The sequence below is a fragment of the Opisthocomus hoazin genome, chromosome 1 (assembly GCF_030867145.1).
Source record: "Opisthocomus hoazin isolate bOpiHoa1 chromosome 1, bOpiHoa1.hap1, whole genome shotgun sequence".
Taxonomy (NCBI): domain Eukaryota; kingdom Metazoa; phylum Chordata; class Aves; order Opisthocomiformes; family Opisthocomidae; genus Opisthocomus; species Opisthocomus hoazin.
The window spans coordinates 150,633,218-150,704,421 of NC_134414.1; the positions used below are offsets into that span (position 1 = coordinate 150,633,218).

The 71,204-nt window shown below is 49.2% G+C and overlaps 1 protein-coding gene across 1 annotated transcript; it reads right to left on the bottom strand.

Annotated features, from left to right (window-relative positions):
* Positions 1-4,797: 4,797 nt before the first annotated feature.
* On the bottom strand, positions 4,798-44,458 carry CCND2 (cyclin D2). The gene is made up of 5 exons (XM_075441721.1): positions 43,809-44,458; positions 42,106-42,321; positions 39,695-39,854; positions 27,673-27,803; positions 4,798-8,912 (listed from the first exon to the last, which is right to left on the bottom strand). Exons 1-5 carry the CDS (start codon positions 44,001-44,003, stop codon positions 8,757-8,759), a joined length of 858 nt encoding a protein of 285 aa, XP_075297836.1. The 5' UTR covers positions 44,004-44,458; the 3' UTR covers positions 4,798-8,756.
* Positions 44,459-71,204: the final 26,746 nt, after the last annotated feature.

Sequence of the window (71,204 nt, forward strand, 5' to 3'; positions counted from 1 at the left end):
CAGCATCATCAATCTGGGGAGAGTTCTCTCCTCTCCATGAAACGGCAGCTGGCTGTGAGGAACGCAGAACTGAAATCATGGGCTGGGCTGTATTCCCTGCAGCCCACTTGTCCTTCGGGATCTGCTCTTGCTTCCTGCTCTTACAAGTACACGAGCCCAGCAGAAACTGAATTTGTTCAGGTTTTTTCCTCCCGTGCTCCTCTCCCTGTGTAACATGCCTCTGAGGGACGTGAAGAAACCCCTGGCTTGATCAAATCCGAACACGGAGATTGTGCTGCGCCCACTTCTCGAACCGGACAGGCTGGAGAACGCGGCTGTGCAATACCATGGCGGCAGCTACCGCAACCGCTTTCTAGGAAAGTGTTTGGTTATTTTAAAGTGTTATTATTTTTAAGATGTTTTTCATGGTGACAGACCAGCTGCAAACAGGGAGCAGAGCCAGCCCCTCGCCACCGTCCCGCTGAGCCGAAACCCTGCCTGCAAACGCCGCCACCGCTTTGCCCAAAGCCCCGAGTGCAGAAGCGCAGGTTTCCTGGTTGCTGAAGGCGCCCGGGTGAGCTGTGGGAGAAGCGAGGAGGTCCGGATCAACGCTTGGCCCCTCGGGAGGCGGGGGAACCCCCGGCAGCTCCCGTCGGAGCTCCGTTACCGTCATCTAGCGGTCGGTCCCCCGGCAGCCCACTCCCGCCGGCTTCCCGGTCAGGGTGTAACGAGCCACTCGGCTTAGGTCACATCTTTCATCTTCTGCTCTGGTGCTGCTAGCCAGCAAGGACAACCACGTCCAGATTTTATGCATTTCTGTTGCAAGTTTTCTGTAACCTAAACTTGGGAAACTAAATAACACCGATGGGGCACTCCAGAAAGATTGACGCTTCGTCGTGTGTAAGAAGCAAACCTGAAGAAATTGAAACAGAAAAAACTTCTTGGAGAAGCGAAAAGGTTGAACCCGAGGAAGCTGGAAAAACAGAGAGAAATTTTTGTTCAGAGGTGCTGGGTAACAATCCTGAATTCATTCCTCGTCCTCCGGCCGGTTGTGTCCCACTCACAGTTTTGTTCACGCTCTGAAAACCCCAGTCATCAGGAAGGTCAATCTGCTGCTCCTCAGGGATGCTTTCCCACCAGGCGAACTGGAGTTTTTCCTCCAAGAAGCATTACCAAGTAATCTGAGGAGCTGCAGCCCCAAACGCGGCCAGCCTGCTGACCTTTCCCTCTCTGCTTCACCGCTCCGTCCTAATTCTTCTTCTAGTTTCTCCATGTTACATTTTGGAAGAGCTCACATAACATCCCAGTTTATTTTTAGAGAAAACTCAATAGCAAGACAAGGCTATCACCACACAATTTCCACAGAAGGACAGACATTTAAGGAGACAGACATGTTGCCCTTTTTATTTTCCTTTTCTTTTCTCACTGTAGTTTGCATCGGCTCCTTTACCTCTCTCTAGCAGGCTGCAGCAGAACTCAGAGCAGCCCCTCCTGCCAGGCACATTGCCTAAGGAGCTCATACCTAAGTGTAACTACCTCAGCTTTACTCACCTTAACCTGTAAATCTAACAGGTCTTGATTTAATGTGTCCACGACGGAGGGATGCCCTTCCCCACAGCGCACCCGAAGCCCAGCTGAGCACCGGCCTGACGTTCTCCCCGGCAAGTGTCCGTACCGAAACCCCCACCAGGTTCACTGTTGTTTCCTGGCAGCATCATCAGTGACATCAGCTGCCACCGCCCTCTTTTTGGTGTAAAAAATATCGTGGTACCTGTGCCCCTGTGGCTGCACACAGCTGAAATGCTAATCACCTTTGAGAATCCTTTTAAATATGCCATTATATTAAGAAAAATGAAAGTGTGTGGGATTTTTTTTTAATATTTCAAGGAGGTACAGAGTAAACGTGGTACAGCCAGCTTTCTCCAAAGATCTAAAGGGATCCCCAAAGTCTTTTTAAAATAAACTTTCCCTTAATTGGGAGAAATGATTCAGTGTGCTGTGGGGGGCAAAGAAGTAGAGCATAGCCTGTTTCCCTGCGTGCCAGCTGGCTGGCTTCGATTTGCAAACAGCGCAGAGAAGGCTCTAATATAATTCTCTAAAAACTAAATGCAACTACTCTATGTTTATGCCTGCAAGTGACTGCAGGAGGGTGTGAAAGTGTATCAGCAAGAGAGTCACCTGCATGAGCAAAGCCATACTCTTCTCCCGGCCTGTTTCTTCTCCATGAAACGCAAGATTAAAATACATCTTTTCTACCTTATCATCTATGTTGCCATTAAGCAGTCCATGTGTTTGACCGTGTGTGCGAGGTGTCCTTCGCCTCTCCCGCTGGCCACCCACGGGACGTTCGCGTGACGGTATGTTGGACGATGCATCCTTCCAGGCAGAGCATGGGTGACCGACGGGCTGTGGCTGCAGGCAGGGGGCTGCGGTGACCGGGGGAGTCCCGCGCGCTGATTTTACCAGGATGAGGCACCGGTGGAGTGTTCAAGGGTTAACACCGTATCGAGGAAGATGGACTCCACACCTCTCATACCTCCTGGCAGCTAAATCCTGACTTTTCCTGCTGGAAAGAAGGAAATGACTTGGCCAGTCTTACCAGAAATTCTGCCTGCCTCTACATCATCTTCGCATTTGTTGATGTGACCGGTAATTTACAGTACGAGGCAAGAATGAACTGGAGTTAGTGGGAGACTTATTAAACCTACTAAAAACCAACAGCGGAGCTCCCACTGTCTTCAGCAGGGGTAGGATTTCGTTCTGTTTGTGCTGGTTGCATAAGATTTGTAGGGAATTTTTCTTTTTTAGAGTTGCACAGAATGGAGAGTGGCTACATAGTTCATGGACAAATTAAAAAATACAGCAGTTGTAATAGAAGTGTTTGAAAAGACTGCTGAAACAAGCATTAAGGATTCCTTATTTGAAACAGAGGGGAAAATTTCCCACTTAGAAAGACAAACTATATTTCTAGTCCCTACAGAAATATTTGGGGAAATATAAAATAAAAATGTAGTTTAACTTGTATACTGAGATTGGAAACACCAAGCAATTGTGTGGTGTTTTTCTCTTCCGAAATCTCAACACTAGAGCTTTCTTCTTTGTGTCTCCGCGGTTTTCTTAAAGACAGAAGTCAGTCCAGCATGCAGTTGTTTTCCAGCATGATTATGCTGTGTTGTCCCTCCTTCAGATCCTCAGGCTGTCCTTATGTAACGTATAGGGTCATGATGGACAGAAATTGTTTGCAGATGGTAAGAAGGCGACAATACAAAATGGTTTCACAGGCCACATAATAATGGAACTTAACCCTATTGTATGTGGCTTCTCAGCATTCGGCCAGCGCTCTTTAAAGGAAGGGAACAGGCTGTTGTCCAATTAATCTACATTTTAGCTTCTGCGCTCTATAACCGCTATTTCTGAAAACATAGATTGACTTAAACGACAACAGAAAATCCTTTTTCTGCTAAATCTGGATTTAGTAAAACCTCTTAAAACACAAAGCTGCGGAGCACATCCCTGCAGTTCCAAGAGGACTATTGGTGACACCATAGTGGGAAAGGAATTAATCCCCTGAAACCCGAAATGAGGCCGGAGAGCACCCCTTTGAGCTTTACACCACAAATGGAAGGTGCAAGAGCAACCCTCGCAAGTTCCAGTCGTTCATAGGCTCTAAGTTAGGCCTGCGAAATGCTGCACCTTGCTGGTTGTGTTGTTAAACGGTGGCCAGAGGAACACGAGTACTCGTGATGCTTTAAAGTGCAGACAACCCATGAAGCAGGAGGCTCACAGGCCGCTTCGCAGGGACTTCTGAAGAGACTTTGCCTGAAGCCACAGCTCCCAAGGTGTGTGATTATGGCTGGAAGTGGCTGTTACCTCCTGACTCACAACTTTACGATTTAGTTCGTATTTCCTATCCCATCCATGATTTTTTTTTCTATTTGTTCCTATTCATTTGTTTTTGCTAGAATGTTTCTTCATTTTAGCAACGTTTTCCCCTTTTGAGTATTTTTCCTTCTCCCTGTTCATCACATCTTGGGTTTTTTCCTTTTTTTTTTTGTTTGTTTTCATTTCTCTTCTCTGTTCTTGGCTGTATTACTCACTTTGCGATGATGTTACTTTTTCCCCAGTGTGTCTGCCCAAATACCTCTTCTTCATTCTTCGGTGCCTCTTTGCTCTCCCCAGGGGTGCCCAACGGCCTGAATGCAGTAGAAGACTGCTATGGGATGGCAGCGAAGGAGAGACCCGAGGTCAGGCCAAGCACGTCACACGGGAGGTTGGTCACATCACTGCAAGCATCCGCAAGCAGGAGATGGGGACGTGGGAGAGGCAGAGGGCGAGCATCCCACCTCCTGGCCGCAGGCTGAGGATGGAGACTCGGCGCGTGGAGGCTCCATTCTTCCCGCTGGCTTCACCACAAAGCCCTCTCCTTTCGCTCAGTTTGCCCAGGGCTTACATAAAGCAAATCAACAGAATTTTTGCAGTAGCCGTTTAAATGCCACCAATAACTGCGTGAATATTGCAATTAGTTGCAAAAATGTGCACGCTGTATACTTACAAGAACTTTTCCACCAGCTCAATTAGATTTCCACACAATGTTTCGATCCAGTAACTTACCATTTTTAGGACTTTGCTCTCCTGAAATCTCACGGGACAGTTTTCACAGAAGAAACATGGTGGAATTTGCAACAAGCTACGTTTTAGAGGAAAACAGTTCATGTTTTATGTATCTGCTAACACCATCTACCGAGGTAAGAGGCTTTAGAATCATGTCTCCTTTTGCTCCATCTTCACACTGGGATGAATAAACCCAAGACAGGCAAATTTAGGTCAAGGTGAGTTTATTGTCCATACAGCATACCTAATCCTGCCAAAACACTTTTCTTAGAACCATCTTTTAACTAGTCAAAACAACAGGTTATTAATAAAATGACAACACTGAACAAAGAAGACCTTTTAAAAGGTAATCAAGACTACACCGTATCAGAGTTTTTATCCATCGAAAACAACCTCACATACTTTCTATATACTTTTGCTTACACTGATCATGTCTACTACCGCACTTTCTAGCATCCCCTGACCATATAAACATCCACACCTCTTAAAGAGCACATTGTGAGATAATAACGTTGACTTGATATGGCATCACACTCGATAAAGCAAAAAAAAAAAAAAAAAACCAAAACAAAAAAAAAACCAAAACCAAAAAAGTTTGAGAACAGAAACTGTGCAACCGAGAGTGATTTCTGAGGTACATGAGAACATGGTAATAAACATAGTGGAAAAAATCCAGTGGCCAGGTGGTTTGTAATTAAGAGCCGTCAGATTATTCAAGCATAAATCATCGACATTGAAATGGGATTAGTAGTATTTTTCTTTCACAAGCATGTTGGGAATATAAATAAATTGATTACGAGGTGCTTCTACACTACAGTAACGGCAGGGAGGGCAAGATCGTCAAAGTACCACCAACAGGGCGCTGAGAAAGGCTTCTCGCAGTTCTGCCAACCCTTTGGCACCTGGGAAGGCACACTCAGCGACGTCTTTTCTTTGAATTAACCAGTAGGAAGGTTTATGATTTCTGCAGTTCAGGGGAAAAAAACTCACACCTCATTTGCAATAGCACCTTTTTTTTTGACATCTGTTAAAAAGGAGTACTACGCAGTGTTTTTATTTTGAATGCTGCTCTGAAAATGCTCAGGTTCTAGGTTTTCCAGACTTCAAATACAGTACGCTTCTGGGTGCAAGCAGGAGGTCAGTGTTTTTTGGGCACGGCACTGCAGCCGAGGACACGCTAACGCCCGGCGGTGAGCTGGGTCCCTGCGGGGGACTGGGGATGCCGACGGCGCTGGCCCCTCCGGCCGAGCCCTCACCCCCATCCCCGGCTGCGCTGCTGAGCCCCGGGGGACTGTACTGCAGGAGGGGGGTCCCCATGTGGGACCCATGGGACGAAGAGCAGGGGCAGGCACCCTGAATGCTACTCCAGGCTGCGCTCGACCCACAGCAAAGGGGTCAAGCCCAAGGGGAACGAACCCCACGGACATGACGGCCACGGAGCCTGCGCTGGCTGTGGGCAGCGTGGAGAGCCCGTCCCGCCATCTGGGGACCCCCGGCACGCGTCCCCACCAAGCCCCGCTCGCTAACGCAGGAGGGCTGTCAGAGAGTGAGCTGATCTGTCCCGCACACGCTGCGTGCGGCTCCGCGGTCTTGCTTCCACAGAATTAACTATTTTTTTCCCTCCAGGAGAGGCACCGTCGGTGAACTTCAGGTGCTCCCGAGACGTGGAACATCAAGGCAGGAGGTGACGGCGGCGAGAACAAGGCTGTCCCCAACCACCGCTTTTGGGAAACGTGGACCTGCTCCAGCGAAGCCGCTGGCGGAGAGTCAATGCATTTTTTCCACTATGAAAAGGATACCGAAGACCGAAAGGGAGCCAGCGCCCCGGCTGCCTGTGACCTCTCCCCGGTGCGGCCGGAGCGCGGGCCCCCACGAGAAACCAAACTGTCACGTTGTGAGGTATTGTGAAAATGGGAACCATTTCTGTTTTGTCCAGTAAACCTGAGGTAAGTATACCATCTTTGCAGGATGTGATCAGAAAGGAAGGGAGGAAAAAAAAAAAAAGAAAGGAGGAAAAAATAAAATAAAATAAAATAAAAAAAAATCATGAACACGCTATTAAGAAAAAAAAAAAAAACAACTGTACAGGGCATTTCCAGTAAATCAAAGAACTCATCATATCTCCACTTAACCATCTACTTCAGGATTTGAAATTTAAGCAGTAAAATAATATATTATAAAAATGTTTATAAAATAGCAGCACACTCAGTGAAACAATACAGCTAAGTACTGTTAATGTGAATAAGAATGAAACAAATCATAGCTTCTTAGCAGCGCAAAAAAAAAAAACAAAACCAAAACCAAAAAACCCCCAAAAACCAAAAAAAACAACAAAACTTTAGAATCTTACTCCATTTTCTACCCTCATCTAGCCAAATACGGCTGAGTCCATTCATATAATATTCTTCGAAGTAGCATGTTCTTTCCGGATTTTTGTCTCAAAAAGGCAAACATTAACATCTCAACCAACAGCTTCATACTGTATAATTTGCAAACTGTTAATACAATTGTGCAAAAAAAAAAAAAAAAAAAAAGTTGCTCCACCTCCTTTGCCATCTAAATGCCTCTTCGTTACAGATGAAGCAGAAAAATAAATTCAAGTACACTGAATACACCTTTGCAATAAAACTCCAAGTCACACACCTTGATGTTGACCACTCGTGTCTTTTGCACCAGCAATTTTCTTTCGTCGTCCATAGATAAGCATGCAGGTGGTATTAAGATCCTTCTGTGACACTGACCAATACAAATCGTCAGGCTTTTCTCCGGAATGTCATGACAGGAATGTCATCTGAAGCAGGTGTTGGTATTTCCAGCAACACCGCAACTACCCAAGTACACCAGATACTGGAAAATATTGACTATAAAAAGCTATATGCTTTGCTTTCGTGACTTTTTCTTTTTTTCTTTTTTTTTTTCCTCTTTTTTTTTCTTTTTTTTTTTTTTTTTTCTTGGCAAAATCGTCATAAACCATCTCATTTAATCCCTTAGGAACAATTTTCAAAGTGCTTTTCGAATGAAACGGTTTACAAAAACGCTCACTGTGGATCACTAGGTAATGAAATGCTGAAAAAGTGTGCGGGGGCGGTGGGGGAAGATGGGTAGGCAGAAGAGGGATCGGACCAAATCTCATCTTCTTCAACACAGTGAGGAATTGTTAAAAAGGAAGATGGACAGAGCATCATTTAAATGTCTTTACGGCCAAGCTAAGGAGCTGCCAAAAGTTAACACTGACGTGAAGCATTAGCGTCGTAATGCTTTTCACAGATGATCCACCGCATCTTGCAATCCAAAGGTCGGAGGCAGTCTGATTAGCCGACTGGTCGGAATTAATTGGTGCATTTCCCCCATCTAACGTGAACACTCGATAACTTTGGCTTGGCCCACAGCTGGGTGAATGGTATTGCCCTTACGCCAAAGATGCTGCTGTGTTTAGAATGAACCATTTCTGAAGGAAAAGTAGTAAAAGACAAGAGGGGAGACAGGAATTTGGAAAAAAAAAACCAAAAACACACCCAAAAAACAAACCAAAAAAACCCACCTGCTCTTCTGGCTGGCAAATAAAGCATCTTCTTTCTTAGGTAGCAGCTACCACAGACAGCAAGAGTAAACAAAACTAACATACAGAGATCCAACAAACACTTCTGACTAATAACAGAGGTGACAGATCAGCAAATCTCTTCTGCATTCAAAATGGTTCAATTGCTTCAGGGATCTTTTCCCACTTTGCCCTAAACCCCTCATTCTATTGCTTTGCAATCTAGTCAAGCCATAAAATCGCACACACGATTCCTTTCTTAACTAAAAAAGGGGTGTATGCACTAGGTCATAATACACAGACAAGTATACTCTACTTTGTTCCCACAAACGCAGGCTTACATTTATCTAGCTACTTTGTATGCTTTTATAAGCATGTAGTATCACTGATACATAATCAAATAGCAATTACCAAATATACTGTGGGATTCCCTTCTGTAGAACATCACAGGCACCAAATGCGCTTTTTTTTTTTTTCTCATTATTCAGTTTTTGTATTTTTTTTTACCTAAAAGAGCTTTAAATACATTCTATGTGGGAGCAGATTAAAAAAAAAAAATCACTCTAAAAATAATAAAAAAAATAAAAGGGCTGGGGGGGAGCAAGCGTGACTTTCTGTGCCGACGTCCTCACAGGTTGATATCTCTCACATCTGTGGGAGTGCTGGCCTGGTCCAGTTCATCCACCGTCTTAGAAGGATTGCTTTGCTGTTGCTGCTGCCGGACTTGCCGAAGGCTGTTTACTAGCACCGCCTCGATCTGTTCTTGACAAGCTTTCAGGCAGTCCTAGGGGACAGAAAGCAAATTGAGCAGTTAGTGGAGACAGATAGACAGGGTTTTTTTTCCTTACGGAGCTAGCAGAAGTTGGAAGAGCATCATTCTGGTATGCCCAAGGAGCATCTGCTGCGACAGAAAATGACCTCACGTTTTCAGAGGTAATCACCTTTTACAAACTCCCCGGGTTGAACAATGCTAATGCCACGTTTACTAGAACTTCCAAATCTTTGTATTTTACCTGTCCTTGCTCATTTGCGTGGTCTTCCTGAGTGGGAACCCGAAGTGTTGCAAAAAATTAAAGGCAGGGTATACAAATTTTTGCATTCTCCTATGCAGGGTTAACTGACTTGGGTGGGTCTTCACTACAGAAAAGCTGCATTTTTCTCCTGACAAACCAACACGTGCTAGACCAAGGTTACGCAGCCAGAGGCACTTCAGCATTACCATCAAGCAAACTGACGGTAAATCAAAGCGAAGAAGTTTTGAGGTCCCTGAAAAAGCACAGTGGGCTGTCGCTGAGTTTTTATCAGTCATGCATTTGGGTCCCCGAGGCAAAGGCAAAAGAAGGATCTGTTCATCTGCGAGAAACCATGCAAGGGGAAAGAACGCTGCAGCCCCAAACACGCAGCCACGTTACCATTCTCTGAGTGCATTCCAGAGAAGAAAAGTGATTTCAGCAGCAGAAGAGGAGAAGGTGTAGGGTACGTTCCCACCCCTTCACTCAGAGAGCAGGACTGTTTTAGCAGCCCCAGGAACAGTTACTGGCAATAATTCACAGAAGATACTACAGCAAGGATGGCTACTGGAAAAAGATGTGAGTCAAAAACTGGACAGCCAAGCCTCGGAGACCACCACATTACAAATTATGCTACATAACATCTGGAGAAAGAGCAGGATACAGTACAGGTACACAAATTTGGGAGCCATGTACATTAGGAGTCCCACATAAATCATTAAGTATAAATAAACAAATGTGAGGGATTCACCACACTTAAACCAGACACAGTGACAAAGATCATTGAAATATTACAGGATGTTCCACATTCTTGATAATATGCTGGAAGACCAGATAATACGGTTATTTAAGAATCAAGAAGTGTGAAAAAACATTGACAAACACAGAAACTGAAAAATAAAAGCCAAGCCATGACGCCAGTTACGTGCAGCGCACTGGGACTGTGGCAGTCTCAGTGCGGCACCGTGTAGGTGGGCAGGTGGTGCTACAATAAATGGGTTTTTCTAAAAGCAGCCACGTAGAGTCCTTCTGCAATACTGGAAAAGGCACCAACGCTGTAAACTCACTGAAGCCTCAGTCTGCAGAAGAGCTGGGTCTCTCCCAAAGGCTTCAGGCGATAGAGAAACGCAGTTTTTCACAGCAGGAGTTCTACAGTGGATCCCTGGCAGCATCTGGCAGGGGCGGTGAGACCTGCTATTCCCATTTTCAGGCAGGGGAAGCTGAAGAACGGAGCTGGGCACTGACGTCCATGAGGTCCCACAGGTGCTTGTGTCAGCCTGGGAACCGAGCATGGGATGCGACTGCCGCGCCGGGGAGCTGGGCTCTGACCAACAACGCCCACCTCCTCCACACAACACCAGGTGATTCGGGAGAGTTGGAAATATTCATGTATGGAGGTTTAATTTGTCACCCTAGCCAGACTGGGAAAACACGTCAAACGCAGCGTATCTGGCCGCTGGTGACATTTACGTTCGTGACGGGCGCAATCAGCCGCGGTGGGTCACGAACGCCCATTTCTCTTGGCTACTAGAGACGTCGTCGAGATCTCCTGAATATCTGGGCTACCTGCGCGCAGTCTGACTCAGGAGTTTGTTCCCTCAGCACGGCGAGTAACGCCACGGCGACGCAGAGCACGGGGCACGGCGGCATGGAAAACCTCCGCCGCAACGCCGCGTGCGTGCGGCCGGCAGACCGAGCCTTCCCCGTGTCCGTTCGCCTTTCGTCCCGAGAGCCGGGGACGGCGGGGCTGCCCCTGGAAAAGGAGCTGCGAGCACGCTGACCGGCTTGCGGCCGCGCCGCACCTACCCCGGCGCAGCTCCACTCTAAGCAACGCTTCTCACTGCTAGCAACGTTCCCTGGTCTCAGTCACCCGAGCTGTTCTTTTCCCTCTGTCTCAGGCTGGCTTCTCCATGGAAGGGGAGAAACCACAACAAAGGAAGTGCTGCTGTGTCCAAGGAAAATGTTGAGGAAAGCAGGTCGTTTCACCAGCGTTAGCCAGCTCTTGACTGAAGTTTCAAACTGTTGTACGCCCAGGGAGGTGATGGAGTCTCCTTCTCTGGACATATTCAAGACCCACCTGGACAAGGTCCTCTACAACCTCTGTAGGTGACCCTGCTTCGGCAGGAGGGTTGAACTAGATGACCCACGGAGGTCCCTTCCAACCCCAACCATTCTGTGATTCTGTGTAAGTATCATTAGAATTCGTCATGGCACGTGGAGGGCAGGTCAGATGCTTTCTGATATTCCCAAGAAATGCACGCTAGCCAAGATACACGGCCCAGAAAACTTCATATTGCTCACACTCAGGAAAGCTTATGCAAGGCTTGGTGTTCAGCTCCCATGGCACCGGACCTACAAGACAGATCCTCACAGGCAGACCTAGAGCAGCTGTTGTCTCCTCGGCCTATGAGAAGACCAAAGCCAAACCACAGTGCTAATGCAAAAGTCTACGAACCACAGAATCACAGAATGCTAGAGGTTGGAAGGGACCTCTGTGGGTCACCCAGTCCAACCCCCCTGCCGAAGCAGGGTCACCTACAGCAGGCTGCACAGGACCTTGTCCAGGCGGGTCTGGAATATCTCCAGAGAAGGAGACTCCACAACCTCCCTGGGCAGCCTGGGCCAGGGCTCCGTCACCCTCAACATAAAGAAGTTCTTCCTCGTGTTCAGCTGGAACTGTGCTACAGTTTGTGCCCATTGCCCCTTGTCCTGTCGCTGGGCACCACTGAAAATGGTCTGGCCCCATCCTCCTGACACTCAGAGGTGTTACTAAGTCTGGTGAACTTCACTCAGAGCCCTTAAGATCACGGATGTCTGTGCCTTGGAAGAAGGCTGTTGCCATCCCTGTTTGCATCCCAGCCCGGCTGAGGACAGGAGGGTCCCTGCAGAGGTGCATGGGAGTTCCCCACCAGCCCAGGCACCCACCTTTCCCTCCTCTGGAAACCAGGTTACAGGAGGAATTGTATGTATGTGCCATACCACTGCCACAGAGTCTCAACACAAATGAAGCACGATGCCAAAGGAAGCTGGGGCACAGAAGGTTTTTTTAAGCTGGCCTGGGAAGCACTGAACACTGAATTTAGGTGACTGGCTGGAGACTCCTCGTCTCACGGAGCACCGCACTCCGCTCCTGAGCTCCAGCTGGCACCAGTGTAGCCCACAATACAGCAAGGGAGTCCCACAAACTGCTCTTGGTTGCACCAGCCCTTGCCCGTACACTGTAACGACTCCTGCGTCAGATGTACTGCGAAGAACACAGAATCACAGAATGTTCGGGGTTAGAAGGGACCTCTGTGGGTCATCCAGTCCAACCCCCCTGCCGAAGCAGGGTCACCTACAGCAGGCTGCACAGGACCGCGTCCAGGAGGCTCTTGAATATCTCCAGAGGAGACTCCACAGCCTCCCTGGGCAGCCTGTTCCAGTGCTCCGTCACCCTCAGAGGGAAGAAGTTCTTCCTCATCTTCAGACGGAACTTCCTATGCTTCAGTTTGTGCCCGTTGACCCTTGTCCTGTCGCTGGACACCACAGAAAAGAGTCTGGCCCCATCCTCCTGACACCCACCCTGCAGATATTTATAAGCATTTATTAGGTCCCCTCGCAGCCTTCTCTTCTCCAGGCTGAACAAGCCCAGCTCCCTCAGCCTCTCCTCGTAGGAGAGATGCTCCAGTCCCCTCACCATCCTCGTAGCCCTCCACTGGACTCTCCAGTAGCTCCTCATCTTTCTTGAACTGGGGAGCCCAGAACTGGATGCAGGACTCCATATGGGGCCTTGTAGCTGCCTCTGGGTTGTGCTCTGATTTCCCTCATTCTTGTAATTCACAGAATCATAGAATCATAAAGGTTGGAAAAGACCTCTCAGATCAAGTCCAACCACCAACCCCATGCCTGCTAAACCATGTCCCCAAGTGCCACAACCCGATGCTCTGCGAGCAGGAACGATGCTCTTGGAAGATCAGAGATATCTCATGGGTACCACCACTGCACTGCCACAGCCGAAGCATCATCACCGTCATCTGCAACCAGTGAGTAACTGTGGGGCTCAGAACCATGGAGCCCGAAACGTCACGTCAGCTCAGTGGCACGCAGGTATTATCGGCGTAGTGAGGAGATGACCACTCCGACAGCACCCAGGCTGGAAAGCCGCAGCGGAAAATGCTGGTCTTTCCAGTGCCTGGAGACAGGACACCAGCTCGTCCCAGTGCCTGGGCAGACCTGTGCTGGGCTGCGTCCCCGTCTCCATCCCACGCCAGTGCCCGCTGCCCTTCCCAGCACCCCACGCTGTGAAGCTCCCCGGGTAGGGTTCACCAGAAAACCCATGCAGCTACCGAACACGGGGTTGGTGCATCGGCCTCATCACCGCCGGAGTCTGACGGAGGAGGATGTGCCCAGCCCAAGCCACGAGCGCTGCCCGGCAGGCAGAGCACGGGGTGGCAGCCCGTCCCCGCGCCCATCGGCTGCCGGCCTCCCGCTCCCCGAGGGAAGGGAAACTTCAGTGCCCGAGCTCGCTCGGTGCGGAGCAGGAAGCCTCGGAAGGGAGAGACCGAGGCAGGCGCCTTTGAAGACGCAACAAAACACGAGCGCTGTGGATTTTCACGTGACGAGATCTGGGGCAGATAAGCAAGATGGCAGCACGCCTCACCTCAAGGGCTTCTTTCCTTTTAGCAGAAGGTAAGGAGAAGGTTTCTCCATCTGTTGCCACTCTTCTGCTGCTGATGGCGAAGCTGCTTTTTTTTAAGATAAGGATATGTATCACAGAATCACAGAATGTTCAGGGTTGGAAGGGACCTCTGTGGGTCACCCAGTCCAACCCCCCTGCCGAAGCAGGGTCACCTACAGCAGGCTGCACAGGACCGCGTCCAGGAGGCTCTTGAACATCTCCAGAGGAGGAGACTCCACAACCTCCCTGGGCAGCCTGTTCCAGGGCTCCGTCACCCTCAGAGGGAAGAAGTTCTTCCTCATGTTCAGATGGAACTTCCTCTGCTTCAGTTTGTGCCCGTTGCCCCTTGTCCTGTCGCTGGGCACCACTGAAAAGAGTCTGGCCCCATCCTCCTGACACCCACCCTTCAGATACTTATAAACATTTATTACGTCTCCCCTCAGCCTTCTCTTCTTCAGGCTGAACAAGCCCAGCTCCCTCAGCCTCTCCTTGTAGGAGAGATGCTCCAGTCCCCTCATCATCCTCGTAGCCCTGCGCTGGACTCTCTCCCGTGTGATACCTGGCACAGCACAGTGTCAGAATGCTGCACACAGATTTGAGCAACGCGTTTTGCGCCAGATGAGATGCCAACTAAACCTGTCGATGGCTTTTTTAATAAACTGGAATTGGCAGAAGAAGTTTACACTTGGCCGACGCAACGTGTGAGCACAATGCTTGGTCTCTTCTGTGAAAAATCCTAAAACCACATTTGCTGCGCACCTGAACCACTGTCTCAGTCTGCAACTAGCTTTAAGATGTATGAAGTACACTAGCTGGATGCTCATCTCACCCGAGAATGGAGAAAGAAATGAATTTATTATTTATCTTATCAGCCAAATTGTCATAGTGTGATACAGAAAGTGGCTTATTTTGCAGATGGGGCTACCACTTCTGTTCGCTTCACTGGAGCTTCCTGTCAACTCAACGCTAAGTGACACAATCCAAAAAATATAAAAAACCTGTCAGGACAAACAGCCTGGCCTCCCCATGATGCAGTGTTTTTAAGCCCTCCAAGTTTCATGTGGATTTGCTGCATGTGTACATATTTTATTGGTGAACTTTCCTTTTGCAAGCTTTAGATAGCACTGACAAGAGAAACTTCAAGCTTTAAAAAACATATCAAAGAAAAAAATATGAATTGCACTATTTTCAGCAAATATTCCTTGAAGGAACACTATAATGCACTAAAGTAATGGCCCTAGATTTTGCAATACAGGGACTGGGCCACTCCTTCAGAATATTGTAGGATTGCCTTTGTTGTTTTTATAAATAAAGTTTTTTAAGTGTGTGTCACATGGATCAACTTCCCCATTCTTCTACACGGTCTAGTAGTTTTAATGATTAAAATAGTTCAGGTACTTTCCATTCCATAGTTTTATTTTTACTTCACTATGTACAGAACTAAAAAGGCAATTAACTTTTGGGTTTCTTTTTTTTTTTCTCTGAAAGTTTTTCATCCCTGGGTGATTTTACTAGCACGCTTGAAATGCATTTGAAGGAAAAGCAACGTTTTTCTGTGTCCGATGGGGAGCACCCTGGTGGCTGTGATGGAAATGCTGGCAGTGAAAACAACTGGAAGGAGGCATCAGTAGGTCCACGGCAGGATCTACTTATTCAGGTCAACAGTAGCTGAGGATTTCCATTTCCCTGCATGACAATCTTGAAAGCAAGCACAAGCACTAGGAAAGATCATGCAGAATATTTTACATCATTCATTTTCTTGAACTTTTCAACACTCTGGTAATACAGATACCCTACACTGCCCCCCCAGCTTCCAGTCTTCAACTGATGTTGATAATGCCATTATAAATACGCCATCGGCAAGCTATTAGGGGAGGCATCTCACTCGGCTCTCGCTTTGCACTGGTAATTACTGGGATTTTCAGTCCCGACTGCTCCGAGCTCCAGGACTACCTCACCGTGACCCAAGCAGCCTGTGTCCCCAGCGTAAAGCCGAGTTAAGCACGTGCAAGACATCCTCTCCAGCTTGCAAGACCATGACCGCACTGCTAAATATAAAAAAACAAAAGGGGAAGGTATTGAAAACACATTTTATAGATATTCTAGTAATTTTGACTGGGTTTCTGCCATAGAACTTATTTAGCCATTTTCAAGTCTTCCTTGGCAATCCGTCCAAACCGAAGCTGACAGATTGCGCTTCTCAGATGACAATGGTCTCTGCAGCAGATCCCGCAGCAGCTCAGCACCAGTACACCACGTTCTCCACAAAGAAGGTGACCACTCCTCCCAGGTGCCAATAGTGGAGTGCTGTCACAACAAAGCTAACCCGCTTCAGCCATGCATCTTTCCTCTCTTTCCCCGTTTTGAACCAATCCAGAGCTTCTGTCACCATCAGGGGACTGTGGCTGTGTATTTACTGCACCTACTCCTACTAAAAACAGACCACTCTAAAACAGATCTAAACCACCACATTCTCTTCACAGCCAGGCAGTGCGCTCCTCGGGCCGGCAGCCACCGCAGCTTCGCCGCTCACCGACCCCGGCAGGCAGGGAGGCACGCCGTGCCGAAGTGACCAGCTCAGCTCCGCTCTCTTCAGCGGTGCCTCGGGACACAGCACCTTTTGTGTCGTGACTCTTAGCCTCCCCTTTCACATCTCGGTTTTGGCCTTGCCTGGGAGAAGAAATGAGAAAGCTTACCCCGGCCAGCCTCCTGATGGGTACCTGGAAACTGCTCTGAGCCTTGCAGCCGCCCAGCTTTTTGCCCATCCAAGATGGCACTCAACTGGGAATAGCAGTGCCCAGAGAAAATACATTATGGCAGCATTTAAGAAAGAAACCAAAGACTGCAAAACTATTGTTTGACAAGGTTCCATTTTAATTCTCTTAACTTTATATACTGCTTAACCCTTGACACAATCTTCGCTTTACGGTGAGGTGCTGTGCATCAGGAACCGCAGAGTAAGGCCAGCACCAGCAGCAGCCCGAGCCAGTTAGACCAGCTTTGATCAGACCCAGCAGAAACCACTGACACCGCACCTCAGAGCCCTGCCTGGGACGTACGAACACCCAGCTGCCAAGAGCTCAGCTTGGCAACCCCGGGGAAGATGGCAGGGATCGGCGCGCCCGGCATTGCCACCACCCCCCAAGCTGCGCTGAGCCCGGGCCAACGGCCACGCAGAGCCGTGAAATCCTTTGCGGCGCCGAGGCTGAGGACGATCCCGCTAAGCGACGGAGTGGGTCATTTCTCAAGGGCTCTCAAAAGCCAAACCACTGCCCGACTCCCCTTTACAACCAGCAGCAGAAGACAGTATGACTGTTGCCATATAGCAGCAGAAGACAGTAGGACTGTTGCCATATATATATATATATATATAAAATATATATATATATATAACATATGGACACAAACGATGCAAAACACCAAGCTACAACTCTGCTGGACACTTCTTGGTGCTCCCGTGTTTCCTCACCAGATTTAGGAGCCTGGATCCAAACCCTGGATGCTTTGCTGAGCGCTCAACGTCCCAAAAGCTGGGAACACTGCAAAAGCCTCCTGGCACTTCTGTGGTTGGTTTTCCACATATACATTAATTAGTTCACAAATCACTGCTAACGCCCCTGATGACTGCCATAAAGATCTCTTCCTCTTTCTTAAAACTAATTGCAAAAGGGAAACCAGGAGACTTTTTTTGGGTGCGGGACCTGGTAGGATCAATGGGAAGGATGCTGGAGATAACTCGCCTGACGATAGTGTTCCCCGGATCATCTCAGAAAGCAGCAATCAGACACGCATTCACGAGCTGGGATTTACATAAATTCCGGCGTGGGACGTGTCATCTGTACTCCTGAATACAAAAGACGGCTGGATTCCTCCGCTGGTTCACATTTCGGCCCCAATTCAAACCTCTCCAAAGCACATGCTTCACTGTTGACATAAACAGGGATTCCTTCCCAAAGCGGGGCCTTCGTCTGCCGAGCGCTGGCCTTTAGCTCGCCGACATTCTCCAAAACAAGAGCCTGAAAGGCTGCTGTGGGAATATCATGCCCATTTACTGCATTTACTGTATCTCCGGGATTTCACATCTGATGGACGCAGTTTAAAAACAGAAATATTTTCCCTCCTAAATATGTCTATTTTTGCTACTGTAACAAATAGCGTCAATTACAGATAAGCGTCAATGTCTCTCTTTTTCCATCCGCAAGTACAGAAAATAGTAATTTGCTGTTCCAAAGGGCTTTTCGTGCAGACTAACCAGGACATCTCACTTTAAAAAAAAAATAAAAATAATCCATCTATGCTAGCATTTCTCCACTTACTGTTGCTACATTATTGTAATAATGCAACACAGAAGATGACTAACATTAAGCATCTGAAAGATGGCACATTTTTTTCTGCAGTTTTTTAGTCTTTTCAGCACTTTCAACGGTGCACTTTCTAGATTCAGTTCCACTGTCTGCTTCAACAGTCCGTTTGTCGGTTTCCTGTTGCTCGTGTGGGTATTTCACATAGCAACAGGAGAGAACAATGTTTTCAGAACTGGAAAAAGTGAGAGTAAAGCCAAAACACTGGCAGGGTGATCCAGGGGCAGATGCCATGCCTGAAATTGCACTCCCCGCTCAACGTGACTTGGGATTTGGAGTTGATCTTTGCAACCGTGAAGAGCTGTGAGCTCACCCTGCCGTAATTCCAATAAATTTTGATTTAGAAAAAGGGGATTTTGAAAAAGCCGTGACAACCCGCTTGCGTTACACAAAGCTGTGCGAGCTGAGCAAAGATTCCCCGCCGGCGGCCGGGGGCAAGTCTCCGACCAGACACCCTACGGCCGGCCCGCCAGCTCCTCCGGCGGCGATGCCGCGGCTGCGGAGCCGGTTCCTCGGGGGCCCCGGCTTCCTCGGCGCGCCGGCCGAGGCCGTGTTTATGAATGGATCTGACGGAACTCCGCCATGAGCCCGCGGTGTAACTGCATCGCCCCATTGTTGCTACACACGCACAGCGCTCACTGGGGAACAAAAAGCTGAATGAAGCGGAGCAGCTGCCAACTCAGGCAAAGACAACTTAGGAAACTATCTCATTCTTCCTTTCTTTCCGAGGCTATTTTGTCTGTTGTTTCCTTGCATACAAAATGCGGTCTGCAACGAATAAGGCAGGGTAAGATACAGTGAGTCCTGTTACTTGGTTCCAAAACCACAGGCCCTAAACGCCACAAAGGAGGGGATAAATGGTGCATGTGCTGTAGGGACAGTGTTCAAATGCTATCCATTCGAGACACATTTCCACGATTTTATATTGTGGCTCAACAGAAACGGAGTTCTTGAGCGTGGTGGTTCTGAATGTCATTTCTGTGCAGAAATTCGCAGGGATCTTTATGAAGGGACTTGTCAGACTTTGGGGGGGGAAGAAAAATCCCAGCACTGACATATGTAGCACATTTAAGTGGAGATATTTTAAATGCCATTTATTATGGATCCAGTCTTCAAAACAGCCTGACTCCACATTTTCAAGGGCTCACAGCCAGCTGTTTCGATAAGACTTTAAGAAAAGCTTAGTTCCTTTTTTCTTTCTACCTCAGGCCCTTCAATATGCTTTGGATTTTCAAAACCACTCGGTACACACCAGTTCCCATCTGGGAAAAGACTTCTAAAAAGGACTCGGGCACGCATACAAATCTACACATTGGCTCTGCCTGAAAACCCTTCACAGAATCACAGAATCACAGAATAGTAGGGGTTGGAAGGGACCTCTGTGGGTCATCTAGTCCAACCCTCCTGCCGAAGCAGGGTCACCTACAGCAGGCTGCACCTTGTCCAGGCGGGTCTGGAATATCTCCAGAGAAGGAGACTCCACAACCTCCCTGGGCAGCCTGTTCCAGGGCTCCGTCACCCTCAGAGGGAAGAAGTTCTTCCTCATGTTCAGACAGAACTTCCTGTGCCTCAGTTTGTGCCCATTGCCCCTTGTCCTGTCACTGGGCACCACTGAAAAGAGCTTGGCCCCATCCTCCTGACACCCACCCTTCAGATATTTATAAGCATTTATTAGGTCCCCTCGCACCCTTCTCTTATTCAGGCTGAACAAGCCCAGGTCCCTCAGCCTCTCCTCGTAGCAGAGATGTTCCAGTCCCCTCATCATCCTCGTAGCCCTCCGCTGGACTCTCTCCAGTAGCTCTTCATCTTTCTTGAACTGGGGAGCCCAGAACTGGACACAGTACTCCAGATGGGGCCTCACCAGGGAAGTGTAGAGGGGAAGGAGAACCTCCCTCGTCCTGATGGCCACACTCTTCTTGATGCACCCCAGGATCCCATTGGCTTTCTTGGCAGCCAGGGCACACTGCTGGCTCATGGTTAACCTGTCGTCCACCAGGACACCCAGGTCCCTCTCCACAGAGCTGCTCTCCAGCAGCTCCACCCCAAGCCTGTACTGGTGCATGAGGTTGTTCCTCCCCAGGTGCAGGATCCTGCATTTGCCTTTATTGAACCTCATCAGGTTCCTCTCTGCCCAGCTTTCCAGCCTATCTAGGTCACTTCCACTGCTGCTGATGCTGGAGAGGACAACTCCTTTTGTCACCCTGATGCAACCTTGAGACCTGGGCTCCGGGAAGAAGATGCTCCTCATGTGCGCATATAGCCCTCGTTATCACACAGAGTGAACCTGGCCAGCCCTTCTGGTGGCTATGGTGCTACAGAGTTTATTACACAAAACGCTACGAACCAGCTTAATTTGGGATCTAACCTTGCCAGCTTTCGCCAATGATGTAAGCCTGAAAGTATTTTTAATATGAGATAATCATGTCTATGTTTCAGTGCACTCGGTCTCATAGAAAGAAGTAGGAAGGGGCCTCTGGAGCTCACCTAACACAACCTTCTGCTCAAAGCAGGGTTATCTTAAAGACTTAGTCGTGTGCCTAATTCTCACTGACTTTAGCCTATAGAGTTCTGGTCCAAGGTGCTTTCTAACAGGTAAAGACCTCATCTACCTACCCCTGCAGCAGTTTCTCCAGCTCCTCAGAAACCTTAATGTATTCCTCCTTCATGAGGAGATGGGGGCACCAGGGAATGCAAGGGCAGGCTCAGGACAGACTCCAGGGAGATGCAAGCAGTACCCAGGTCAGGGCACGCATGCCCCGCACGGCCAGAGAGGCAGTTTCCAGGCCTATGGCTAGCGAGCTGACACGCTGAACTGGCGGCTGCTCTTCCCGGAGGTGAGGAGAGAGATCTGCCCGGGAGAGGTCTGTGGCAAAGCAAAATATTCATTGCAAGGTCTTCAAATGTGCCCCACCCATTCAGCTACCCTTTCTCATATCCCGTAATTGTGAGCGGCAGGGATGCTCGTATCCTCCTCTGAAGCATCTGGCTCCACCAGGGACAGGATACTGCGTGCACTGGGGACTGAGTCTGGGATGCTGTGGAAATTCCTGACTTCCCAAGTTGTTTATTTTTCCGTTGCAACAACCCAAGAGATGTACAAGGAGCTCGGCAGCTTCCTGTGAGTAGGTCTGTTAACTCTCTGCCCACCAGCCTCTCCTCTCCTCTTCAAGCAAAAGCAAAGGAATCGTTCCCACCCTCTGGCTGCAAAATAGATGAGAACATGTGATCCCCATCCTGCAGAGCTGTGTGAAGCTGTGTGGGACTACCTCTTAATGATTCTTTGGGACAACAATGCTCAGAAAAGGCAATTCAGACGTACCACGCAGAGCTACTTTCACTACCCATAAGGCTGCTGAGCTTCTCAGCTTCTCCAAGAGTAGCTCCCTGGTGTTTATTTGGGTAGGTGGAAGGAGTAATGAAACCGAGGTTTGCCTGGCCTTGTTGTCACTGTCTCTTCAGACTGTGATTCAGCCTTCACCAAACGGCCCAGGGCAGCTGTTTATCAGACATAACTGTTATCCATAGGATGACACTGGCAGGATGCCTAAAGTCCGGAGCGCTGCTTTGGATTCATACAAGGATAGCCGACACCAATGTGTTTTTGAAAGAAACACTCGTGTGGTGGTTGTTTGCTTACCCAACAGCTGGGTTCTAAATTAAATGTTGTTTATTAATAACATATTTTTGGTTTAATTCTTAACGAAACATCCATTAAAAACATTACAACACTAAATGCCAAACTTCAGTCTCAGTTACACCAGTGTGTACCTGAAACAACTACGCTGACTTCAGCATCTTGGTTTATGCTGCTATTTCCCAGCAAACAGATAGCACCCTCAAATTATCATTATAAAACAGTAAAAGTGCAGAAAAGCTCATTGCAGTTAAGTTGCCGTCAGGATTTCACCATCATTCTCTATTTTCATACACTTGCAACTTTGAAGCTGAAATCTTTCATGCTTCACCTCAGACGGGGATATTTTTTGGAAAGCCAATGAGAAAGTCCCATCATCTGTTCCCATGCTCAGCAATGACAGACACCAAAACAAAAAGCAGCAGAAGCCCCGGTCGGGAAGGACAGGACTCTCCCCCCAGCTCTTTGCCGTTTCCTCTGGGCTACTGGGAGGCATGGCTGGACAAATTTTTTTCTCTCTGCAGAACTGTAATTTCTGTGAGTTCCCTCGCTATTCCACCACATGATGCTCCGGAAGCCGAGGACCTCTCATCTCTTCCTCTTCTCTAACCTCCCCTTTGAAAACAAAATCATTCACACAGTGACGACGAATTAATTGTGTCGCTGGAGGAAGAGCTCTTGGGCATCAGAAATTAGGAAGTGAGAGAACTGAGCCTGTTCATTCAACTTTAATTGAGTCCCAGCGTAAAATAGATTACAATAGTCTTTAGCCTTCACTAGCACAGCCTTGGGCTAACTCTTACACAACCTAGCCAGTACATTTTTTCCAACAATACATTTCACAGATGAGGCTGGTATTACCACCTATTGCTAAGACTGCCCAATACGCCTCTGAGAGCCTTTTTTTAGTTCCTTCTCTCTCTCTCAAGCTTTAACATGTGGGATGAAATTTGCCAGTCCTGGGCCCTGGTTCCAACCCAAAAGTCATGGTGAAAGTATCTTCCAAAATATTGATCCCATTTCCAGACAACTGGCTAATGGAAAATACCCTATTTTACCCAAGCTAAAAATTCTGGCCAGCTTTGGCTGGGCTGAAACTTCAGATCTTTCAGGAGACAGATTTTGTGTTAAAGCCACCTCTGCCACAACAACGGAAACATCCCGAAAAATGAAAGCACCTCTAACTTCTGCAAAGACTTCAATATTTTAGCGACTGAATTACCCAGATGCTCCTTTTGTCCCGAGCGTGCTCTGACTCGGGGGCCAAGCGAGACTCTCCTCAGCGGTCTGCGCTGCTGCGGGCGGAGACCAGGGGCAAAGGGAAGAAAGCTTGTCTCTGCCCAGTGCTGACAGACTCCTGGAGAGGAGATGTGACCAGTAAAATGTTAAGAGTTCTTTGTTATTTGGGAAGAGCAATTTTGTTTTTTTTTTTTCCGAAGGCGTGTAAGCTCAGCCAGATCTGGGCAGATTTTCACCAGGATGGCAAAAAGCACATTTCTGACAAAAACACATCTGCTAAATTTCAAAGAAAAGGCGTGAAGAAATTTTCAATGCAAAGAACATCTTTTCTTCTTCTAACTACCTAAGAACTACTAAGCTGTTTTCACAGGTATTTTCTTTCAGACTGAAACAATCAGGACAGAAAAATTCAGCACAAGAGATAAAGGTTGTCCAATCTGCAAGATGCTGCAAAGGGCCTTACATTAAGAAGTGTTGGGATGTCAGATGAAAGCTTCATTATCTCCTACGATAAAGAACATGAGCTTCAAGTGTGTATCACAGAATCACAGAATGGTAGGGGTTGGCAGGGACCTCTGTGGATCATCCAGTCCAACCCTCCTGCTGAAGCAGGGTCACCTACAGCAGGCTGCACAGCACCTTGTCCAGGCGGGTCTTGAATATCTCCAGAGAAGGAGACTCCACAACCTCCCTGGGCAGCCTGTGCCAGGGCTCTGTCACCCCCAAAGTAAAGAAATTCTTCCTCGTGTTCAGATGAAACTTCATATTCTTCAGTTTGTGCCCACTGCCCCTCGTCCTGTTGCTGGGCACCACTGAAAAGAGTCTGGCTCTGTCCTTGTGACACCCACCCTTAAGGTACTTACAGATCTATATTTGTAAGATTCCCTCTCAAGTCTTCTTCAGGCTGAACAAGCCCAGCTCCCTCAGCCTCTCCTCGTAGGAGAGATGCTCCAATCCCCTCACCATCCTCGTAGCCCTCCGCTGGACTCTCTCCAGTAGCTCCTCATCTTTCTTGAAGTGGGGAGCCCAGAAGTGGACACAGTACTCCAGATGGGGCCTCACTAGGGCAGAGCAGAGGGAGAAGACAACCTCCCTTGACCTGCTGGCCACACTCAATGCACCCTAGCACACCATTGGCCTTCTTGGCAGCCAGGGCACGCTGCTGGCTCATGGTCAACTTGTCGTCCACCAGTACACCCAGGTCCCTCTCCACAGAGCTGCTCTCCAGCATATCAGCCCTTAGTCTGTACTGGTGCATGGGGTTATACCTCCCCAGGTGCAGGACCCTGCACTTGCACCAGCCAGCCACCAGAAAGCAGCACATGGAGAGGTGCAACAGGAAAACCCGTGGGTGGAATCCTGACCGTGAGGAGCAGCCACGCCAGCAAGCAGCTGCATCTAGCCTTGTGGGACCATTTGAGCATGACCCCATGCAGCATGAACGGCAATAACCCAACTGACAGGTTGATTAAGGAACAGATTACTGCAGCAAGGACTGCATCAGGAAGGGTGCTCAAAATCTCTTTGCTGGCAAAAATGGCGGGTGAGGGAAGGAAATGCTCTTCCCTGTGACCAGGGAATGGAGGCACAGCTAAGCATCTTGCAAGGTCCCAACAATGTAGCCGTTGTAGCCCATGTGTTGAGCTCGCTTGCCCTCACCTAAGAGCTGAGTACTGTCAGCACCATGCTGTTACTGCAACCCAAACCTCCTGTCCATGCTGAAAAGGAGCAAGAAGGGAAGAGGTCTTGTGACTGCACAGGGAAACTCGTAGAGGAGATGAAGAACTACCCTGAACAACTCCTTGGCACCTCCAGAAAGATGGAACCCAGCTACTCAATGGTTGATCAAAATCCACCAAACACATCAAATACAAATACACCAGCAAGAGCTACCTTGGCATCTCCCTTCCAACAAGTGCTGTAATACTGTGGAAACAATACCAGAAGCTTATCTGGAGCTCATCGATATGGGGAACACGGTCTGGTGATGGAAAGACTGCATCATTAACCAGATGACACAGGAACAAAGCAATGAGTTCTGCTGAGAGTACATGTTCCAGGTTTGTGTTTTGGTGGTACCTGAGCATCACCTGCTTCTGTCCTCAAAAAGGACTTCCAAAGGACTACCCACAGATTTCTGTGGGCAGTGATGTGTTCTGTTCTGCTTCACAGCAGCAGAAGCAGATGCCAACCCTGTGAAGGCTCCCCCAAAACTTTCCAATTACTCTCTTCTCCCGCACTCTGCAAGTCCCCCTGTCCCTTCTCTGCCACCCTAAGGGCTGTTGGTGTTCCCATTCCTCACCCCACACTGTCGTTCCCTCACTCTCATTGTTATCCTTGTCCTGCTGACTACCGAGTTGGTCCATCACGCTGTAATTTCTAGCGCTGTAGTACAAGAAGCTCACAGAACATGACAGTTACAGATGTTCCTCTCATGCCCACCACTGCCTGCAGTCCCTGCCCTGTGCCACAGTGCTCAGCTCTCCTAGCTGGCTGTGAGGCCATTCTCGGAAATGTATTGGTGAACTGATGCAGCTTAGAAATCAAGCAAGCTCCCCTGACCCCCCAACTCCAAAACAAGTGGTCCTTCCTCTCTTCTTTAAGCTGGATCAGTTCAGGACGGGTTTGAAGCACAAGGGTATGAGCAGCTATGTTGGTCTACAACAGCAAAAACAAGCAGCAGCCAGACATCAACAACTTCACCCGGCATTGTCATATAACAAGGAAAACCACAGTGGAGGGGCATCAGCCTTTCAGACACTCTGTGGAGTTAAGGCATGGAGTCATACAAGAAGCTCTTAGTAACCAGCACCAACTGTTTTCCTTATTCTGTGGGTATTTGCAACCTTGGCTGAAGACAGCACTTTTGCTAACAAGATGTTCACCTCTCCCTAAATCCCTGTCTTTCTCTGCTCGGTCTTCTAACGACCCTCTCACATCTGCTCACTTCTTTTAAGAGTCCTCCCAGACATCTGCCGGATGCAGATTCCAAACCTCATCGTGTTACATCCAGCCAGACAAACATCCAAGGAGAAAATTTCACCCAGCCAACAACTGCTGGTATCAGTACCGATAACGATAGTTCTTGTTACCCACATAAATGAAGTAAGCTTGATGGATTTGCCTGGTCTAAACGTACAAACGAGCTCTGTGCCTTGTTTGCACCAGGCCATGCAGTCGGAATTGTTACACAGGATTCTTCTTCCCGCACGCTTCAAATGCTCACTGTCACATATCACCGCTCTGTTTCTCCATGCTTATGAAACAGACACAAAAGAGCAATTACCTGTGTAAAGTTTTCATTTACACTGAAATAAATGTGTGTTAAACCTCTGCAGCTACTTGATTTACATTATAAGTGTTCGGAATTGGAAATGTTCCTTTTTCTGTGCAAAACCCAGATCCAATCAAAAGAAATGGGAAGCTCCAGAACTGTACTTGAACGTTAGGCTTCATCTGACTGAAGGAAAAAACCAAAAATTGCATAATTCTTCCCTTTTTGTTAAACTGGACTATTCCTTTTTAAACAAAACGGAGAATATTTGTTGGAAAAAACAAACCCCCTCTTGACAATGTTATCACAGATCTAATAATTGCACAGTGCATTCACTCTGCAAAGTAAAAGCGATGAAAAGTTTTATAGTTAGTACATGTTAAGGACGACGCACTGGAAACCGATACTTCTACGGGAAAAAAAGCGTTACCCTATTAGCAGCCTGCGTTTCAGAAAGCCTCACTCCTTCCCTTTCCTTCATCCCCAGACCGAGCGGTCTGGATCTGCAGGAGCGCAAGCTCTCCCCGCAGTGCCCCACCGGCACGAGGACGCGGTGGCAGAGGCACCGGCCCTCAGGGAGGGCACCCTGCGTGCTCCTTTCAGCCCACCCACCTCTCTGCTGGGAAACACCAAGTACACCCGTCAGGTTTGGGTTTTTCTCGTGTCCCCACCAGAAGCTGACCCCAGACCAGTAAACCTGAGTGAGCCTGAGCACCATTCAGCTGCCATCAGACTCACCTCTCCTACCAACAACAGGACTTTCTGACAAGCCAGGAGATGTCCCTCGTGGGGAGAGCTTACTGAAGTTACAGAGAAAAACCCCGACAGCCTGGGCTGCACCTGCCTCACGCTGTGCCAGCGCCGGAGGATGAGCTCATTATTCACTTCCTTCAAGTCAAGGGTTTTTCGATGATACCTCAAGGAGGGCCAGAAGAGCAGTTTCACAGAATCACAGAATGTTCGGGGTTGGAAGGGACCTCTGTGGGTCATCCAGTCCAACGTTGTGAACACAGGACTGGCGCATATACTGGTTTACCTTACAGCTCAGGGGGTGCTGTCTGCTTGCTCGTCCCATCACCCAGGGCGGTACCCAAGGTGGGTCCCCACTACAGGAACCCTGACCATCAGCCAGGGCGGGCAGAGCAGGCTCTCCCCACCGAGCTGCTGAACAGAACATGAAAGAAAATTGATCCCGGGTGGCCAAGGAGCTTTGGACATCCAAAGCACCGCAACCAAGGTGCCAGGTCCATCCCTGCAACCCGCCCGCTCCTTCGCTCCACTGGGCTTTCAGGATCCGGCCCAGTTTGATGGCCTAGTTCTCCACCACGTTCTCAGAAGTGAAAGCAGAAGAGGAATGCGGGACACTCACCACATCTGTGTTTGTGATCTTGGCCAGGAGGTCCGTGAGGCTGTCCCCATCATCGAGCTGAAGGCCACAGATGGCTGCTCCCACACTTCCAGTTGCTATCATTGATGGTGGGTACATGGCAAAATTAAAATCTGCAAGAACAGATCTGGGAATTAGTCCAAGCCCAGACCAGAAAAGCTGCAAAACATCAGAGGCAAGCAACATAAAAAAACCACACCCAGGAATAAAAAACGGGGAAGCAGAAGAAAGGGAAAAGTGCCACTCTTTTTGGTCCGGCGGAGCTCATTAGTCACACTGCTCATCACGTGCAGTCAAAGGAGGGTAACAGATCTGCAAATTAAAATGGAAATGCGGTTTGGTCTTTTATTCTCACTGATGCATAAAGTAAACCTGGACAATTTTTAATAGTCTTTCCTTAGTTTTAAAGAAAAGGAAAGAGAAGAAGGAGGCTTTCTGTAATTTACCTCAGAAATTTGGGTCTCGGTCACATTAGAGCTCTCTGTATAACCAGAAAACTAACTGGAATAAGGTATCACAAAGGACCAAAGTGAGATTTTTAGTCACGTCAATTTTTGAAGACTTAATTAACTCGAGCATTTAAAGACCTGTCCAGGAAAGAGATTTTAATTAGCGATTCATCTTTACCATCTTTGCAATTAGGAAGTGAGAACACTTACAGCCCATAGCTACACAACCAAAGAAAAAACAAAGATCACATTTGTCATTACTACTAGTCCTTAACAAACCAGTTGAAAACACATTTCCAAACTTCCTCTCACACATCTGTGCAGATCAGGAGAGAAATGAAAATAAAGCTAAATGTTCTTGTGACTTCTGTTAGGCAATTTCATGGTTTACGATACTGCCATAGGTGCTGGTTTATCGGCATGTCTTACTAAACGCCATTTCCAGGAGATGTTCTAGGTTGCCGATATCTTCCTAAAACGAAACTTGGTTTGCAAGTTCTTTGGTTCAACAGTAACTCATTAACAAACCCCTCTCTACCAGTTTTCAGTTGGGGGGACTGGAGGAGAAGGAAGAGGAAACCCATGTAACACTTCATATGAAATAAACCACAATCGATATATTCAGCCTATTTATAGAAACAGATTGTTACAGAAAACTGCCCTTCTGTTCAGGGTAGATCCCAAGTCCTCTCTGTTCAGCTAGCACAAATTCTGTAACCCCGTTGATGTCTGCGTAACCGCTCAAGTTTTAGACACACGGAGAGTTGTTCTCAGCCTCCCAGACTCTGAGCTGGCAGACACTGCAATTGCTGTGGAGATGGCATGCTCTTCTCCGGGCTGGAACCTGTCCCTGGGACCCGCGAGGAATGAAGAAGCAGTCAGGTAAGAATGGGACTCGGGTCGTGACGTTCATCCAGACGGACTGGAGGGGGAATGGTCGAAGCCCTACCTACCAGGGGAGCTCAGCAGACATCACACTCTGACAAACACTTCTGAAGGAGCAAATTCTCACCAACTGAAGCAATTAACATGCACTGCCACTATTATAAAAATAATAATTAAGCACTACTGTGATAGTAAGAACCCACTGTACACAGGAAAGCTGACGATCTTGGAAATTAACCCACATAGCCCCCACTAATGAGTGAGTCAACAGGAGAGCCTTGACTCCAACTTCTCAGTGCAGGACACAGCCCTGAGGACGCTCATCTCGGCACACGTCGAGGTAACAGGAATTGCACTTTCATGATCAAAATCACTTTCCTGTTTACCTCACGTGGATTCAGACACGCACACAGGGGTTAGCCCCATCCAGCCTGTGAACGGATCACCAGGGAAAACACGTCAGGTTCCCCGACACATAGCACGTGCACTGCCCACAGAGCCCGCCCTGTCCTCAGTGCCTCAGCCTGTGGTTGCCCTTACCATCGGGCCAGACCTCGAGAGCAGGCCATGAATGCAGTGGGATTGTAAGCCCTCGAAACAGCCCTTGTTTTATGCTGTTTTGCCTCTTCTTCCTCACTGATGGGGGGGCCCAGGACTTGGCTCTGGGTGACCATTACAGCAGCTCGTTCCTGTGGGTTGATCTGGTAGCTAGCAGCTTCACGGAAGCAGTGTGATTGCTGGGCCACCAGTTTACCAGTCCAACATGAAGAGCAGGAATGGTTAAAGAATGCTGATAACAAGAGGTTTTCATAAAGGTTGCAAATGTTTATATGCTTGCATGATTGCCCAGAGTCTCCTCCTGGCTCACAGAGCAAGTAACAAATGTCTATAAAATTTAAGAATGTTCAAACATTTATCGAACAGACCTCGTGTCCCCAAAACCTGCTGTCATCCACATCGAGCGACTCATCAGCAATCCCACCAATTTCTTCAGACAAGGGATAAATTAAAGAAGACCATGCCTCCATGGGTCTGCTTCTCCTCTTGTACACACTGCATCTGCTTGGATTTGCAAATCCCATGTGCTTGCGTTGGCGTGAATGAGGCCAGCGTGGCCCTAAGCTGGGACGCAAGTCCCGCATTTACATCTTTCAATCTATTAAACTGCCTCCCAGATATGCATGGGAACTACAGGTGGCCATGGACTTTCCATAATTTACTCCTCCTTGTCTCGAGTTTCAGTGAAGATGTGGTTAAAAGATGACGCAAAACCTCTCAAACTCTGCTGGCGTTTGGACAGTCCCTACGCAAGCTATGATGCAGCGGTTGAGAACCAAAACCCACTCCCTTCCACCCATCACTTGAGCCAGCAGCAGGGAAAAACAGACCTACTCAGAGGCCTGTATGGACCCACACCCTCGTGCGTGGTCACTGAGGCCCCAGGGAGCAGCTTCACCTTGCCCCGAGCAGCTGGTGGGGAGACTCAGGCAACAGGGTCTTGCACCCAACGCTCAGCATCGCCCAGGCACGGCGGACTGAGCGAAGGACACAGCTCCAGCCCGCCCTCTGAACTTCCTTGCCTCCTAGGGGCTTGCACCAGGACCTTCACATTATCCCAGGGCCGGTTTTCTTGTGGTTGGTTTTATATCTACTCCCAGCAACCGTCTTCCTAGGAAGCCGAATAAAGAGCCACAGTGCCCCTGCCAACTCGCACTGCTGTAGGTCCGCTTCCACGTGGGGTCACATGAGAACATTTCTATGCCCAATAACCTTGTTAGTTCCCTTAATGTCATTCATAATGCAAATGAGACAGCGAGCGAATGGCCAGAGGCCCGGAGTGACTAAAGCTCAGCATCCAGAAAGTCTTACATCGCCTCTAGCTCTAAACTAACTTCCCTCCATAACAAGCACCATAAACTTGGCTATCAAAGCTACACATGCCCAGTCTTTGTTGTACAACAGGCAGCGATTTGTATCACTGGCTTCTATTTTTAGCATATTAATTAACTACTGCAACTGGTGAGGCAAGTGTCTCCAACTGGAGAGTGTGGCGCCATTGTCTGAAGTCATCACCTCATCTCGCGCTATTGAAAATCATGGCAGTGACCCTCCTGCTGATATGAATTTAACCTGACATGCCCACAAAGGGATGGGGGGTGCTGCACCAATTTCGTGCACATGGTTCTCCACATCACCCTGGACCCTATTAGTGTGGAAAGAGCTCATTGAAAGAAAAGAAGCCACATTGTGCTGGGCCACCTAGAGGGTTGAATAGAAAAGGCTGAGGAAAAGAGCAGGCAGTGGAATAAAAGCCGTAATTAACATATTTCCATATTCAAGCAAAGCAATAACTACGTGAAATGTTTGTCAAGGTGCAACGCAAGCATAAATATGAAGTACCGTATCTGAGGGGATGCAGAACCCCCCTCCGAGTCGCTTACATTCCATCAAGAAATTCAAAACAAGCTTTTTACACGTTATTTTCAATCATAAACCTCTGTCCCCGCTTCCCTCACTGTAACAAGCCAAGTCCCGCCATCCTCCCTCAGTTTTCACCCAGGTAAAACTTCCCCCAGAATCAAGTTACGAGCTTGCCCTGAGATTTCAAAAAAATCGGAATAAAAGCAGGGGAGAGAGGACTTAAACATCTGACTTTGAAACATATGCTTTTACTTCTAATTCTTGTTGGAGACGACAACCCCTGTACTGCAGAGGGAATCTTCAAAAACCCTCTTCTTACTGGATACCTGAAGCAGGGCTGTGGGCTAAACCCTTCTTTTCGGACCTACGTGCAACCTTGGTTAACAGGCACCCAGAGCCTGCACGGACGACAGGGCTCTGCCTCTAACTTTGCTGTGATTTACGCAATTCTGCGGCAAAGTACAGAAGAGTCTCGTTAAAAGTCAGAAAACATGTAGTCTGCAAGGATGGGAACACACTTCGAGGAAGAAACGGGTTGTTAGAGAGCAGGACTTGTTTTACCTTCTATTCCACGCAATGAACACCAGAAACCATCCCATCCCCATTTTGGTACCACCTTTTCCCTAAAGGACCTCAAAAAAAAAAAAAAAAAAAAAAAAAAATAGGGACTAACCCTGCACAACCCCACTGACTTCAGTGTTGGAAATACAACAAAAGCCACCAGAAGCAGCGGCGCCCTTTGAAACACTGCCGTCTCCGGAGCAGCCAGCCGGAGCCATCACGCCAAGTCGGGGTTCCACGAACCCGCACCCTGCTTTCAGACCGGAGCTCCCACAGCCGGGGCACCAACGCACGCACGTGCCGAGGACGCTTCTCTGCTGGCGCGGCACACGTCACCAACGGTCGGCTTCCAGGGCTGCTTTGCTGGCTCTCTCCTGATCCGGCGGACTCCGCTGCCTCCGAGCCAGGAAAACGCAAGGTTGACAGTCAGTCTAAAGCAGGAGGGAAGCGAGGCAGGAACCCGGAGAGGTCCCGCAAGGGGAAGCCCCAGCTTGCAGCCAGTAAATGAAAACAGCCGGAAGGAAAGGAGCGCTGACAAATATCCAGGCTGAACGTGCTCGGTGTGCCAAAGGCAGGTGGGAAATCTACCTTCTTACAACGACCCTTGGTACTGCTCTGGCTGCTGGCTTTTTGGGTTTTTTTTAACAGCCTGTTTTAATCCCTATAATTTCATAGAGGTTTATTTCCAGACTTGCAAACTCAGATTCGGAAAGCCCTGTCTTGAGGAACGTAATGCTTCTCACGGGGGTCGGGGGGAGGAACGTTACCTCCATCAGGAGAACAGAATCGTGACGGTTGTTAAGATCAGTTTATGAAATGATATAGGTAATCGTCGGCTTTCACCCAGCCTCAAACTTCTTCACCCAGCCAATGACTGTATGAGGAGAACAAGCATGGATCTGTCTTTAACCAGGTAAGTGTAAAAGAAATGTCTAAGGGAAACAACGTAAGCAGCGAATTTAATTCTTGCCTGTTTTGCTCCAAATGCAATTCCGGCGTCAGGGTGTTACTTCTTTTTCAAACGCAGTTGGGTTTAACTGCACTGGCCATTTTTTTCTCTTGCTCTCGTATTTCTACAAGACACAGCAATTTTTTCCCCACGTTAACCATTTCTGCTTTTAAGGCAAAACCAGGTGACTCTTCCGCCCTTCAGAAAAAGGGCACGCCAGTGCCAAGCGCAACCAAACAAAAAACTGTCGAGTAAAACAGGACGCAGACCGGCTTCTATCCTTTGAGCAGGCAGGAGGGCAGACACCTAATTCTGCTCCTGGGCCACAGCAAGGCAAGAAGCTTTCGGCCTTTAGACAGGTATGCTCAATGCTAATGCTCCATCACAGCCATCCAAGTGAGGCAGAGACAGGGCAACACGCTGAACAGTCGATGTGAGGTCTACGAGCGCTCCCTACAACATGCTTATGAGCTGGTCACAAACTCTCTTTCTGAACAACTGTTTGCACCGATTACTAATTTCATTTGTTCTACACCTTCAGTAAGGAAGCCTAACCAAAGATCAGGATTATGTCAGCACTTAAACTACCGGGAAAAAAGTCAGATCTGCAGCTTGTAGGAAGGAGGGCAACTTATCTGGCAGCGCAGGAATTACTCCAGCTTGTATCAGCGAAGTCTCTCTTCCTCCATTTCCTTCCACCTCATCTTCCCAGATCTGATGGGTCCTACAACTTACGGAGTGAGTCTGCTCATACGAAACACTCCCCAGGCCCCGCTTACTTGCTGAGGGCGCTTCCATGGTTCTCATGGCTTCATTTTGCCGGAGAGTTCAATATACCGATATGAGATGCCCGTCCCAGGAACGAGCAAGAGCCTTCTCTTGTACGGCAATAAATTCACGTGGATTACTCTTTCTTCTGTCATGCGAGAAGTATTTGTGCAACCACTGCCACTTTGCGACATGTGTTTTATTTCTAAGAGATTAATCCACACAACAAAGCCTCTGTGGACTTCTTTCTTTCCCCCTGCAAAGAACAGATCCCTGCTAAAACTCGTATCCCACTTTGACCCTCTGCAGGGACAGAGCCCAGCAACTCTTACATTGGCTGAAGGGGAAGGATGCATAGTAGACTTGCCCAGCAGGAGTCCTGAGGACCAAACATGCCTCTTGGTGTTACAAAGCATTCTGTGTGGTTACCCTCCAGATCACTAGGGCTGTGGGCCTCATCTCGCAGTCTTTGCTCAGACAACACTCCCATTGACTCCCACAGAACCTCTGTCTGAGTAAGGACCCAGGATTTGGCCCAGAAGTTAAAAAAAAGCCTTCTCAGCTTTCAGATGTAGATGATTAATGTCCCAGAGACAGTGGGCAGAGGTTTGGCACGCTGTACAAAACTGACTTCAAGCTGAAATTTTCCTCCTCTTTCCTAGGCTCTTTGCAGACAGAGGCTTTGCAAGCCACTGGTCTATGAGATGCTGCATTGTATCCGCCACGGGAACATCTCACCTGCCATAGGACTCGGCTGGAGCACAGAGACCATGCAAAGGGCTGAGTCTAGGGATCTACACAAGTCACCTTCTGTCTCTGCAAGTCTGCAAAGCCTTCTGCTTCCAAATTCTGCATGCCACTTCAAATAAAACACCGAAAACCTCCCCATGGAGATCAGCCTCTCCGTTACAGCTTGTGTTCGGAGACGCACAGCTCCTCTTTCTGAAAGCCTGACTTGCACCGCCTGTCCTCCCCCAAAACCCATTCCCTTACAGGCACTGAGATAAAAAGGGGTGTCCTGTGCCGGAACAGTGGCACGTGCAGCCTCCAGCAAGCGAGCGTAAGGCAAGGAAGCGGCTGGCCATCTGTGACGCCGAACAGCCTGGAAGAAGAAGAAACGACGGCTACGCTGAAGTCAAGGAAATCACGCACGGTCCTCTTCTGCCCTGCACGCAGCTCTGTGACCAGCGCCCTCTCCCACTCCTCCAGGGGCGATTCCCTGGCTTGGAGCACGGCCACGTACAAGCAAACAGGCAAGCCCAGAGAAAACATTTCCAAACTGTGGCAGGCTGTGTGAAGAGACAGAGGAGGGACGAAGAGACAGAGGAGGGATGAAGGGTGCAAAGCACCCAACAGACAGAGGTGCAGTCAGAGCAGCGACGTGACAGGATGCCGGTGAGCAGAAGAAGGATGATCTCCATCGGGCTCACAGATAAAATAGGATCCTCCCGTGCTGAAAAAGCAGTAAGCATTGATTTTGTCAAGCTACATTGTGAGGACAACGGGTCCAGATGCAGCCTCTTGGTGCCTTTAAAATTCAGCAGACTCCTGAAGGATATTTTCACTTACACGGGAATCACAGAATCATAAAATCATAAAAAGTTTTGGGTCGGAAGGGACCCCTAGAGGTCATCTAGTCCAACCCCCCCGCAGTGAGCAGGGACACCGCTAACTAGAACAGGTTGCTCAGAGCCCTGTTCAACCTGGTCTTGAATGTTTCCAGGGATGAGGCCTCCACTACCTCTCTGGGCAACCCGTTCCAGTGTTTCACCACCCTCATTGTAAAGAATTTCTTCCTTATATCCAGCCTAAACCTACCCTGTTTTAGTTTAAAACCATTACGCCTCGTCCTGTCACTGCTGTCTCTACTAAAAAGATTGTCCCCATCTTTCCTATAGGCCCCCTTTAAGTACTGAAAGGCTGCAATCAGGTCTCCCCGCAGCCTTCTCTTCTCCAGGCTGAACAAGCTGGAAGCCACCAGCGGGATGAGAAACCAAACGACACCACGACAAACCAGGCTGTGCCAGTGCGTGTCAATCTCTACGCTGTGACCGCGCGGCGAGCGAGGCGGCTGGAAGCAATCCGGCCTACGCACAGGCGAGTCCCAGCCCACGGACCGAGCTCTCGCTCCGCGGCAGCAGCCTGCCCGCACAGCCTGGAAGCACGGCCAGGGACACGCTGCGGGCAGACGCCGCTTTCGGCCCCTTCCAGCAGAGGAAGCGTTCCTGAAAGCGTTGTGAGCGCCGGGCACGGTAATGAGAAAACTTTTTGTTCGGGGAATAAGGTTCTGTCTTGCTCAGCAGCCGCATGTTCAGATGGGACCAAGGGCAAAGAGGGATACGTTCCAGTTTCAGTCATGCTCATGTGAATCATTAATCACCGCAGGGACTGCGGAGAGGCTGTGGATTTATATCCGTGCAGCTTGTTTCAGAAACTGGGCTCAAAATAAAGACAGAGAGACAGAGAGAGTGCCAAAATGATAGAACGCGACTGAAAGCAGTATGTGAAAGAACCGAGTATCGTCTCCTTCCGCGTAACACGCAACCGGAAAGGAGAACAGCTGAACATCAAGTGATCCTACACATCCAGCACAACATCCAGAACTGTTAATGGTTGCTTTCCTCTCCGTTTGCTGACACAAAGTATTCTAGGACCGAGATCGCAGCCAGCTCCGTAAAAGCAAGGAACACTCGGGAATTTCTGGTATAACGCTTTTGCTGGGAAATTAAAATGGAGCAGCTGGTGAAGAAGAACTCAGGCTAGCAGAAAAAAGTTCCAAACATGCCAGATATTGCACGATACACTAAAGAAGAAGAAAAAGTACTTGAAAGCAGAGAAAGCTGAACTGTGACGGAAACAAACAGAGCTTCACTGCTATGCTCCAGACCAGAGCCATTAGCCAGACAGCCAGGTCAGGTCTGGTAACAGCAAAGAGTCAAACCCGGGCTAAAAACACACATGGAGAGAGCAAGGGAACACGTCAGAGGAGGTCATCCTGCTGAAAGGAGGCAAATGGGGAAATGAAACAGCAGGCTTAACCCGAGCTGGCAGAGAGCAGAAGCTCTGAGGGAGAAAGGGAAAGAAGAAACACAGCGGCTGACGAGAGCTCGGCAACAAACAGGACGAGAAAAGGAAATGACAACTTGATCTGGAAGGAAGTCTGATGAGAAAGGGCTCTTCTTCTCCGAGGAGGGCAAGAATGACTTCGAGAAGAGTGGCAGTGAAAGGGAAATACAGAAGTAATAACATGGCATTTCTGTAACACCAGCAGACTGCGAATGGGGTAGAAAACTGGCAACGACAGCTTGGGTGAGATCTCTGCTTTTGAAACTGCAAGAGGTTGTGGGTCCTCCTCAAAACTAAATGCCAACACAGCGGTCTGTGGAAAACGGGATGAGAAGCAAAGAAAATCCACCGCCACAGTGCCCTGTCCTTTGGGAAGCTCCGTACGCAGTCAATTACGTCTTTCACTTGCAAGAAAAGAAGTTGTGACTTGTTGCCTCTTCAAACTCTTACGTCAAGGACTTCAGTTCATGGATTTCAGACATACAACATGAGAAGCAGATCACACAGGGAAACACACGAGAGAAGTGCTTGATTGGGCTAAGGGTTGGAAAGGTTTGTATCTCAGTAAATAAACTAGGAAAGCACGGACCTAACCATCAAAGAATTCATGGAGAAAGGGTGGAAGGTGGAAGGAAGCCACAGACTTTGGAAACTCGTTCATGGCCCACAGTCTTGGAACGGTTTGGTTATACAGCAGACTTTAAGGGCAAAGGATTATGGACCAGGATTTGAAAAGTTAAATCACAAATGAAATCTACATCACTCCAGAAAACGTCCTCTTGGATAAAACAAAACAAAACAAAACTAGTGTAGGAAGTGAAAGCAACAAAAGAGAGGGAAGGTTGGTCTGGTTTGCAAGACAACATCCAGGTTACGTTGGAGGTTGACAGCTGATGGTGTTGTGAGGACCCACAGCAACATCCATGGGAAAGAACATCTTTATCAGAAGAAACGGGGCAGTGTGAATGAATCCTGAGCAAGCAGAGCAGGCACAGAAAGAAAACAAAGCTGACGGAACAGACTAAACCTCAACTAAAAGGCTAATTAGTCTAGAAATGTCTGGCGAATTACCAAGAGAGACCCCGCAGACTTTGAGCAGTATTTCTACTGAGTCTGGTGGTCTTTTGCCCGAAAAGGATCACGCAGCAGTGAGGAAAGAAGGAAAAGCTTGAGCATCTTGGTAACCAAAAAGCCATTTACTCTAACACGGCCCCTGTGAGATCCTCTAAACCAGACTGACCGAGGTAACAAAAACTGGCCCACGTTGCAAAAGCAGTTACCGCACCTCAAATACTGAGAGGCAGGCACAGCAGCAGGCATTCACACCCCAGATCTGCACCCCGTCTTCCTCTCCCCTCTGCAAACACGCAGGCGGAGCAGCTCCGATCACCGAGGACTAGGTACGCCCGACTGCAGCGAACGCAAACACTGAGCCACACGCTACTTGGTAACAACCCTGGAAAACGCTGCGTGCTGCTTGTCTGTTCCAGGTCCAGCCTCGAAGAAGCGGTCTAACCGTTAATCCTTCGGATGAAAATTAGAGTACACTCATTTTCTGGAAGTCACTGGGGAAAAATAAAAAACCCAAACAAAACCCAGCGTTTTGCAGACAGGTATAAATCTAAAGCCTCTCTTCCACAGAAGCAATTCTTCTCATCACCTAAATCTTCGGACACTGTATTCAGCCAAGCACACGACAACAGAATCACAGAATGTTCGGGGTTGGAAGGGACCTCTGTGGGTCACCCAGTCCAACCCCCCTGCCGAAGCAGGGTCACCTACAGCAGGCTGCACAGGACCATGTCCAGGCAGGTCTGGAATATCTCCAGAGAAGGAGACTCCACAGCCTCCCTGGGCAGCCTGTGCCAGGGCTCCGTCACCCTCGGAGGGAAGAAGTTCTTCCTCGTGTTCAGACGGAACTTCCTCTGCTTCAGTGAACAGGGGAGCGCGATGCTTCCCTGCAAAGCACGCTCGTTTCACTGCCTTCTTGCCGTGAAGTTAGAAAGAGAATCCAAACATTTAAAAATAAAAGCTAATTACTTCCTAAATTCTCATTCCCTACGCTTCAGTAATGTGGTTGCATCACACACACGTTACGACGCCATTAATGAAATGTTGTTACCACAGTAACTGAACGCATTCGCCCAACGCGTTTTGGGCTGCTGTGCCGTGACAGCTTCCAGTATTTCAGCCGTCCCACACCTGCCCTTACAAACCGCAGCCCTTAAAAAAAAAATCAGTGAACGGGCAAAGCAGAAAACCGTAGGGTCTCACCCAGTCCGAGGGACCTGACCTTGTTCAGCCTGAACAAGCTTGAAGCTTGGGCTTGTTCAGCATGAAGAAGAGAAGGCTGCGAGGGGACCTAATAAATGCTTATAAATATCTGCAGGGTGGGTGTCAGGAGGATGGGGCCAGACTCTTTTCAGTGGTGCCCAGCGACAGGACAAGGGGCAATGGGCAGAAACTGAAGCACAGGAAGTTCCAGCTGAACACGAGGAAGAACTTCTTCCCTCTGAGGGTGACGGAGCCCTGGAACAGGCTGCCCAGGGAGGTTGTGGAGTCTCCTTCTCTGGAGATATTCAAGACCCGCCTGGACAAGGTGCTGTGCAGCCTGCTGTAGGTGACCCTGCTTCGGCAGGGGGTTGGACGGGGTGACCCACAGAGGTCCCTTCCAACCCCGAACATTCTGTGATTCTGTGACTGCAAAATCAGCGCAACCGCGCTGCAGCTCCCGACTCCGAGAAGAAAACTCCGTAGCTTCAGAGCTGGGCTCGGGCTGCCCTTCGCCAGCGGCCCCGCCGGCTGGAGCCGCTCTCCCCGCACCGCGCGAGGACGGAGGGGACGGGAAGCCTTCGCCCCGCCAGCGACTCACCTGCCCCTCCGACCGCAGGGCACCCGGGCCTACCTGTGGCGCAGAGGGCGATGAAGGTCTGGGCGTGCTTCCGGATCAAAAGCAACTTGTCTTTAGGTAGGGGCAGCTTCCTTAGGATGTGTTCGATGAAATCGTGCGGGGTGACGGCTGCCAGGTTCCACTTCAACTTCCCCAGCACCACCAGCTCCCATTCCTGCGGGGTGGGGGGACGGGGAGGGGAAAAGAGCAGAAAAGCCATAAGCAAGTCTGAAAAAAAACCCCCCACTTCGCTTATTTCTCTGATTGTAATTATATCACTGCTAAATTGGGTTTCCTCAAACATTTTTTTTTTCCGTATGCGCCTACTGCTTTGAAGTTGTTGACTTTATTCTTTTTATTCTTTTTTTTTTTTTTTAAACACTGGAAATGTCAAGCCCTACTGAAAATAATGAGACCTGGCAGCTCCTGCCAAGATTTTACTTTTTTTTGTATCCAGCGCTGAATGCCCACCCAGAAAGTTTAGCCTGCAATTAGATATTGCCAAGGTCACTGTGGTCCTTTCCTACTAACTTCTTCTGAACGGCTATCGTCCTTACTTTATAGCCATTTAAAGCCCTAGGGATAGCCACGCACAAAAATAACCCAGATGTACATTCTTTTTCAAAACTGGGGAAGTCAGCTTGATGGTGTTCTCTCCTGAAACCGTATTCCAAAGCTCCCGTGGATAAATCTGACGGTGCTTAAACCCTTCCAAGACAGGCTCTGCGGAAACGCACGTAACACGGCCAAGAAGTAGCCTGCGTAAATTATCTGCCAATAAATCACGCAAGATCCATTGCCACGTTCTCCGCACGCCCAAAACTCCCAGTGAAACCAGAGGAAAGCTTGGGCAGGCGTCGAACTGCCGGCCATCCCCTACAATGTGGTCAGAGGTAGAGATGGTACCTAACTGGCAGATCCAGCCACCGGCTTCAAGCAGGACCAGACCTGAAGAACTTGAAATGAAGTTTTGGGTACCTCACGGTGCCCTGCAGAGCGAATAGAGCTCAGCCCTCGGACTCCTTTCTGCCTCATGTGCCAACTATTAGCTACCGGCTAAATCCCACGCACTGATCCTGGAGTCCTGACGACGCGTGAGCCTGACGCAGCCCAGCGTGGCGGGGAGCCCCGGCTAAGCTCGGAGAGCTAGTGAGTTGGGGAAGAAAAATAAGAAAAAAAAAAAAAAAAAAAAAAAAAAAAGAGTCCTTTAATTTCGCAGCCGAGGAGACGTCACCCAGCGTTGCCGAGAAACCATAAACATGGACCCCACAACGCCATTTCTGCAGCCGCTCCTCTGAACAGGCGCCCGCTTCAATGGCAAGTCGCTCTCCTGCAGGCGTTCGTGCCGGGTTACGACAGAGCCCGCCACAGCTCGAAAGATCTCACGCTCACGTGCGGAACCGGCCCCAGAAACAACACGGGGCTCGGGTTTTTGATTTAATTCAAGAAAACTTGTCCAATATTTGAATGTAACAGCAACTACGCTAACCGAGGACCGGTCTTCCCCAGGCTAACGCGACACGCTGACGTCGAAGAGCACGTCGTTGGTTATTTTTGATGCAGAGCTTGGTCCAGAGGACGCACTTGGTCCAGACGACGGAACACGGGAACGTGACGCCACACCCACGCGGCACGGGGAGGCAGGCGCGCGGCTCCACGCCTTCGTGTCGTGCGTGGGCTCCCCGCGCCACCGGGGACCCCTCTCCGGGATCCGCCAGCACAGGGCTCGCTGGCTGGACGCCCACCCCTCGGCGCCCCGCGCCGCGGCGTGACAACCCACGGGGACCCACGGTCGCGACAGCCGCCTCCCCCCCCCCCCCCCCCCCCCGGGTGCCGGCAGGCCCGCCCGCCGCCGCGTGTCTGCCGCCAGGTGGCGCCGCCGCCCCGCGCCGCCCGCCCCGCGCACGTGCGCCCGGCGCCTCCCCCGCGGGGCCGCCCCCGCGGCGGGGACACGCGGCGTGGGGGGGCCGTACCCCCCCCATCCCACTGCCCCCTTCACCCCCGGGGGTCCCGCCGTGCCAGAGCCGACGGGGAGGTCGCGTGCGTCTGCGCGCCCCCCCCCCCCCCGGCTCCCCAGCACGCTCTGACACCCCACGGAGTGCGCAAAACCCCGTGGAAAACCCTCATTTTTTATTTTTTTTTTAAAAGGTGGGGGGGGTGCAACATGAGGAAGAACTTCTTCCCTCTGAGGGGGACGGAGCCCTGGCACAGGCTGCCCAGGGAGGCTGTGGAGTCTCCTTCTCTGGAGATATTCAAGCCCCGCCTGGACAAGGTCCTGTGCAGCCTGCTGTAGGTGACCCTGCTTCGGCAGGGGGTTGGACTGGGTGACTCACAGAGGTCCCTTCCAACCCCTGCCATGCTGGGACTCTGTGATTCTGTGCAAGACCCCGGCGCGGGCAGGACGCGGAGGGAGGGGGGCCGCTTACCAGCAGCTCCTGGGGTCTGACGGAGTTGTCCGTGTAGATGCAGAGCTTCTCGGCGGTGAGGGGGATGGTCTCCTTCAGCTTGGAGGCCAGGAACATGCAGACGGCCCCCAGCAGCTGCAGATGGCACTTCCGAGTGGGCACCACCGCCAAGAACCTGTCCAAGTAGTTCATGGCCAGGGGGAAAACTTCTTCTTCGCACTTCTGCTCTTCGCAGACCTGCAGGCGGGGGAGGATGGGGCCGGGGGGGGAGGGGGGGGGGAGAGAGAAAGAGACAAAAAGAGGAAAAAAATAAATAAACGAGTGACCCCACGCAACGGACCGCCGCCCCCCGTGCCCAGGGGCTCCTGCTAATTTTGTTTCCCGGGGAGCTAAATTTTGGGGGAGGGGGAGATCTGCGGAGAGGCCGGGAAGGCTGTCAATCGGCTTTCACATTCCTTCAGTTCATTCAGTAAGAAATGAATTCAGGACACTGTGTGGGAGAGCCGAAAAGCCCCATCCAGCAGCAAGCGAGCAGCCTCCGACTTGGGTGTTTTTTTTTTTTTTTTTGCGACCCAATTTTTTTCCCTTTTTTTTGGTTTTTGATTTCGTCATATTTTCAAAAAATCGATAAAAATATTAAAACTGTCCCGGGGGTCCCGGTTTTGGCGCCGGGGCCATCCCGGGACGGTCCCCTATCATTTCCGACAATTGCAAAAATTCCCCCGGGGGGTGTCCCCCGGCCCGGCGCCCCCGACCCAGCCGGGGGGGGGGGGGAAGGACGGGAGACGCAGCGTAGGGCGAGGTGGGGTGGGGAGAGCCCGCGCTGCCTGGATCCTCTTAGCAAGCAGCGAGCGAGAAAAAAAATGACTTCAAAAATTTACCAAAAATCGGAGCCGGGGAGAAAAAGCACAAATCGCACATGAAAACCAAGCGGGGAGTCCGGTCTTTCCAACCCGGGGGGTTTGGTCCGGGAAAGGTCCCCCCCAAAGGAGATCCGAAGGGGCAAACGATGGGTGGTGGGGCCGGGGCAAGGCAGGCAGCTCCGCGGGGAGCTGGGCCCGCTGCCTGAAGGGTCGGGGCGAAGGGGGGGGTTCGCTGCCGGCTCGGGGTCCCCGGCAGCCCCCGGCCGGGACGGGGGACGGGGGGGGGTCGCAGTGGCGGGGTGCATTTCCGAGCCCCTTCTTGGAAACGGGGGGGGGGGGGGGGGAAGACGGGCTCGGCGCCTCCGAGCAGAGTTGCATGCAACGCAACATGGCGAAAGTAAAAAAAAAAAGAGAAGGCACGTCCTCCCCACTGCATACGTGGGCACGAAATCCCGGCCGGGCAAAAGGCGGGGGGCACCGGGCACCCCATTTCCCTCGCCCTGCCCCGGGCGCAGCTCCGTGCCCCAGAAAAGCCGCAAATCCCCAGCGCTCCCGGGCCGCCCGCAGCCGGAGGCGGCTTGGCTTTGCTTTTTAATTGCAAATGACTTTTCCAGCTCCCGCTTCCTCCTCTCCCGCACCCCGCTTTTCGGCACCCCCCCCCCCCCCCCGGTCCCCACCAGGGCGGGGGCTGTCGGTGCTCCCCGCGCCCCTTCCCCCACCGCACCGGGTCAGCTCGAGGGGGTGGGGGATGGGGAGGGGGGGACACCACAAGCAGAACCCCCACCGCGACCGGAGGGGCGAGAGGCTGCGGGGGGAGAGGGGGCGAGGCGCATCCCCCCCCCCCTCCCCCCGGACACAAACCTCCAGCATCCAAGTGGCCACCATCCTCCTCATGAAGGGCTGGATGTCCTTCTGGACGCACTTGAAGTAGGAGCACTGGGGCAGATACCTCTCCTCTATGGTCAGTAAGTTGTGCAAAACGCGGTCGTCGTAGAGCAAGTTTGGGTCAGGCAGGGCTCTCCTCATGGGATCCACCTCGCAGCACAGCAGCTCCATGTTCCCAAAGAGATCTCCCTCTTTCTCTGATGGAAAAGTTGTGGTGGGGTTGTATTTTTTTTTTTTTTTTGGGGGGGGGGGGAAGGGGTGGGGAAAGGAGAGGGGTAAAGGAGGAGGGGTAGGTGGGTGGGAGGAAGACGGCAGGGCTCTCCAGCTCGCTCCTGCCTCCCCTGAAACTCCTCTCCCCCTCTCTTGATTTCTAGCCTAAAGTTGAAGCGAAGTGACGCAACTGGCCGGGGCAGGCAGTCCTCTCTCTCTTGTTATTATGGAGAACAGCAGCTGGGCAGACGTAACATCAAACGCGGGTTTCTTTTTTTTTTTTTTCCCCTCTCTATAAGCTAACAAGGAACCAGGAGGCCCTCGTATAGGGACACACACACACACACACGAGTGACAGCTTCTCTTTTTCTTCCTTCCAGCGACCAGATGAAATCCGCTCCGCGCTTTCGTTCGGCGGGAGCCCGTCTCAATCCATTCCCCCCCCCTTGTCTTATTGCAAGAAGCTGAGCCCCCCCCCCCCCCACCCACGGGGGCGAAGGATGCAGGGTCCCGGCTCAGCCGGGGGTGCCAGACCCGCGTCCCGCCCCCCTCCTCGCCCCCTTCACCCGCCCCCCCCCTCAATCTGCCAAAGGGGGGGGGGAGACACGGAGCTCCCCGCCAACTGCAGCCCAACGGCAAACCCGAGGGTCCTGGAGGGGTGGGGGTTCGGCGGCGTTTTGGGGGTGAAATCCAGCAACAGCCGCGCTGCGCGGCCACGCTGATGCGGCTTTCTAGGAAACGCGGCGGGGGAGGGAGGGAAGAGGGAGGGAGGTTGGTTGCGGGGGGGGGGGGGGGACACACGGACGCCACACACGCCACGCCGCGACAGGGCACGACACGGGAGCTGCGCCCCGCCACCGGGTGACCCCCACCCTCCTCGCAACTTCGCCGGCGTCGCGGTCCCCCCTCCCCGCCCGCAAAAAATGTGTCAAAACTGCGCCGAGCCTCTCGCCCGCTGCCTTGCGACGGCGGAGCGGGGGCTCCCGAGGGGGAAGGAGCTGCCCGGGCTGCGGCGGGGCGGGCGGGGGGGGGGGGGGGTGTCCCTGCTCCCCACCCAACCTCCGGTGGGCTGGGGGGGGTGGGGGGGGGGAGGAAAACCGCCTTAAAAGTGTCAGTGAGGAGTTCGGGGCGCCGCTTCCCCTCCCTGCTATTTGCATAGCCAATAGCTCTGGGGCTCCCGCCGCTGCGCGCTGATGGTTACCGGGCAGATTATATTTTAAGGACGCGTGGTGCCCGGCATCGAAAGCGACCCGGGAGGGAAGGGGGCGAGGTGGAGACCCCCCCCTTCCCCCCTCATCTGACCCCACCGCCGGTCCCGGGAGCCGCACGGGCCCTGCCGGCGTCGGGGAAGGCGGGCGAGCGGCCGTCGTGGCCCCGCGGGTGGGCAAACGCGCCCGCTCCCACGCCGAGCCCCCGGGTGGGAGGGATGGGGCCGGCTTCGCCGTGGGCCGCAGCTCGTCGGAGCGCGGCGGCGAGGGTCCCTCGCCAAAGCCGGGCCAGCCCCGCGCCTCACCCGCCCGTCGGAGCGAACGGCCGCTTCGACAGCCAGCAGCCGGCCGGGACTCCCTTTCCCCCGGGACAGCCGAGCCCTCCGCCCGTTGCTTCCCCGCAAAACCCCGTCCCCGCAGCGAGCAGCCCCCCGGCCGCAGCCGAAGCGGAGCGGCGGGCGCTGCCGGGCGCCGTGTGTGGCCCCGCTCCCCCTCCCCTCCCCCGAGGCGGGAGCTCACCGGGGCCGAGCCCTCCGTAGGCGGAATTGGGCCGAGCTTCCCCCGGCGAGGCTCACGTTTTAGGAGGGAGCGAGGTGGGGATACCCCCCTTTCCGCCCCCCCACCCCCCCCAGCGTACGTCGAGGGCGGCGAGCGGGGACCCGCGGTGCGCTCCGCAATGAAAGGCTCTTTAACTTCCACCATTCATTTCCCCTTCCTGGCTGCTCCTGCGAACAGGGAGCGTGTTGTGTCAGCGCACGGTTTCCTTCTCCAAACTTAAATTCATAAGCGCTCCCGTCTGGCTTTGTAGCCCGACAATGCAGCGATTGTGATCTGTGCGGGTTTTGTGGGGGGGGGGGGGAGTAAGACGGACACACAACACAACGGGTGTCCTAATTGTCCGGCACCGACTTTCCGAAGTGGGGTGACGTCTGGGGCACGGCGCGGCTGCCGTCGGGGAGCCGCGGGGACCGGGGGAGGGATGCGGGGATCCCCCCCTCCGCGCCCCGCGATGGGGCGGCCGCCGGGGAGCGGCCCCCCCCCGCCACCCTGCTGGGGAGGGCGGTGTTCCCCTTAAAAGGGGGGGGGAAAATCCCCCCCCCCCCCCCCACGAATCAATAAATGGAAGCGTGCCAGCTCCGCACGCGGAGGTGCAGTCGATCTGCAGCGACGTGGTGAAAAAAAAAAAAAAACAAACACAAAATACCCGGCTTTTTTTATACGAGGTGCCCGTTTCGAACGGGGAAAGGCCGGCGCTGAGAGGCGGGGGGGGCCCGGGGGGGGGCCTGGGGCCGCGCAACCCGGCGTGGCCGAGCTGCCCCGCCGCCCCGTCCCCCTGCCCACGGGCGCTGCCGCACGCGTTCGGAGGCAGCAGATGTTTTAACAGCCTCCGTGGGGAGATTACCGAGTGCCATATGTTAAACACCACCCTCCCTCCGGAAAAAAAAAAAAAAATAAAAAAAGAAAAAAAAGAAAAAAAAAGTAAAAAAGAAAAAAAAAAAGATAAAAAAGAGAACAAAGAAAAAGAAAAAATAAAAAAGAAAAGATAAAAAAGAAAAAGAAAAAAGAAAAAAGAAAAGATAAAAAAGAAAAAGAAAAAAGAAAAAGAAAAAAAGAAAACGAAAAAATAAAAAGAAAAAATAGAAAAAGAGAAAAAAATAAAAAAGAGAAAAGAAAAAAGAAAAGAGACAAAAAAAGAAAAAGAAAAAAGAAAAAGGAAAAAATAAAGAAAAAAGAAAAAGAGAAAAGAAAAAAGAAAAAAGAAGAAAAAGAAAAATAAACTTTTCGCACCGTCTCCCCTTCTCTTGCTGAGCAGCTGCGGCCGTTTAAAACCGTACGTGATTAAATCAAACACCATTCTATATTGGTTCCCCCCACCCACCCACGGCGGCTCCCGGGATGGGGAGCCCCGCTCCCGGGGGTGGGGGAGTCGGGGGGGGGGGGGGGCGACCCCCGGGGGGCCCTGCCGCCGTCACCGCTCCCTCCTGGGGACCCCCTCGGCTTCGGGCCGTCGCGCCCGGTGTGGCGGCTCCGCGCCGTTGCTGCGACCGGCAGGTACCGGGAAACCGGTGATACCCGCCGGTGTTTTCCTGCTGTCAGTCCGAGGGCGCTGCCAAACGCCGTGACTCTGCTGGTTTGTTGGTTTGTTTTTTTTAAATAGATCCTTAATTCGTCGTCACTCCTATTTATTTCATTCATTTTCTCTGCAGAGCCCAGGGAACCCCCTTGCAGGCGCGTCGGGGGACAGCGTGGGACCCAGCTTCGCGTCGGGGCGGCAGGTCCTCCGCGCCCGGCGGCCGCGGGTTGGTTTTGTCTGCTGAAATGAAATATATATTCCTTCGCGGTGCTGGAAACCTGAAGGCTGGGTGAGAATCTGAAAGTGAAACCGACTGGAAGCCAAAAAAGAAACAGATGAATGTGTTTCCAGTGTCCAAGCTGAGGAAAGCCCCAAAAGCAAGCAAACACCGTGAATAATAAAATGTGAAATAGATCTGAAAGAAAATTGTTCCAGCCTCAGTCACTAGAAGCAGTCTATCTTGGTGATTCCTTTATTAAAAAAAAAAAAAAAAGCTGATTTTTAGCCATTCAGAGGTAAATTCCGTAATTCCGGGAACAACATGATAAAAATTATCTTTTTTTCTGCTGGTTTCTGCTGGGAAAGGATTTGGATGCCACAGAAACCGCTGCGCATTGCCCATGTATTTTCAAAGTTATTTTTAATTGTACAGGCAATTTTCAACTCTGAATATCCGTGCAGTGGCAGCTTTATCATTAACAGCCACCTAAACCAACGTAATTACTGAGCAGGTGGAATATATCCTGTAATAAAACTATACTTGCCTTTAGAAGGTGATTTTATGCAGGCACAAGTTAACAGCATTAACTAATGTATTCGGTGCAATTGCTTAACATGTTTTTAATTATTTACTCCTTTCTGCTTTATGCAAAGTTTCGTCTTTATCCGTTCTCATTCCTTGGCTTTAACTTCATCAGAACAGTAATTAGAGTCTGTGCAATGCCCAGTGCAAGGAGTGCACAGCTCCACTTGTGGAGTTCTGCATCAGGTGAGACGTGAAGGGACTCAAAAAAGAGCTACAAGAATGATGATGTGCCCGGGACTCGTGTTTTAGGCTGGAAGACTTCACAAACTCATCACAGTTAGCCCAAAGGCACTCCCGGGTTTGACATTAGCGTCAGCTAGAGGAATCTAGAGAAATTCAGGGAGATTTAGGGTGGTGGAGGTGGTAGTGATACATTCAGGCTAACAACAAAGCGAACTTTTCAACTGAGAGTTTAATTAATCCCTTGATACTTCATTCAGGGCTGTGTCTTGAAGGTTAGGTGGGGTTAACGCCTAAAAAGTACATTCTGTCACAAATCGCAGCCGCAGAGCTGAAGGAGGGGTTTTGGTGTTTCACCAAGAAAAATCACACGCACAAACCCAGTGATGCGTTCTGGCCTTAAAATTGTCGGGGCTGTGAGTTTACGTAGGACCTATAACCTGTGGTAACACAGGCACGTGCAGAATTAGGGTGAGATTTTGCAGTTTTTCCTCCAGCAAAGGTGTTGAAACAGATGAGAAAATTCTGCTGGAGCTGGAAGTCTAGGACTGTGATTTTTCTCGCTGTACGGGAGATGGGGGAATTTTTGCGTTGCCGAACTCTCCCGGTGCCACAGCCTTAATCTCGCAAGGGGTGCCGCGTCCTCTGCTGACCCGACCCTCTCCCTGGTGAGCTGGGCGATACGGCTGCTGCTGGGTTGCGGGCAGCCAGGAACGCGTAGCAGGTGCCTCTCAAACGCCAGCAAGGCCCCTGGAAGGGAGAGCTCCTGGCATCTTTTTTACAGGATCGGGCCCCTGGGACACAGAACTGTACAGAAACGCGGTCGTTCTTTTTTTTTTTTGCTAAGCAGTGCGGGGAAAAAGGTTGGCTTTTGGAGCAGGTGTTTGAAAGAGCAGGAACAGTTCGGATGAACTCATCTGGAGTACTCTGTCCAGTTCTGGGCTCCTCAGTTCAAGAAAGATGAGGAGCTACTGGAGAGACTCCAGCGGAGGGCTACGAGGATGAGGAGGGAACTGGAACATCTCTCCTACGAGGAGAGGCTGAGGGAGCTGGGCTTGTTCAGACTGAAGAAGAGAAGGCTGCGAGGGGACCTAATAAATGCTTATAAATATCTGCAGGGTGGGTGTCAGGAGGATGGGGCCAGACTCTTTTCAGTGGTGCCCAGCAACAGGACAAGGGGCAATGGGCACAAACTGAAGCAGAGGAAGTTCCGTCTGAACATGAGGAAGAACTTCTTCCCTCTGAGGGTGACGGAGCCCTGGCACAGGCTGCCCAGGGACGTTGTGGAGTCTCCTTCTCTGGAGATATTCAAGCCCCGCCTGGACAAGGTGCTGTGCAGCCTGCTGTAGGTGACCCTGCTTGGGCAGGGGGGTTGGACTGGGTGACCCACAGAGGTCCCTTCCAACCCTGAATGTTCTGTGATTCTGTGATCAGATTAGAATTACAGGTATGAAGCATTGATACCTTTTTGATCATTAACAGTGTGATAGGATCGGAAGGTGTCAGAATCCTGCTGTTTGTTTTCTTTTTTTCCCCTCTGCTTATGAATCAGCTTGCTTTTCTGCTTAAAATTGACTTTGCTGTTAACCTTTGGAATTCGCTGTGTGATTTCCCTGCTCTCTGGGATGTTTGTGTCAGTCCTTAGCTCAAAGGCGGCTTCGATGTTAAATGCATGATCTTTTTTCTTTCCAGACTGTTATGCGAGATCAGTAAAAGACCCCCTGTCCCCAAACCTTCAGCTGATCTCCAGCTTCCGAAGCATCTTGCTGTCGCACAGCTTCCTTCAAAAGTAACGATCTGACTTTTCTCCGTGCTGTTTCAGTCTTGATCCAACACACGTGGTTTTGCTCTTACCAAAACGAATGTGGGGCTTCAATTCCATTCTATTTTCTTTCTCTCTACACTGAGGCACAGATTTTGCATTTAATGTAGATGTGTAGCGTGCCCAGGTCTATACAAGCAGGGAAGGGGAGAGGAAGAAAAACGTTCAGAGCAAGTGGCTCCTTTTATGGAGAGCAAGGAGGGGATACCGCGTGCCTTGGTTGTCTGAACATCGCTGGGAGCTTGCTGAATAATCACAATATTTACTCCCAGAAGCAGCTGTATTTTAAAGGTAAGTGTGATGGTTCTGTTAATCTGCAGTAAGAGAATTCTCCTGACACAGGTTCCCAGGTTGAATAGTTTGCTGAAACGAGAGAGGCACATGTTGCCTGGCAAATAGCAAGAGATCGTATGCGGAGCTACATCGGTACGAGGTTCTGCTTTGGAAGCCATGTGAATCACCGTGTGAATTGACCACCTGGTCTGGGGATAGCCTGGACTTCTCCTCTTGTACAGATGCATAGAGCACATCTGAGTTGTGAAAACGCGTGGACTTCTAACGGGAAGAGAAGCTAGGTTTTCCCTCAGCGTTTGGCTTACTTCCTCTGTAAAGGCGTCAAAAACTAGCTGTAAATAAATATTAGTTTCACAAGTATTCTGGCTTAAATAACCATTGATAACAGTATTTTGGATGTCCCTTTTGTGTTCCAGGGACATTTCCAGGGAAATACTTTGTAGATCCGTTGACTTTGGTCTTCTTAACGTGTTTGAAGAAACAAATGGAATGAAGAAATTGCCCAACAAGCAGAGGAGCACATAAAAAACAAAGCAAGAGTAAACCAAAATAAACCCGTGTAAATAAATGTCCTCTCCTGAAGTAAACAATTTCGCTGGTTAATTTCCTCTTCCAAAACTGCAGAATTAAAAGCTATTTCTGCAGGTAAAGGGTTCGGATATTTTACTGCTCTGCTCTGTGTTAATTACACGTACACCTGGGAAAATTAATTTCTTTTAAAACATTATGAGCCCAACCTATTACATTGCATATAATATTAATGACCACCTGAATGCGGCACTATCATTCGCTTCTCCTTTCTCTCCTTCTCCTTTGGGAATGCAGTGTTTTATTCCTGTAACGGAGCGTCTCAGCACCAGTGTGCTACAAATGAAGAGCGTGCCTTTTAAAGTTAGCCACCAAATTCCAGCGTTTTCAAAGGCTCTGCTCCTTTCCACAGTGGCAATTACAGCCAGAGTCTTCGGTCACTCGCCAGGTGCCACACGGCTTTTGAAGACCTGGTTTTCTTGGGAAGTAAGAAGATGTGGGTGGTGCAAAACCCCTCTCGCCCGTGAGCTCCTCAGCACCCCTTGCTACCCCAAGTCCTCGTGGTTGGCACTGCTGCCCTGGAGGAGGCTTTGCTGGGCGTTTGTGTGAGCAATGGGGAACACAGAGTGCAGGGACCGGCCCTCTGCCTTTGTGCAATGAGGGGACGAACAGCTTGGTTTCAGGCCATTTCAGATCTAAGGTCCCAGCACCTTCATCCAGGTGGTTTTTGGCTGACTGGGGTGTCTTGCTGGGCATGGTGAAAATCACGTCTGCTTTGTCTGAGTTACATCCAAAGTCTAAAGAGGCTCCTGTTTGGTCTGGGCAAAACTCCCGATGGGGGTAAGAGCGTCGCTTGGGCAGGGACCGAGGCAGGAAGGCAGCTGAAATGATGGCTGCCCTCCTGTTAAAGCGCAAAGAAGTTCTCACAGGTCTCTGCAAACCCCACTGCAGCTGCGCCTGGGGAGCTCCCAAAGCTCCTCCGTCACCCCACAGGGGCAAAGCTCTTCGGCAGCCTCTGGGCGATGGTGAGGGACTTCTCAAGGGCTACCTGTCTCCAGGGCTATCAAAAGAAATGTCCATCTGTCCTCTCTGCAGCTCAGCTACCTCACTTCGATAGCATTTTGTTTTGCTCTCAACTAGGAAACCTTTTTGCTTGATTACTGTTTTCTCTGGTTCTGAAGTTGGTGACCGCGGGCATACACAGCTTCCTACGCATGACTTGATGCGCCCGAGAGGGTGGTGCCACCCTTCAGCTGCCTTACCGGACGTAAATATACACAAGTCCGAGAGAAACACTGCTCATACAAGGAGTTCGGCTGGAATTCAGCTTCTCCAATCCACTGTTCACAGCAGGGCCACCTTGCAGGCTAGACTGGGTTGCTCAGGGCGTTATCCAGCCAAAATACAGAATCACAGAATCACAGAATGTTCGGGGTTGGAAGGGACCTCTGTGGGTCACCCAGTCCAACCCCTGCCGAAGCAGGGTCACCTACACCAGGCTGCACAGGACCGCGTCCAGGCGGGGCTTGAATATCTCCAGAGAAGGAGACTCCACAACCTCTCTGGGCAGCCTGTTCCAGGGCTCCGTCCCCCTCAGAGGGAAGAAGTTCTTCCTCATGTTCAGACAGAACTTCCTCTGCTTCAGTTTGTGCCCATTGTACCCAAGGATGGAGATCCCACAGCCTCTCTGGGTAGTCTGTCTCAGTGCTGCGCCACTCTCAGGGAAGGAGAACCTTTCCCTTGTGCCTGGTCAGAGTTTGCCTGGCTGTGGTGTTTGTCTATCACCTTGAAGTTTCCTGAGTGTTTGAAAAACAGCAAGAAGCGGTGATAGGTGCTTGCTGTCCACTGCCGTAACTCCACATACATAGTTCAGGACGTAGTGTGCAGGACCTGTAGATGTGGGTTTTGTTGGTAAATGGAACTGAACTGCCTTATTAACTAAGAAAATCACTAGCACATGTTCAACACTGCTCTCCTTCATTGAAAGCTCCAGATCTCCTCCACCGTCTCCTCCCTCAGCTCTGTTCTTGGTTGTGAGCTATGCTCTTTCTTCACCCCTGATGTTGCAAATCTGTGCCCCCAGCAGAACTCTGTTGTGCCATTGTCTCATTTCACTGTGTGCTGAAACTCTTACTTGGGCTTTCACCTCATCTTCACATGGCCACAACCTCTTTGAACAGGGAGTTAGTTCCGGAGGCAATGTTGCTAGCTCCTCATCCCATTCTTCAGCTCTTCCCTAAGTGCTGTCTGCTGGCAGAGTCAGGGCGCTGGTTTCAAGGACCTTTTGCCCGAGTGGCAGTTCTGATGTCCAGGTATGACCTGTTTCATTCTTCTGTTTCCATTTTTCATTTGTAAGGCCCATTGGTAGCCGTCACCATCCTCAGAACAGGTGCTTCACCATGACCTGCAGGTTAGGAAAGCATCGTTCTGTTTCACGAGTGGGAAGCTGAGGCTCTTTGGTGTGAAGCAACATCCTACAGGAGCTTCACAGCACAGTCAGGAGTAGTGCTGCCTTCTTGGTACCTGAACGGGTTCATCAGCTTTGGACAACAAAGGAATTGCTCCATCCTGGAGGTCAGGCTACCCGGCTTCTCTGGAGCAGGCTGGGTTTGAGGGAAAACCATTCGCTTAGAAGCAGGGCTAAAAAGCCATATGCAAAGAAAGCTTGGGAAGGAGAAAAAAGGAAGAGAGAAATTCACTTCTGCAAAAGAACGGTCCTTTAAAATGAGACGGTATGTGAAAATGGGAGCTGCACGGGAAAGGCTTCAACTTCATGTGGAGAGACCTTGTGCAGGAGTGAAAGAAGGTCCTGCTGAGAGGACCTGGGAAGAGGCTGCAAAGGATGGTGAAGAACCAGACTCAGGGAGTGCAGATGGGCTCTTCTGTCGCATGGTTTAGCTCTGTGTATTTTTTTGCACATCTCAAGTAGAGAGTGATTATTTTTACAAAGGTTACACGGTCAATCTGCTATGTGTTTTAATAGTTGTTTATGCTTGCGGCGGTAAAGTGTAAAATAGAGAGCTTACAAGGGTGGTGTGCATGCAGAAATATAAGCTGAAACCCCTGGAGAGCTGGGAAAGCCAGCGTTTGTCTCCAGTTCTGGCTGTGGGGTCTTAGGAAGAAGTACTCGAGGGAGGACCTGAGCCCTGAGAACATGCCTAGAAACCTGCTGTGCCTGGTATCTATTTGGTTCAAGGCGGCACAAAAAGCACGCGAATCGAACGTGCTGTGACCAAGCACAGCAATATTACGAATAATCAGAATAAAAACTGAGCAGGGTTTTGAAAGGACTTAGCAGGTCTGGGGGAGTGGGGTTTTTTGCCCAACTTGTCCTTTTTCCCGTGAAAGTGAGGGACAGATTGAAATCCGCTGACTCCAGCGCTTAGAAGATGGTTCAAAGGACCCAGCTCCTGGCTCGGAGTTTCCAAACCCTGCTGGGAATCAGAACATATGCCCACAAGAGCATCAGATACCTAGAGAAAGTTAGCAGGAGATGTAATTTTGCTTCTCTTCTGAATGGAATCACAATTATAATGTTTGCTGACAATTTTCTGATGCTTACTGTAACCGCAGCTTCCCCCCCCTCCCCACTACAGAAACAGCGTATTCTTGTCATGCAGCTGTTGCTCACTGTGTCTTCCTTCTGCTCGGGGTGGATTTTCCCATGTTCATATCCGTAGCTTTGGAGTCCTTCTGTCACTGAACAGCTGCAGGCTGATATTAGATAGAGCTGGATTTTTTCTGTGCTCACTCACAAGCAGGCCTGTGAACAAAAGATTTTTGAGAAAGCTGATAAATGAACAAGGTCTTCTGGGCGATGCAATGTTGCTAACATCGCAGACAATAAAAATCCTTGTGCTTGTGCTCACTTCAAGCGAAGGAAGACATAACTCCATCTGTTTTATCTGTGAGCCTCCAAGCTTTTCCCTACAGGCTGGAGAGAGGATGTTCTATAATGAACTCATCTTTCATGTGACAGAAAGGGAAACGCTGTCTCACAGCCGAATGCTTACATTTCTATCTGCCATTTAACGTGGGCATTGCCTGCTAAGGGGAGCCCTGTTTTTAGCAGTTAGAGTTCAAGAGAGGATCAGGGCTTCCCGGGTAGCTCCAGCTCTGACACGTGCAAATCGCATCGCTTCCCTCTGTCTACAAGGAAAGCAGATATAGATATCTCGACGTACTTCCATTTCAGGCATGCTCTGAGGTTTGACTCAGGAAACTTTGCCAGCTGTTTGGCGGGCAGAGCTGTTTGTCCACCATTCTCTCCCGAGCGGGATGGAAACGGGAGCGTACGTGGGGAAGCATCGTGTACGCTTGTCCCATTCTTGCATCTCTCTCACGTTTCCTTAGAGCTTTGGGTTTTGCCCGTGGACCCTTGGGACATCAGCTTTATTTGTTTGGTTTTCCTGCTTCCTGAACTTCTTTCCCATTCTCGAAGTAATTCTTCCACGTGTATGAAATACACCCCAGCAGCGACTGACCCATTGAGCTGGCACCATCCACTGTCCACTCCTGCACAAGCAGGCACAAGGACGGAGACAGATCCTGGTGCCATGGGAGGGGGCACCACGGGGTGTTCTCTGGCCAGCTCACCCCAAGAGAAGTGCAGGAGGCTTTTTTGAGAAGAGAAGGGGAAGGCCAGGGTGTCCAACGATGGGTTTGGCACAGACTTGGCCACTTTTTGCCCCCTCTGCCAAGGGGCTTTGCCAGCACGGACATTTGTGTGTGCTGGGGCGAGCAGTGTGGGCTCAGGATGGGGGGAGGGATAAGCAGACAGATGGACAAGGGAGGGTAGCAGGGTTATGCCCAGCTCCGCTCAGCCTCCCTGAGACAGCCCTGTGTCACAGCTGCTTGGGACACTGCCAGTGGTGGGCTCTGATGTGAGCGTGGTGGGAGGCAGGGGGAAGCACCAAACCCAGGGCTGATACTGGAAGAGAAAAAAAGAAAACAATAAAAAAACATCTGGGCACAGCTGGAGACAAGACACTGGGTGAGGCAGGTCCTTGGTCTGCACTGGCTCAGCTGGGTCCCATCCTTTTCCTGCTTTGCTTCACCTGTCTCTTGCCTTATGCAGCGGTATTGCGAGGTTGCTAGGGAAAAGATCGTGCCACGGATTTGTGTTTGTGCAGAGTCAGGCACCCGGGACACATGTCCATGTGCCAGCAAAGAGACCTAGGTTCAGCTCCACCTGCTCTTAGGGCAGCCTGGTCATTTTAGACCTGCGTTCCACTTCTCCGACAGCGAGAGAGCTGCGAGGAGAAGTATGTGAAGGCTTCCATGGCAATCACCTGTTGTTACACAAAGTGCTTACAGCAGATAGAAGGGCAGAGTGAAAACATTACGTGGTTTTTTAACAGCTGAAGACAGGGAAGCCTGCCTTGGGCCGATGTCAGCCTGCCAAGGCACATTGCTCTGTTGGTGTAGGTCCACGCGCATTACGGCCTCGTGGAGAAGAGTTGGGCTTGAGAGACATTTATCTTGCAGTCAGCTGAAAAGAAGTGTGATACTCTGGCTGAATTAGCTCTCACATAGACTCAGACAAAGCCAGAGCAGCAGATTCTGCTCTGGAAAAGTTATTCCCTGTTTTCGTCCTATCGGTGAGATCAAGACGTGTAACTGCAAGGGATGAGGAAAAGAAGTGTAAAGGGGTGAGTGGTACATGGGACACAGCTAATCCACTGTTAGCACCTTCCAATAAATGTGCACTTTCATCGCTACCGGTCCTTACATAGGGAAAGCGCTCCTTATAAAACACAGCAGAGCCTCTTCACTGCCCCACAGACCTTTCCGTGCTGCTCATCTCTTCCTCGACCCCCACACAGAAACTTGGCAACTCATCAGGTGTCGTGATTGCCGCCCAGCCTGCTGAATGGTACCATCTAATTTCTTGCCTGGGCTCCCTGCCCTTCAGCTCAGACCCACCTGCTGCCTCTCATTGTAATGCTGCATGTGTGGCCGGCACCATCATGGGATCCTGGGTTGTGGTTACCAGCCCCACTTGGGACAGTGCTCCCCAGCCAGCGTAGACAAAGTGTCCTCCTAAGAGCGGGATCTCATGCTGGGGAGAAGCTGCTGCTAGCTCTGCTCTGTTGCAAACGCTCCTCATCAGACACTGAGAGCCTAGGAAGAGGTTCCTCTGAATCCTTTTGTTTTCTGCTCCCACTAATGATGGTTCAGTACTGTGGTGACAGCATGGACATGGCAATGCGAGTGAGGGGAGGGAACTGTGCGAGACCTTAGGCACAGAGGCAACAGGACCAGAGAAGAATGTTTGGTGGGTTGGGTTTTTTGGGGAATGGTGGGGCTTCAAAGTGTCAGTTCTGTGGAAAGCGGAGACCTGCAGCGAAAAGCACAGCTTAAACTCTGTGTAGGGTACTGTGCCAACAGGGGCTAAGCTTCAGCAGCGGGCACTGATGGAAAATGACAGCTGCGATTTAAGTCAAGGAAGGATTCAGGGCCATCTTCCATCACATTTTGACAGGCTGCAGCATGGTACTGGTCTGGAGATACGGCATCATCTCAGTGGGCATGAGGGGGAATAAAGAAATCTGGCAGCAATCTGAGAAAACTAAGGAGCTGAGGTGAAGGAATACAGGATCACCGACAACCCAAATGTTGTAAAATGCTTTTAGCTAAAGACTTAAAGAAAGATGTTGGGGGGATTGCTTATACTCCGATGTGACTTCATATTTTACACTGAGGAATTTTTATAATCTACAAAGCCTTATTGATGGGGACAGTACTTTGTAAACAAGCAAGAAATACAATTTTTTTCTCTGAAAAATATCACTGGATTCGAAAGGATCACCTGCATCACCAAGGCAAGTCTTCTGCAAATCGCGGGCCACTGAACAAAGGTGCTGAGCTCAAAGTGGTTCGTTACCTGCAGGAAAAGCCCAAAGCAAAGCTGTTGGAAGAGCACATCATGGAAGCGTGGAATAGATCAAGAACTTTGCTGGAATGGTCAGCTCTGGCACCAACAGGGAATTTTGCTTCCCTGTTGATCCTAGAAGTTGGTTCTTCATTGAACAACTTCCAAAGGGTCTGTCAGTCAGCAGACTACTTGTGTTCAGAGGATGTCAGCATGACCACTGGCCAGGGATGCTGGAGATTTCAGTGATCTGAGGAGCCCTGCATGGTGACCTGCATCTTCCTTCAGAGTGTGGTTGACCAGGGAAAGGCAAACCCCATGGTTTTCATGGAAGCATGGTATTCATCATCTGGTGCAAACTAAGAGCAGTTCAGTCTTCTTTCCAGCTCCCATAGAGATGATGCTAACACCTACGGACTCCAATCACAATCACAATTCTCTCCTTCTGGGAGTTTTCCCATTTAGTTATAATCTCCTTCTTGTAAGTTTTCAAAACTTCATCTTCACTGGGGAAAAGTAAAGGAAAGAAGACTGGAAGGGCAGATTCCGTTTAATCTTGCTAAGTGCAAGGTATTGCATAAGAAAAGGTGCATCTCTGATGTGTCCCTGAAAGTCTCTGGGAGTCAAAGCACCTTCTGTTGGTGGGCACCATCCTGCTCAGTTTTAACCACTTCTGAGATGTTTGATTGTATAACATTTTTGAGAAAGCTTTTTCCTCACTTGCCACAGCAGCAACTTCCCAGTTACAGATCACAGCCTGAAGTGGGGTATGGATGAGGTTGTGAGCCTGGCATAGCTCCTTTTCACCCGTCAGTATAAGGGGGGATGGACGAGACTCCTCTGCAAGGAGGGCAGGAGCTAGGGGAGGTTGGGAGGCACTGCCGGAGGGAACTCTCTGCTCCCACCTGTTGGTGAGTAAGCAGAGGGATAGCCAGTGACAGAGCTTCATTTGCATAAGCTCTCTACCCAGAAGTCCTCTGGTGACAGTTTGAGTCACTATCAAGTCAAAACCATCTGGATGTAGTGGAAGAAGAGCTGCTAAGAAATCAGAGACTTTCCTGTGCGTTTTCTCTTCTAAATGGTGGAGGTTTCTTCGGTCGGTGGTGCAGTCCAAGCTGGAGTTTGGGGCAGAGCTATGGTGGGGACTTCAGGATGTCAGGTCATGAGACAAAGCTTTCTGATAAGGAAGTAAAATAGTAATGCAGGAAGTTGTTGGGTGGCATCCTAGAGTGATAGTTGCTACACTGCCAGCATAAAATTTAACATACCACTTAACTTACCATAAGAAAAGATCCTCTAAAATGCATGCGCTTAAAAACAGTGGTACCTTTCATTCCTTTTGCGTTTGAAAACTGGAGTCTTACTTTCAAGTTTATTTTTTTTTCTCTGAAGGTGAAAATGCTTCCATAATCTATGGCTCCAAAAGTTGGGGCCATAAGAAAAACCCACAAGACCTAAAAAAACACGCTGGATACAGTGACTGTATGGAAGAAGATCGATGCTGTTTTCTGGTTTGTTCAGATGTTGGGTTTTGTTTTGTTTTTTTTTTGTCCACAAAGAGTTGACCCAACAGAAATGTTCTGAAAAAAAGTGACAAATCCACAGAGTTTTCAAGGCCAAGCAAAGCTGGAGGTGAAGCTTCTGATGAGGGGGGAAGGGAAAGGTCATTTGCCAGTTCTGGGGATGCTAGAGCAGCAGAAACAGTGTGCACTGGGTAGCATTGCTGACGAGAATAAAAAACTAGAATTTCTTGTACAAGGCACACAGACAATCAGTAACTTCATTTCAGTATTTGTTATGACAAAGAGAAAATGGTATTAGGTGAATCTAAGGAGAGAAGGACAGATCACACAATTGTCATTAGAAAATGCTGATCTTGTGAAATGTTGAGTTATTTTGGAAACTGGGAAAGGACCCAGTCTAACTTCCTTTTTTTTTTTTTTTAATATAATGGTTTGATTTTTCACTTTGAAACAACTCTTTAAGTGAGACTTTATACTGAGTTTGTGTGATCTCACTGTCAAAATCTGAGCACAAATCCAAATCCTCTGGACACTTCTGAAGCAAGTTATCATTGCTGATGAAATTCTTGTCCACGGAGAAGTGTGGAATTTTCAGTCTTCTTTCTGCTTGAAGCTGAGCTGAATTTGGACTTTCAGAATCCTTTTGTGTGAGCAGAGCCCACAGCTGATGCGTACAGCTCCTTAAGAGGCAGCCCCTCCGAGCCCACGGGGCCCATAGCCTGAACGTGCGTTGAGCAGGTGAAAGATACACCGCGGGGGAAAAACAGCGAAGGGCTTGATCTGCAAGGTTGCTGAGCAGTCTGGTCTCCATCCAGCAGAGCTTTTAGCAGGCTTAGTTTCATTCTCAGTGACTCGGTAACTGCTTACATGCCTGAAGTTAAGCATCTGCTTAGGGATTTTGCTGGATTGGAGCTTGAATGCTGGGCAGCCCTGGGATCAGGTCTGGATTTAACTCACCACTTCCAGGCTCTTATCCTCCTCGGTATCACTGCCCTAGTCCAAATACCCAACTGATTCTTCCCCCACCCCTTCATTTTCCAGGCTCCAGCAGAAACTCCTTAGTACCTCTGCCTTTTTTAAAAAGAAAAAAAAAATTCCTTACTTGTCTTTATGTTTCATTTCAGTTTGTTATCACCTGCAACTTTCATTCATGCACAGACCATGCGTTCATCCTTGATCACATGATGAATGCGGTTTAATAACACTGGTACTAGCACTGATCATTTTAACACCTTGGGAAAGAAAAAACCAACCGAGTCCTTCCAATTTGATTCATTGCTGTTTATCATTACCCTTTGTTTCCGGTCTTCTAGCCAGTTTGCAGCCCACATGTTAATAGCTTTTTTCCAAGCCAATTTGGACTAATTTCTCTGCTGATGGTTTCATGGGACATGGGATCAAGTATTTTACTAAAATCCAAACACATTGTCTCTCTTGTATTCCCTTCACCCGCTAATTGTGTAACCCGTCCAAAAATTAATTGAATTTATCTGGCAAAAATCAGTCTTCTCAACCTCTTGCTGTCTATTTCTCACGATTCGCTTACCCTGGAGATGTCTAATAATGTACCATCTCCTCTTGCCCCGCCTTGTTGTTTCCATACAACATTTTTGGATCGAAGCTGGACTTAGAGGATGAGGGACTCTCACGGCTGCCCTGCATTACACTTGGCTGTAAGTCCTGGGAAGAAGGGGTGCTGCCCGGAAGGGTGTGCTACTAGATGAGCCACCAGATGAAACACTTCCCTGCCAAACAAGCAGTGACTGGGAGTGCTTTCACACACTGTCATGCTTGATCTATGTTCCAAAGGGCATTTTCGAAAGAGTAGACATCAACCCTTAAGCAGTCAAAAGGAAAGCAAAGAAAATGGCTTATCACTTTGGACATTTGGGTCTCTGACTCACGGTCTGAAATGACCCAGCCGTCAGTGCTGGATAGGCTAACGGTACGTTATTTAAATTCTAACATCTAAAAATACCTTGAAGAAGCCCTTGATGTCCCTGCTAGGACTGGAAGCAGGTATGCTGGAGTGACCAGGCTCTGAAATACCCTTCATTTAAAAGGTCTTCTTAGGAAAAGAGCCACTGCAATGGGAGAAAGGACATTCTTGTGAGCCATTAATGGAGGTATGAACGTTTGAATCAAAAGGGTCCACTGTAACTGTGAAATGTACAATGCTGCAAGTGATGAGGAAGAGAAAAGACTGTATGGAAGGAGAGAATGAACTTTAACAAGTATCTACCATGACAAAATACAATCCAAGGCAGTAAAATGAGAGTTTGAAAATAATAGGGTTTTTTTTAAAAGCTAATTTTTTGATGCTTTGCAAATCATGGTCAGGGTGTGATATAAAACCATCTGGTAGAGAAAACAATGGAAAACAAAGCTAGATCATAACACATCTGGCATTTTGTACTGTGAGTTTTCTCCATGTGTGTTGGTGCTCCAGCAGAGCTACTTGCATCGCATACTTGGTATCGATTCAGTGACCACAAAATATTTCTTTTATTCCAAGGAAAAAAAAAAAATTCTGAGATTTTCAAAACAATCTAAATCTTCCTAACAGGCTTCCCAACAGTACTTTGTTTCAGGTGAGTCTGATGCTGAAAAGGCCCCAGATGCTCTGACTGGCAGAGACTCCACGTTAAACTGTGGCGCACTGCTCTCCGGGAAGGGGAGTTGCACTCCTGCGGCTGGGCTCTCTGATCACACCATGTCCCCTGATGACGTAGCGCAGTCTCCCCTTTAGGCAAGCAACCCCGGGAGGCAAGAGAACATGGAAGGGGTGGCCTGTAGCAATGAAGAAGGTCGTGAGCTCCTTCACTGCTCCTTCCCAGGAGGCAGCGCCCTGGCACCACAGAAAAGCGCACCTGAATATTGAGCTAGCTCAAAATGAAGTGCATAGGATGAGTTCAACACATTAAATCAAAACATATCACTCAAGGGATGCTGAAATTATTTTGATAGAGGGTGACAAAATTAAGAGTTTTGCAATTTCTATATAACATTTCTACTGTTGCATTTGATGCATCACTCCTGAGGCAGGGAGAAAAGAAATGTTGTGATATTTTCCTGGTGCTGGAAACTCCTAGTTCTCCTCAATTCAAGTTCTAAATGATCTCAGTCTCCAGCACACAGATGTTTGCATCCTTGCAAACCTGCTGTCTCCTAATGCCAAACCTTTGTTCCTTTTCTCTCCGAAGTTATGTGCTTACAAAGACGTCTCGAAACCTTGGAAGAAAGTTGGAATATTTATTCTAAGTGCAGGGAAGCTTGTTTAACACTTGAAACTGTGGGTTAAACCTCAAAGTAATTTCTTAGTTTTATTTAGGCTTTTATCAGGTACGTTTGACTAAGCTGGTGCCCATGTAAATACAACACTATGGCCACCCTGCCAAAGACCCAGCCTCTGGGAAATGAGTTAGAGCCAGATGCTGCACTCTTGTCCTGCCTTTCTGCAGGTGGACTGTCGCGTAGGGCGAGAATTAACCGGTAAATGGCAGCAAAATGTGGTTTTATCCTATCCGAGAATGTGACCAGTTGCTTTGTATTTTTTGTTTACCAGCTCCTTCTAAAAAAACATCTGGGCTGATACACTGTTTGGCTACTGGGAGAGCTCTGATACAAAATGACTACCTTGTAGCATAAGTTTGCCCTTCATGTAGGGTTGCACCAATGGACCTTCAGTCAAATAACAGGTGCATGACCTTTCCCGTGAAAAGTCATTGTAGCAGAGCTGTAAATAGAGCTATGCATCTTCATCTCATTTGGGGGACACATATTTGATCATTTTAAAAACTCATGGATGCTCACAGGTTTCTGTAGAAAACACATTTGTAAAATTTTTACTAGGCTTCCTCTACATTTTTGCTGGCTTTTAGTAAATTGAAGTGTCCACGCAGCACAACCAGATGAGGTACAGACCTAGTGTACCCAAAATGATTCCCCCATGACCTAATTCCACCTGTCTTAATCCATTTCAAACACTCTTCCAGAAAGTCTTGGGTTTGCTTGTCTTCCCAAGGCTGCCTGATTGTTTCTCCAGTAGCAAACGTGAACAGGCTGGGCTCAGCCTTCGTGCTCGTGCTTGCTCTCTGCCCATGGAGGACCTTTGCGTGCTGAACATGACCCAAAGCTGTGGTGCCAGTAATGGTTTCTTCCTTTCCAGTTTGGTGCATCAGCAAAGCAGAGTCGCCGAGGATAAACCGCTGGATTTTCAACATGACTTTTCCCTGTTCTTTGCCAACTGTAAGGTAAATATATTTTAAGCTTTGTTTTATTTTTTTCTTCCCATTGATCAGCCAGAGCTTGCGGTAGTTTCAAAGGATGCAAGACAAACCACTTATCTGAAAGTATATGATGCTGTTTGCAGTTACAGTCTACCTGCAGACACCTGGGGCACTGATGGACGAATTCCAAAGAGGGAGTATAGGCTGACATACACTGGGCATTGATCTGTGCCTGTGGATGAGGTCCACCACTCCTCTGGGAAATGCACAGCTGGAAAGCAATTAAAAATCAGTACCCCTAATTTGAGAAGACTAAGCTAGTGCACCTGAGGGTGTGGTATGCTTTGAGCTGGTCAAAAAACTACTGCCACTTAACAGGGCAGTCATGCCCCCACCTCACATCTCCCCCTCGCCCCTCGTGTGCCAGTGGCAGAGTTTCCTGGGTCGGGTGGGAGCCCGCGCCGGGGCCAGACACAGCACGAAGCTGCTCTGTTGTTGCAGCTGCGCTAGATCACCGCCAGTTTAGGTTGTGTGTGTGTGTGTCCCCAGTCCCCCAGGTTAGTTCAGCAGGAGGTCAGCTGAGCACCAGAGCCTGTGGCACCGAGATCTGGAGGAGGGCAGGAGGACCACCTCAGCTCTCTGACAACTGGTCGTTGATGTTCAGGCATAGCACAAAAAATATGATCCCTACAAAATAACACTTAGGTGGCTTCTCTGAATCTTGCAGGAGCGATCCCTTACTGATAGAAAAGGAAATCTTTGTGTAAAATTGCAGCTCGGTTAAAAGGTAAGATATCTCTTTCAGTTTGATAAATAAGATGTAAAGAAGTAAACATAACATTAAAGGCTTTGTCCCTTCCTGCTCCACAGAAGGGGCAAATTATGTTGACCATTCAGTCTTCAGTGTTTTGATAGGCTCCCACATACATAAATGCAGGTGTCCAAGTGCAGTAACCACCTGAGTTGAAAAGTGTAGTCTTCACTACAGTAGAACTAATCTATTGTTGATCTTTCATTCAGAAAAGGTTCTCCTCTCCTCTCCTCTCCTCTCCTCTCCTCTCCTCTCCTCTCCTCTCCTCTCCTCTCCTCTCCTCTCCTCTCCTCTCCTCTCCTCTCCTCTCCTCTCCTCTCCTCTCCTCTCCTCTCCTCTCCTCTCCTCTCCTCTTCTCTGAACTTGTGTTTGCCCTCTGGAGAATCCTGAACTTATATTCTTAACTTTCACATTGACATAAGTCTAAGACATTGTCACTGAAATGAAGCTGGTATACCAAGACTATAAATTGCTGAGCTGCACAACAAGGTAAAATTTGACCTGTGTTGCACATGGGGGGTTTTGACATAGCCTCTGATCTCATTCACAGTCATAAACTGCTTTTGTTAATGAAGTGACATATGAATTTCTGTAGCATAGCCAAAGGGGGAGTTGTTTGCTGTGTTAAGAAGTCAGGTTCCACAAATATGACAGTTACTTTTAAATAAAAATAGAAGACTCAGTGATGTTTTGTACTGATGCAGAAACCAATTCATTCTCAGAAGGACTTACGCAAAAATGAAATTAAAACACTGCTTCAGAGTATGTGTAGGATGTCCAGGACAACGTGGTTCCAATCTTGTTTAAGGCACTCCTGTTGTAGACAGTAATAATCAAAGGAAAGAGGAATACTTTTTTTTTTTTTATCATCTTGCCTAGTGCTTCTGTACTTCACAATATATTGCTCTCGTAAACACATCTTGTATGCTTAAAGTCCTGGCTGTGCAACTCAATACTTGTGTGACTTTAGGCAAACTCTTCACTTTCTCTGGGTACGGTGCTTGTTTATGCTCTTCCCACTTCAGCAAACTGCGCTGAAGGTAGAGACAACTCTTATTTACCGTGACACTATCATGGATCCACCCGTATTTTCTTCCGCCTGCCTTCGTCTGCTGCATCCTGTTAGGTGGCGATGTGCTGGAGAAGGGAACAGCGTGCGTGTGTTGTGTCTAGTGCTGTGAGACTTATGCCTTCGGCTGAGGTCTCTAAGCACCACCATAATGCAAACGATAACACCGCCCTAACAGCGCAATGCGGGAGAAAAGCGCAGATTTTCCAGTCTGAAAGTTTCTGAGGCGCAGAAGGCCTTGGTAGACAGGTCCCTGTGCAGCTGAGGGCTTCCCCTGCCTCTGAGGTGGGGCGGTCCTGATGGCTTTGCTCAGGCAGGGTAGCGTATCTTTTATTTTTTAAATAAAATGTCTTTGCGTGTGGGCTGTGAAATTATAGCTGTTAATAACCCCATCTAGGCCTCAGTCAAGCAGATTACACACAATGGCTCCCAGTGTTCCCCATGATGCTCCTGCGAAGAGCAGGGTGGCCGGGCCCACAGGGGCTCGTCCCAGGCCTCCTGGGCAGAGTGAGACATCCATCCTGCCCTCCTCATGCTCAGCGGTCCCACACCAGTTCAGCGTCTGGGGTGGCAGGCGAGGTGACGGGGCAGAGGGCTCCTGAACACGACGGCAGCGCGGGCTTCATTGCAACGCACAGGGGAAACAGCCCGTCCTCTGCAGAAAATCCCCACACATTTGGCCGATGGGTGCTTGCCTTGAGCTTGTAGTTGAAAGTACAAGAAGGACAGACGGCTGCCTGCACATCCCAGGGTATTCTGGTGAGCCCAGGTAGCGCAAAACCCAGCGAGAAGGGAGCACAGAGCAGACCCCTGAGTTCTGGGTGTGCTGCTTACAGCCATATGTGTGTTCACTACATTCCTCTCTCTGCTGCTGAAGACTAGATTGATTTTCTATGGCACCGTGGTTCCTGAAAGCAACATACTTCTACCAAAACAGCACTAAAAATAAAAATAAATCTAAGGCTGCCCAGTGTTTTACATCCAGCAAAATGCCTCCGGGGCCAGTTTGAGTGCCACTGAAACTGCACCGCGTCTGAGAGGAGAGATGTGGCCCGCAGCCCTTTCTGGGTGCGGAGGGATAACACACACTGCTGCCACAGTTTGTGTAGCAGATGATCCAGGGGAGTCTCCAGGGCTCTTCATGTGCAGTAGGCGTCATTAAAAACTCAACATTTGCCGTCCTGCCTCCTCTGTAGCACTTGGACGGTTACAGCTCCCAGGCGCAGCGTGGTCAGGCAGTGACTCGGTGTGGCAGTCTGTGACTGACTTAGATGCACTGTTTTTTCTTGAGAAAAATAAAAGCTGTTTGGGGGGCCACGGTAGCTGCAAGTCTCTATGCGTGACTGCTGTGGTCACCTAGACCTGCAGAGCAAGAAGAAGAGCAAACAAGCTTGCCTGTCACAGTAATTGGACTTGGCAACACCTCCACAGGTTTATCTAGCGGCTGAGGTCCTTAGCCAGGTTGTGAACAACCATTTTTCTATTCCTAGTTATGTGCAGCCCTTGTGACTTTGGGGCATGCCTTAGTTGTCTATAAAGGTGGGTGTGATGATGCTAAAACCCGTCACAGATGTGTGCGGTACTGAGGTATTACAAGGATTTGGAGTTCCTAGGCATCCCCTCAGTTATGGTACGTGACCACAAAGATTTGGAGGGAGTGTTGGTTAGAGCTATTGATCATGAAATGCATTACACCAGACTGTCAGTGGCTGTCTGAGATGTCAAAACTGATCGGAAAACACTTTGCATTAATGTCTTATCCCAAGTACCCTTTGCTTCTACCACCTTTTAAGAGCGGAGATGGGGGGAAGTGACAGAATGGTAAATGTGCAAGGATCTTATATGGCAGGGTAGGCCAGCCAGTGTCTGTTCTTTCACTCTTTTCTTTCAAACATGACTTTTACCACTGTCAGTTTCCCTACAAGACCAGCAATCCCAAATCAGAGGAGCTATTCAGTTTTTTATAGACTGAATCAAGAAATATTATAGCAGACACTGTCGCATTAGCTACAGGTCTGAGTCAGAAAAGTTCGTAAAATCCAGAATTGAGGTAAACTGTGCAGTGCACATTTTTATCCATATAGCAGACTTGACCAGTCTCTGAACTGCTGCATATTCTGATGATCCTGATCCTCTCCCTCCAGATACTGTCTACAACTTCCTCATGAGGGGGAGCGGGGAGAGAGATGCTGAGCCCTCCTTTCTGGATGCAAGGGAATGGCGTAAAACTGTGTCAGGGGAATTTCAGGTTTGGTAAGGTTGGATATTAGGAAAAAGTTCTTCACTGAGAGGGTGGTCAAGCACTAGAACAAGCTCCTCAGTGAAGTGGCCATGGCACCAAACCTGATGGTATTCAAGAAGCATTTGGACAACATTCACAGAATCATAGAATCATAGGTTGGAAAAGACCTCTAAGATCATCAAGTCCAACCATCCACCCAATACCACCCTGCCTACTAGACCGTGTCCTGAAGTGTCACATCTACATGTTTTTTGAACACCTCCAGGGATGGTGACTCCACCACTTCCCTGGGCAGCCTGTTCCAATGCCTGACCACTCTTTCTGTGAAGAAATTTTTCCTAATATCAAATCCAAACCTCCCCTGATGCAACTTGAGGCCATTGCCTCTTGTCCTATCGCTAGTTACCTGGGAGAAGAGACCAACACCTGCCTCACTACAACCTCCTTTCAGGTAGTTGTAAAGAGCAATAAAGTCTCCCCTCAGCCTCCTCTTCTCCAGATTAAGCAGCCCCAACTCCCTCAGCCAGTCCTCTCAGGACTTGTTCTCTGGACCCCTCACCAGCCTCGTTGCTCTTCTCTGGACACGCTTCAGCAACTTAATGTCCTTCTTGTAGTGAGGGACCCAACACTGAACACAGTACTCAAGGTGCAGCCTCACCAGTGCTGAGTACAGGGGCACGACCACCTCCTTACTCCTGCTGGCCACACTGTTCCTGATACAAGCCAGGATGCCGTTGGCCTTCTTGGCCACCTGGGCACACTGCTGGCTCATGTTCAGCCAGCTGTTGACCAACACCCCCAGGTTCTTTTCCACTGGGCAGTTTTCCAGCCACTCTTCCCCAAGCCTGTAGCATTGCATGGGGTTATTGTGACCGAAATTCAGGACCCAGCACTTGGCCTTGTTGAACCTCATAGAGTTGGCCTCAGCCCATCGATCCAGTCTGTCCAGATCCCTCTGCAGAGCCTTCCTACCCTCAAGCAGATCGACGCTCCCACCCAAGTTGGTGTCATCTGCAAACTTACTGAGGGAGCACTCAATCCCCTCATCCAGATCATTGATACAGATGTTAAACAAAACTGGCCCTAAAACTGAGCCCTGGGGAACACCACTCATGATTGGTCTCCAGCTGGATTTAACTCCATTCACCGCTAACTCCGTTCTTAGATACACGGAATAATTTTTAGATTGCCCTTTGTGGAGTCAGGAGTTGGACTCGATGATCCCTTCCAACTCAGGATATTCTGTGGTTCTGCACTTCTATGAAGTACTGCAGCTGAGTCCACTTCTAATGGTAAAATTCATAACTAAAAGTCTCACCCAGAAAGAACTAAGGTGTAAAATGGAGCGTGTTGTAGCTGACTTAGCACTCAGAATTTACATATCTTCACGTAAACCCCAGCCGTTTGAATATCTGTCAAACAACAGTTAATGGATCCAGATAGTTCCTTACAGCTTTGCCATGCTTCTTTGCACTAATAACCCTTCCCAAGGTGCATGAGAGCCTTTTAGTCTCCATATTTTCCTCTGAAATTTTCAGACATGCTACCAAGGGGTGACTGGAAGTACATTATTTCAGCAGAAACTCAGATTTCTTAATTCCTCATGAGTGTGTTGCACTGACCTTGATCTTTGCAGTCAGCAGTCAATAGAGTAATTACTTTTGATCACTGTTAACCTTGATTAGATAAGAGCCACCAAGCTACTGCCTTCACTCCAGGGAATGGGTTCACTAACATGGAGCTCTGCTCTATTGTGACTTTTGGTAGTCTCTAGTGTTGGAGATTACAGAGTTTCCTGTGCAACCTCTCCTAATACTTCTCAAGTCTGTCAGACATGTGATGGTCAATTGATTTGAGCTTGATGAGGTGAGACTAGCAACACTGAGCGTGATGAGGTGAGACTGGAAGAAGTGAGAACCCAAGCAGTTTGTGGAAACAGTATCTTCTGTTTTCACAGTCTTCTTGTTTCCATCTTGAATTGATTTATTTCTTACCTATTCTTTCTTTCGAGGGCATGGAGAACTCATCTACCCGCTAATCAGGTGAGCTCTCTAAGTACTGCACGCTCTTTGGCTTGGTTCAGTCATTAGGTCATTATCTGTCTACCTCATGTCCTGCACATTTGAGTGGGAAGTTGAGAAAAGACTAACAGCTGGCTTGCAACTTTGTCACTGTTCGTTTTGTTAGCCTGAAATAAATTCTGAGGTCTCATGAAACGTTTCAGTTTGAAACACTTTCTCTGTAAAGTGCTAGGTACATTTTTATGAACATTCCCGTTTTCTTTTTACCAAGGACAAGCAATCCCCTTCTCCTGTATTTGTTACTTTTCAGCAATTCAAGCGTTTAGAAAAGAAATATTTATTTCTTTGGGAGGGATGAACAATTAGACAACATAAATAAAAATTTAGAATGGAATAAAAATTATATTAATATTTTTCACAGGATTACAGAACCACCTCCTCACTGTTAGTAATTCCTGTTAATTTTGTAACTCTACTGAACAGAGAAAAAAATCCTCATTCTGAGTAACATACATGTTAAGTAGACTAAAAAGACCAAATATGAGTGATGAAGATTATAATTCTTATTCTTCATGAATGAGTTACACAGCAACAAAATTAGTTGGCTTCTCCCTCTCCCAAAATCATATGGATAGTGAATAATTTGTTCACAAATGGATGCCCAACCAGAATTCTGAAAAGTTGGCAGAGCTCAGGATTTCCTGAGGCTCTTAGTCCTCTGTCTGTAAACTGTGTTTTAAAGAATTCACAAACTGACTTTTAAAATTCTGTGTAGTTTTTTTCTAGGGGAAGACAATTCCTTCACAACATTTTCCTTTTGCAGGATTTCCTACTCTAACAATTAGGAGGTAAATAATTTCTGGATAAATCTATTTTTAATCCAGTACATTATAACTGAAATGTAGATCCTTTACAACAGGAAGTTCTTGAGAAAGCAGAAGTGTGTGAGGTAAGACGGGGAATCTCCAATGCGAACATTTACCAGACCTGTGACGGAAGAAAAGTCTGACAGTCAGTGCAAGTTAGAAAAACAGAAAGGCATCTGAAAAAGAGTGAAACAAGCAAAAATTTGAGTGAAGCAGATCCACAGAAGCTTACACAGTGCTGTCCACTGGGAAACTTCAGCCAAAAGAGAGACCATAGAGTAGGAAAAGAAAAAAATACAGATATTGCCTTTTACATGTTAACAATGTTCAAAGTCCTATAGCAAAAACATTCTAAAAGGTATCATTGGGCCCAGAGGAACTCGTACATCCCCATGCTGGAGAGCAGCACTGCGTGTGGAGATTGTAATTGTCTAGAATCTGTGCTGTCCTGTTGACTCAAGCACAGTGCCATGTACACATGCTGTCCTTGTGCTACTCTGGGGACTTGTACTGTGCCACTTTTCCTTGCATTATCCTTTTTTTTATTGTGGGAAAATATTACTAAAAAGTCAGTGCAGAGAAGATCTCAAAGAAGCTGCAACACAATGCCTTCTGT

What these genes read in the sequence shown, in the direction of transcription:
- CCND2 (XM_075441721.1), bottom strand. Translation starts at nt 44,003, where the DNA reads ATGGAGCTGCTGTGCTGCGAGGTGGATCCCATGAGGAGAGCCCTGCCT. An exon ending in TCAGACCCCAGGAGCTGCTG is followed by an intron (nt 39,855 to 42,105) that starts GTAAGCGGCCCC and finishes CCCACCCCGCAG; the next exon opens with GAATGGGAGCTGGTGGTGCT. An exon ending in CATCGCCCTCTGCGCCACAG is followed by an intron (nt 27,804 to 39,694) that starts GTAGGCCCGGGT and finishes CTGTTCTTGCAG; the next exon opens with ATTTTAATTTTGCCATGTAC.